The sequence below is a fragment of the Triticum aestivum genome, chromosome 3D (assembly GCF_018294505.1).
Source record: "Triticum aestivum cultivar Chinese Spring chromosome 3D, IWGSC CS RefSeq v2.1, whole genome shotgun sequence".
NCBI lineage: Eukaryota > Viridiplantae > Streptophyta > Magnoliopsida > Poales > Poaceae > Triticum > Triticum aestivum.
This window is the reverse complement of record NC_057802.1, coordinates 131,844,346-131,915,987: the sequence shown is the minus strand read 5'-3', so window position 1 is coordinate 131,915,987 and position 71,642 is coordinate 131,844,346. Positions and strand designations below refer to the sequence as shown.

General features: G+C 45.1%; 4 protein-coding genes across 4 annotated transcripts; 2 read left to right on the top strand and 2 right to left on the bottom strand.

The window, feature by feature from the left end:
• The first annotated feature begins 29,819 nt into the window (after positions 1 to 29,819).
• On the top strand, positions 29,820 to 32,987 carry LOC123077863 (glyoxylate/hydroxypyruvate/pyruvate reductase 2KGR). Its single transcript, XM_044500196.1, has 2 exons — positions 29,820 to 30,355; positions 32,282 to 32,987. Exons 1-2 carry the CDS (start codon positions 29,918 to 29,920, stop codon positions 32,798 to 32,800), a joined length of 957 nt encoding a protein of 318 aa, XP_044356131.1. The 5' UTR covers positions 29,820 to 29,917; the 3' UTR covers positions 32,801 to 32,987.
• A 160-nt stretch (positions 32,988 to 33,147) lies between these two features.
• On the bottom strand, positions 33,148 to 33,772 carry LOC123076193 (uncharacterized). Its single transcript, XM_044498577.1, has one exon. It carries the CDS (start codon positions 33,643 to 33,645, stop codon positions 33,148 to 33,150), a length of 498 nt encoding a protein of 165 aa, XP_044354512.1. The 5' UTR covers positions 33,646 to 33,772.
• An 899-nt stretch (positions 33,773 to 34,671) lies between these two features.
• Positions 34,672 to 36,820, top strand: LOC123077865 (uncharacterized). The gene is made up of 3 exons (XM_044500197.1): positions 34,672 to 36,040; positions 36,127 to 36,312; positions 36,399 to 36,820. The coding sequence occupies exons 1-3, from the start codon at positions 35,558 to 35,560 to the stop codon at positions 36,672 to 36,674; spliced, it is 945 nt and encodes a 314-aa protein (XP_044356132.1). The 5' UTR covers positions 34,672 to 35,557; the 3' UTR covers positions 36,675 to 36,820.
• Positions 36,821 to 36,828: 8 nt separating this feature from the next.
• Positions 36,829 to 40,526, bottom strand: LOC123077862 (pentatricopeptide repeat-containing protein At5g25630). Its single transcript, XM_044500195.1, has 4 exons — positions 40,309 to 40,526; positions 39,085 to 39,209; positions 37,929 to 38,861; positions 36,829 to 37,858 (listed from the first exon to the last, which is right to left on the bottom strand). The coding sequence occupies exons 2-4, from the start codon at positions 39,181 to 39,183 to the stop codon at positions 36,989 to 36,991; spliced, it is 1,902 nt and encodes a 633-aa protein (XP_044356130.1). The 5' UTR covers positions 39,184 to 39,209; positions 40,309 to 40,526; the 3' UTR covers positions 36,829 to 36,988.
• Positions 40,527 to 71,642: the final 31,116 nt, after the last annotated feature.

The window sequence follows — 71,642 nt, the reverse complement described above, 5'->3', positions numbered from 1 at the left end:
CACGATTGGTGGCACAAGGCTACTCCCAAGTCGAGGGTATCGACTATGGTGAAACCTTTGCTCCCGTTGCTCGCCTTGAATCTATTCGTTTGTTGATTGCTTATGCTTCTCATCACAACTTTAAGTTGCAACAAATGGATGTGAAGAGTGCTTTTCTTAATGGTCCTATTAATGAGTTGGTTTATGTCAAGCAACCCCCCGGGTTCGAGGATCCCTACTTTCCCGATCATGTGTATCAACTCGATAAGGCACTCTATGGCCTTAAACAAGCTCCACGTGCGTGGTATGACCACCTTACCGAGTTGTTACAAGATCGTGGGTTTGAAGTTGGGCTAATCGACCCCACTCTTTTTACTAAGAAGGTCAAAGGGGAGTTTTTTGTATGCCAACTATATGTTGATTACATTATCTTTGGTTCTCCTAACAAAGCTTTCAATGAGGAATTTGCTGCACTCATGACCTCAAAGCTCAAGATGTCTTCCATGGGAGAGTTGAAGTTCTTTCTCGGTTTCGAAGTAAAGCAAAGAAGAGAAGGAACCTTCATCAACCAAGCCAAATACACTCAAGACATGCTCAAGAGATTCAAGCTAAGTGATGTCAAGCCGGCGTCCACTCCAATGCCCACCAAGTGCCAACTTGACATCGATCCCAATGGTAAAGCGGTGGATCAAAAGGTATATCGCTCCATGATTGGTTCCTTGCTTTACCTTTGTGCATCTAGACCGGATATCATGTTGAGTGTGGGAATTTGTGCATGGTTTCAAGCCGCACCTAAGGAAAGCCACTTTGTGGCGGTCAAGCGAATCTTTAGATATTTGGCTCATACCCCAAACTTTGGCTTATGGTACCTAAGAGGAGCAAACTTCAAGCTTGTAGGATATTCGGACTCCGATTGGGCGGGAGACAAAGTGGATAGGAAGTCCACTTCCGGAGGGTGCCAATTCCTTGGTTGCTCTTTGGTAAGTTGGTCTTCGAAAAAGCAAAGTTGTGTGTCTCTCTCGTCCACCGAAGCGGAGTATGTGGCGGCCGGGAGTTGTTGTGCACAACTCTTATGGATGAGGCAAACTTTAAAGGATTACGGTGTCATTTGTGACAAAGTGCCTCTTTGGTGTGATAATGAAAGTGCCATCAAGATTTCTCTCAACCCCGTGCAACACTTCAAGACGAAGCATATTGAGATTCGGTATCACTTCATCCGAGATCACATTAGGCGAGGGGAGATCGAGCTCAACTACGTCAACACCCATGATAACCTTGCAGATATTTTCACGAAGCCTTTGGATGAAGCAAGATTTCGCGAGTTAAGGCATGAGCTAAATATCATTGATTCGAGCAATGTTGCTTGAACCCTTGCACACCCCACCACACTCAACTTGTTGTCTAATCTAGGTGTAGGCATGGACATAGGGGGAGTGTTGTTATCTCAATGAACTCTCCCTCCCCCATTATGCATAAAGTGATCAACTCTTTCACATTAGCCATTTTTTATGGTACTTGTGCTTCAAAGACGAGTTTTGGTCATGGGCCCAAGGATAATTCTTCGCGGTGCCATACCAATTGACTCAAACATAGGTGGCTCCGGCCACCGCCCTCTCCTTGGAGAGTTTGTGTCTCGTTTTTGGTCTGTGTTGTCTCTTGCCTCTCTTCCTTCGTGCCGAGCTTGTGCTTGTGGTGTCCAGTGTGTTAGCTCTTTGGTGTGGTCTCTCGCTTGAAGGTTCCGTGCTTCGGTGTCCTCTCTTTTGGTTGAAACTATCTTTTCTTGAGCTCACGGTACTACCGCGTCCTGCCACGGTACTACCGCAAGGGGGGGCGCGCGGTACTACCGCAATGACGTGCGGTACTACCGCGTGAGGAGCACACGGTACTACCGCACCCAACGTGGCAGTAATTTTTTACTGCCGCCTGGGGGAGCGGCACTATAGTCACGGTGCGGTACTTCCGCCCGGGGCGGTAGTACCGCGATGACGTGCGGTACTACCGTGCGGTCGAGGGCGTGTGGGGGTTAAACACGGGCAGGGGGAGTTCTAACTCCCCCATACCCATTCGTCTCTCTCCCCACTCCGTCTCTCTCTCTCTCAAGAATGGAGCCGGAGGTCCTCGCCGGATCTCCATCTCCAGCCGCTCTCCTCGGATTCCGACCGGTGGGATCGTTCCCCACCACTCCCTCTTGCCATGGAACAAGGTTTCTCCCCAATCCCTCCCGTTTTCTTGTTCGTCTTGTTGTTTTTAGGTTTTGGGGAGATGAAAGTTGTTCTTGAGATTTTAGGCCAAATCTATGCAAGAGTAGGATGTAGGAGAGCAGTTTTGTGTAGTGATGGTACTTGCTATAGTTGTCCCGTGATGGATTTGATCGACCATAGTACCGCATGTTGACACGGTTGTGCTCAGATCTCCATGGCTGTTTCAGATCTGCACCGTGCGGTACTACCGCTCTCCAGGTGCGGTACTACCGCACGTCCGGTACTACCGCCCTGCTGGTGCGCTACTACCGCACGTCCGGTACTACCGCTCCTTGGAGCTGTACTACCGCACGTGGCGCAACACACGATATTACCATTGTCTCAAATCCCTCTTGTGGCACTTCTCACGTGCCATGTCTACTTGTTTCACCTGCTTTGCTGTGGTCTTTGCATTGATCCTTCTCGTGTTTCGTGCGTGTTTGTTTTGTGGTGTGTGTTTTAGGTGGTGGCTCAGGTGCTCTAGCTCGTCACTCCAATCCAAGCCGTGACACGGGGTCCAAGCGTATGCGCAACTCAGAGGAAGCAGAGGGCTCCAATGCCCCCCAACGCAGAACCAAGACCACTGCCACCAAAGAGAAGGAACCCGCCAAGGGTATGGATGAGATACCGCTTGTTGAGTTCATCTCTCGGAGGAAGATCAATCCGTATGGAAACCCTCGTGCTAACTTTCGAGGGAATGATCTATTCTGGACCAAGCAGCAGAATCTCATTTATCTGGATGTCATCAAGGCCAAGCAAAATATCCATGTGGAGGTGAAGTGGATCAACATGCATCACATGCGCAAAGAGGCGCACCGGGAATACTTTGGCGAGGCTTTGGACCTAGTGGAGCAATTTGGCATTGAGCATATCATCGCATTCCACAAAGACTATGATCCTGAGATCCTTGCTCAGTTCTTTGCCTCAGTGCATTTTCATCCCAATGAGGAAAGGACCATGACTTGGATGACCAATGGTCGGCAGCTGACTGCTACTTGGAAGGAATTCATGACCTTGCTTGGGGTTCCGGATGAGGGGCTTGCCACACCCCAAGGTGTTCGCCCTCATGCCAATCCCGAGTCTGCCAACAAGAACAAGCTTATGCCCTACTATGTGGAGAAGAGGCTCTCCAATGGCAAGTCATCTTGGGTACTCAACTCCTTTCTTGACATCATGCACCAGATCTTCCGCAACACTCTCTTTCCACGCATTGGGGACAAGGACAAGGTGCATGCCTATCTTGTGGATATGATGCTCCTGTGTGAAGATGCTTGCAACTCTCAGACACCACCACTTGATGTCTCTCATATCATGTGGCATGAGCTTCGCTTTGCGGTCTACAACTGCAAGGTCCCCATCTATGGACCTTATCTGTTTCAGTTGATCTCGGCTACCTGGGAGCGGGTCTACCCTCAGGATGAGTTTGAGGCCCCTGGTTGGATCCGGCATGAGCCCATCAACCTCCGTATCAAGCCTCAGTGGGCCAACACTACCTATCGTGCTGATACTACGACTGCCATGGACGTGGATGCAGATGAGGATGAGGAGGAGGCAGCAGACGAGGACAGCTCTGAGGGTCTAAAGAACAAGATGAAGATGATGTTCTGTATGCAAGCAAAGGGGCAGTACCAGACCCATGTGGCTTCCAAGGAGACTCGCCGCCGCGACAAGCGGATTTTCAGGAACTTTGGCGAGAACATTTCTAGCGGGTCAGAGGTGAACATCACCCCAGAGGCAGAATGGATGCACAAGCAGGGTTATCGGTGGACCGAGTCTGAGGAGGAGTCCGTCCCAGCTGCAGAGTCTGACGAGGAGCGTGCAAGTGACTACTCCGCTTGAGCCACCACTATCTCTGCCTTTTTGGCGTCTCGATGCCAAAGGGCGAGAGAGTGTAGGATTTGCGAGTTGTGTCGTGTTTGGGTCAGTTGAACTTCGTTTATTTCGTTTGCTTTGGTTTGTGCTCGTGAGACCTTCTATCATATGGTGTAAGACATATGCACTCTATCGTACCATAGTGAGCTTATTCTATCTTGTGCTTATTACATTATGCTCCTGTCTATCTTGCTTAGCTTTAGCCTTATTGCAAGATTTGCCATGTCTATAAAATATAGGGGGAGTGTTGATCCTAGTATGTGTGTCGTGCAGTCCAAAGCACTCATCGAGATAGCACACATCTAGGGGGAGCCCATCTATATTTTAGAGACTTGGGGTTTGCCCTTGCTCTTTGCGTTATACCCTCGTGCAAATCCCGCGTTGTCATCAATCCACCAAAAAGGGGGAGATTGTAAGGGCATTTTTATCCCTTAGTTGGTTTTGGTGATTGATGACAATGCTTTTGCGGACTAATCATGTGCATCGAATATTTCAGATATATTGACTAGGCACAATATGATTGGGTTCCCCTCGAAGGCTATAGAAGACGGCGTTTCTCTTCGGTTCTTTTCGGTGGTATTGAGTCATAGGAAAGCCGTACTATTAAGAGGGGGTCCGCGTTGGAAAGGTTGGGTGGATTCATCACGTACACATCTTCCTTTGCACCTCCTTTACTCTAGCCTTTGGAGCATCCTATGTTTTCCTTGTCTATGCAAATATTGCTCTTGTTTTCCGAACTAGGGGGTGCGGTAGTACTGCTCGTTAGAGCGGTAGTACCACAGGACCTTGCGGTAGTACCGCCCGCTGGTGCAGTAGTACCGCAAGGACCCACGGTAGTACCGGTTCTAGTAAGCGGTAGTACCATGGTCCCTGCTTAGTTCCGCAAGTACGCGGCAGTAAGGGGCAGATGTAATTTTTTACATCCGCGCCTCGCGCGGTAGTACCGCGGCTGGCTTACGGTACTACCGCGTCAGGTTTTTGCATCGACTCCAACTCCGCGGAAGTAGCCACGGATGTAATTTTTTATATCCGTGCCTTCCCATCCCTGGACAGCCCCTGCCTTGCGGTAGTACCGCAAGGGGGCGCGGTAGTACCGCGCCAGCAGTACTACCGCCCTCTGCCTTAGTGCATGTGTGGCTGTTCTGGTCTCTGCTGCGTGGGCGGAAGTACCGCGGGGCTCTGCGGTAGTACCGCGTGCCCCTGCGGTAGTACCGCGTCTCAGGTACGGTAGTACCGCGTGCCCCTGCGGTAGTACCGCGTCTCAGGTGCGCTAGTACCGTGCTGCGCAGGCTGAGTTGGTGGATAACGGTTGGATTTGTTCTTCCACTATATAAGGGGTGTCTTCCTCCTCTAGTTGACCACCTCTTTCACCTCTAAGCTCCATTGTTGCTCCAAGCTCCATTTTCGCCCGATCTCCTTCCCTAGCCAACCAAACTTGTTGATTCTCTAGGGATTGGTTGAGAAGGCCCCGATCTACACTTCCACCAAGAGAAATTTGAATCCCCCCACTAATCCCTTGTGGATCTTGTTACTCTTGGGTGTTTGAGCACCCTAGATGGTTGAGGTCACCGCGGAGCCATAGTCCATTGTGGTGAAGCTTCGTGGTATCGTTGGGAGCCTCCAATTAAGTTGTGGAGATTGCCCCAACCTTGTTTGTAAAGGTTCGGTCGCCGCCTCCAAGGGCACCAATAGTGGATTCACGGCATCTCGCATTGTGTGAGGGCGTGAGGAGAATACGGTGGCCCTAGTGGCTTCTTGGGGAGCATTGTGCCTCCACACCGCTCCAACGGAGACGTACTTCCTCTCAAAGGGAAGGAACTTCGGTAACACATCCTCGCCTTCACCGGCTCCACTCTTGGTTATCTCGTGCCTTTACTTGTGCAAGTTTATTTGTGCTTTATCTCTTGCTTGCGTGTATGCTTATTGTTGTTGCATCATATAGGTTGCTCACCTAGTTGCATATCTAGACAACCTACTTGATGCAAAGTTTAAATTGGTAAAGAAAAGCTAAAAAATGTTAGTTGCCTATTCACCCCCCCCTCTAGTCAACTATATCAATCCTTTAAGGATCTTATGATGTTTCTCCCCTCTACTCTTTTGTAATGGATTGAGTTTTCCCTTTGAAGTTATCTTACCGGATTGAGTCTTTAAGGATTTGAGAACACTTGATGTATGTCTTGCATGTGCTTATCTGTGGTGACAATGGGATATTCACGTGATACACTTGATGTATGTTTTGGTGATCAACTTGCGGGTTCCATAACATTGTGAACTTATGCATAGGGGTTGGCACATGTTTTCGTCTTGACTCTCCGGTAGAATCTTTGGGGCACTCTTTGAAGTACTTTGTGTTGGTTTGAATAGATGAATCTGAGATTGTGTGATGCATATCGTATAATCATACCCACAGATACTTGAGGTGACATTGGAGTATCTAGGTGACATTAGGGTTTTGGTTGATATGTGTTTTAAGGTGTTATTCTAGTACGAACTCTTGAATAGATCGATCCGAAAGAATAACTTTGAGGTGGTTTCGTACCCTACAATAATCTCTTCGTTTGTTCTCCGCTATTAGTGACTTTGGAGTGACTCTTTGTTGCATGTTGAGGGATAGTTATATGATCCAATTATGTTATTATTGTTGAGAGAACTTGCACTAGTGAAAGTATGAACCCTAGGCCTTGTTTCAACGCATTGCATTACCGTTTGTGCTCACTTTTATCATTAGTTACCTTGCTGTTTTTATATTTTCAGATTACAAAAACCTATATCTACGATCCATATTGCACTTGTATCACCATCTCTTCGCCGAACTAGTGCACCTATACAGTTTACCATTGTATTGGGTGTGTTGGGGACACAAGAGACTCTTTGTTATTTGGTTGCAGGGTTGTTTGAGAGAGACCATCTTCATCCTACGCCTCCCACGGATTGATAAACCTTAGGTCATCCACTTGAGGGAAATTTGCTACTTTCCTACAAACCTCTGCACTTGGAGGCCCAACAACGTCTACAAGAAGAAGGTTGCGTAGTAGACATCAAGCTCTTTTCTGGCGCCGTTGCCAGGGAGGTGAGTGCTTGAAGGTATATCTTTAGATCTTGCAATCGAATCTTTTAGTTTCTTGTTTTATCACTACTTTAGTTTATAAAAGAAAACTACAAAAAAATATGGAATTGAGGGTACCTCGTATGCTTCATCTTTTTAATATCTTTCATGAAAATAAGGATTCCGATAATTGTGCTCAATTGCTAGAGGAAGAATGCATTAGAATGTTTGGCACTAAATCTCTGAATGAGGAGCATGATTGCAATGTTGTTAGTATGAACTCTTTGAATATCCATAGTACTAATGATGGTTGCACTAGTCATGATGAAAATATCTCTTATAAGCATGTCAATTTTTGTGGAGTGCATAGAGTTTGCAAGTACACACCAAATAGGGAAGATAGATTTTGCAAGAGGCATAAGTATTTGGAAACTAAATGGTTGCAAGAAAGGCTAGATGTTTGTGCTGAAAATTTAAACTTTCTTAGCCGTACTTGTGAACTTTGCAATGAACATGGTCATTTAAGTCTCCAATGCAAATTGTTTCATGATCGAATCGTGTCCAAGAATTGTGATGACTTGATTTGCCTTGCATATCATAATGAACTTAGTTTGCTTTTGGGTTATGAAGAAATGAAACGTATGATACGTCTCCAACGTATCTATAATTTTTGATTGTTCCATGCTATATTATATTCTGTTTTGGACATTAATGGGCTTTATTATACACTTTTATATTATTTTTGGGACTAACCTATTAACCGGAGGCCCAACCCAGAATTGCTGTTTTTTGCCTATTTCAGAGTTTCGCAGAAAAAGAATATCAAACGGAGTCCAAACGGAATGAAACCTTCGGGAACGTGATTTTCGAAACGAACGTGATCCAGAGGACTTGGCCCCTACGTCAAGACATCAACCAGGAAGGCACGAGGTAGGGGGCGCGCCTACCCCCTGGTCGCGCCCTCCACCCTCGTTGGCCCCATGTTGCTCCACCGACGTACTTCTTCCTCCTATATATACCTACGTACCCCCAAACTACCAGGGACGGAGCCAAAAACCTAATTCCACCGCCGCAACCTTCTGTACCCGTGAGATCCCATCTTGGGGCCTTTTCTGGAGCTCCGCCGGAGGGGGCATCGATCACGGAGGGCTTCTACATCAACACCATAGCCTCTCCGATGATGTGTGAGTAGTTTACCTCAGACCTTCGGGTCCATAGTTATTAGCTAGATGGCTTCTTCTCTCTTTTTGGATCTCAATACAATGTTCTCCCCCTCTCTCGTGGAGATCTATTCGATGTAATCTTCTTTTGCGGTGTGTTTGTTGAGACCGATGAATTGTGGGTTTATGATCAAGTTTATCTATGAACAATATTTGAATCTTCTCTGAATTCTTTTATGTATGATTGGTTATCTTTGCAAGTCTCTTCGAATTATCAGTTTGGTTTGGCCTACTAGATTGATCTTTCTTGCAATGGGAGAAGTGCTTAGCTTTGGGTTCAATCTTGCGGTGTCCTTTCCCAGTGACAGTAGGGGCAGCAAGGCACGTATTGTATTGTTGCCATCGAGGATAACAAGATGGGGTTTATACCATATTGCATGAGTTTATCCCTCTACATCATGTCATCTTGCTTAAAGCGTTACTCTGTTCTTATGAACTTAATACTCTAGATGCATGCTGGATAGCGGTCGATGTGTGGAGTAATAGTAGTAGATGCAGGTAGGAGTCGGTCTACTTGTCTCGGACGTGATGCCTATATACATGATCATACCTAGATATTCTCATAACTATGCTCAATTCTGTCAATTGCTCAACAGTAATTTGTTCACCCACCGTAATACTTATGCTCACGAGAGAAGCCACTAGTGAGACCTATGGCCCCCGGGTCTATTTTCCATCATATTAATCTTCCAACAACAAGCTATTTCCATTGCCTTTTATTTTGCTTTAATTTTACTTTGCATCTTTATCATAAAAATACCAAAAATATTATCTTATCATATCTATCAGATCTCACTCTCGTAAGTGACCGTGAAGGGATTGACAACCCCATTATTGCGTTGGTTGCGAGGATTTATTTGTTTGTGTAGGTGCGAGGGACTTGTGCGTGGCCTCCTACTGGATTGATACCTTGGTTCTCAAAAACTGAGGGAAATACTTACGCTACTTTGCTGCATCACCCTTTCCTCTTCAAGGGAAAACCAACGCAGTGCTCAAGAGGTAGCAAGAAGGATTTCTGGCGCCGTTGCCGGGGAGTCTACGCAAAAGTCAACATACCAAGTACCCATCACAAACCCTTATCTCCTGCATTACATTATTTGCCATTTGCCTCTCGTTTTCCTCTCCCCCACTTCACCCTTGCCGTTTTATTCGCCTCTCTCTTTCTTTTTGCTCCTCGCACTTTCTGCCGTTATGTCTGTAATTGGGGAAACTATTGTCGATATGGACAATGGTAATAACATGGAAAATTCTGATGCTCCTGCTGAAGAACCCCCTACCTTACAGACAAAAAATTTCCGAATTGGTAGTGGTAATATTATTGGAAAAGGGGTTATTCAAGATTTCTTTACTTGTGCCGGTGCTTTGCCTTCTATGTGTAGTTCTATTCTTCATAAAACTAGTAGTCTTGTGGACGCTATTGCCATGCTTGTAGTTGAACTTGAAAGACAATTTATGCACATGCACCCTTGCATACAAAGGATTTTTCTAGAATTTTCTAATATTGAGCATTCTTCTGTTAAGCGTGCCGCTACTATCTTTTTGGCTCATGAGTTTAGATTTATAATAAAAGAGGCCAAATAAATCTTTGCGCATTATAGGGTGGACGCTGGCCGCCCTCCCATAGAAACTATCTTATTTGATCAAGAGGAAATAATGCGTTTTCAATCTCTAGATTATGTTGCTTTTAATGAAAACCTTAGAAAAAAGGTTCCTACCAATGTTCTAGTTGATAGAATTTCTGAACTTAATAATGATTTTGCTATTCGAAATGATGAGCTAGGATATTCTCTCGAGTATAGGCTCACAAATTTCTGTCAAAAGAATGCTTATAATGATGAATTGGTTGTGCAATACGAAGGGCCGAAGGAGGAACCTATACCTCCTAAAGTTGATCTTGGGGACTTTTGTCCCATTAAATTTAGCCCTTTTGATTACTTTTGCTTGCCTCAAAGAAAACTTGCTGCTGAACGTAGAGAATACGAAATGAGTTTTAATGATCTATCCTATTATTATGGCGATACCTAGATCTATCCTTGCTTTTATGCCTAGCTAGGGGCGTTAAACGATAGCGCTTGTTGGGAGGCAACCCAATTTTATTTTTAGTTTTTTCTGTTTTTGCTTCTGTTTAGGAATAAATATTTGCTCTAGCCTCTGGTTAGATGTGTTTTTGTGTTTTAATTAGTGTTTGTGCCAAGTTAAACCTATAGGATCTTTTTGGATGATAGTTATTTGATCTTGCAGAAAATTCCAGAAACTTTCTGTTCACGAAAATAATTGTTAAAAATCACCAGAACGTGATAAAATATCAATTCCAATTGCTTCTGATCAATAAACAAATTGTCTGGGTCGTCCTATTTTGGCTGAATTTTTTGAGTTCCAGAAGTTTGCGTTAGTTACAGATTACTACAGACTGTTCTGTTTTTGACAGATTCTATTTTTCGTGTGTTGTTTGCTTATTTTGATGAATCTATGGCTAATAAAATAGTTTATAAACCATAGAGAAGTTGGAATAAAGTAGGTTTAACACAAATATAAATAAATAATGAGTTCATTACAGTACCTTGAAGTGATGTTTTGTTTTCTTTCGCTAACGGAGCTCACGAGATTTTCTGTTAAGTTTTGTGTTGTGAAGTTTTCAAGTTTTGGGTAAAAGATTTGATGGATTATGGAACAAGGAGTGGCAAGAGTCTAAGCTTGGGGATGCCCATGGCACCCCAAGATAATAAAGGACACCAAAAAACCAAAGCTTGGGGATGCCCCAGAAGGCATCCCCTCTTTCGTCTACTTCCATCGGTAACTTTACTTGGAGCTATATTTTTATTCACCACATGATATGTGTTTTGCTTGGAGCGTCTTGTATTTTTTGAGTCTTTGTTTGTTAGTTTACCACAATCATCTTTGCTGTACACACCTTTTGATGAAAGACACACATGATTCGGAATTGATTAGAATACTCTATGTGCTTCACTTATATCTTTTGAGCTATATAGTTTTTGCTCTAGTGCTTCACTTATATCTTTTAGAGTACGGTGGTGGATTTGTTTTATAGAAACTATTGTTCTCTCATGCTTCACTTATATTATTTTGAGAGTCTTAAACAGCATGGTAATTTGCTTAATCCTAATATGCTAGGTATTCAAGACTAGTAAAAACTCTCTTATGAGTGTGTTGAATACTAAGAGAAGTTTGATGCTTGATGATTGTTTTGAGATATGGAGGTAGGGATATTAAAGTTGTGCTAGTTGAGTAGTTGTGAATTTGAGAAATACTTGTGTTGAAGTTTGCAAGTCCGGTAGCATGCACGTATGGTAAACGTTATGTAACAAATTTGAAACATGAGGTGTTCTTTGATTGTCCTCCTTATGAGTGGCGGTCGGGGACGAGCGATGGTCTTTTCCTACCTAGGATCATGCGCATAGTGCTTGGTTTTTGATGACTTGTAAATTTTTGCAATAAGTATGTGAGTTATTTATGACTAATGTTGAGTCCATGGATTATACGCACTCTTACCCTTCCATCATTGCTAGCCTCTTCGATACCGTGCATTGCCCTTTCTCACATTGAGAGTTGGTGCAAACTTCGCCGGTGCATCCAAACCCCATGATATGATACGCTCTTTCACACATATACCTCCTTATATCTTCCTCAAAACAGCCACCATACCTACCTATTATGGCATTTCCATAGCCATTCCGAGATATATTGCCATGCAACTTTCCACCGTTCCGTTTATCATGACACGTTCATCATTGTCATATTGCTTTGCATGATCATGTAGTTGACATATTATTTGTGGCAAAGCCACCATTCATAATTCTTTCATACATGTCACTCTTGATTCATTGCATATCTCGGTACACCGCCGGAGGCATTCATATAGAGTCATACTTTGTTCTAGTATCAAGTTGTAATCATTGAGTTGTAAATAGATAGAAGTGTGATGATCATCATTTTTAGAACATTGTCCCAAGTGAGGAAAAAAATAAAAAAAATAAAAAGGAGAGAAAGGCCATAAAAAAAAGAGAAGGCCCAAAAAAATGAGAGAAAAAGAGAGAAGGGACAGTGTTACTATCCTTTTACCACACTTGTGCTTCAAAGTAGCACCATAATCTTCATGATAGAGAGTCTCTTGTTTGGTCACTTTCATATACTAGTGGGATTTTTTTTCATTATAGAACTTGGCTTGTATATTCCAATAATGGGCTTCCTCAAATGCCCTAGGTCTTCGTGAGCAAGCAAGTTGGATGCACACCCACTTAGTTTCTTTTGTTGAGCTTTCATACATTTATAGCTCTTGTGCATCCGTTGCATGGCAATCCCTACTCCTTGCATTAACATCAATCGATGGGCATCTCCATAGCTCATTGATTAGCCGCGTTGATGTGAGACTTTCTCCTTTTTTGTCTTCTCCACATAACCCCCATCATTATATTCTATTCCACCCATAGTGCTATATCCATGGCTCACGCTCATGTATTGCATGAAGGTTGAAAAGGTTTGAGATTACTAAAGTATGAAACAATTGCTTGGCTTGTCATCGGGGTTGTGCATGATGAGAGCATTCTTGTGTGACGAAAATGGAGCATGACCAAACTATATGATTTTGTAGGGATGAACTTTCTTTGACCATGTTATTTTGAGAGGACATAATTGCTTAGTTAGTATGCTTGAAGTATTATTACTTTTATGTCAATATGAACTTTTATCTTGAATCTTTCGAATCTGAATATTCATACCACAATTAAGAAGAATTACATTGAAATTATGCCAAGTAGCATTCCACATCAAAAATTCTATTTTTATCATTTACCTACTCGAGGACGAGCAGGAATTAAGCTTGGGGATGTTTGATACGTCTCCAACGTATCTATAATTTTTTATTGTTCCATGCTATATTATATTCTGTTTTGGACATTAATGGGCTTTATTATACACTTTTATATTATTTTCGGGACTAACCTATTAACCGGAGGCCCAGCCCAGAATTGTTGTTTTTTGCCTATTTCAGAGTTTCGCAGAAAAAGAATATCAAACGGAGTCCAAACGGAATGAAACCTTCGGGAACGTGATTTTCGGAACGAACGTGATCCAGAGGACTTGGACCCTACATCAAGACATCAACCAGGAAGGCACGAGGTAGGGGGCGCGCCTACCCCCCTGGGCGCGCCCTCCACCCTCGTGGGCCCCATGTTGCTCCACCGACGTACTTCTTCCTCCTATATATACCTACGTACCCCCAAACTACCAGGGACGGAGCCAAAAACCTAATTCCACCGCCACAACCTTCTGTACCCATGAGATCCCATCTTGGGGCCTTTTCCGGAGCTCCGCCGGAGGGGGCATCGATCATGGAGGGCTTCTACATCAACACCATAGCCTCTCCGATGATGTGTGAGTAGTTTACCTCAGACCTTCGGGTCCATAGTTATTAGCTAGATGGGTTCTCTCGTTTTGGATCTCAATACAATGTTCTCCCCCTCTCTCGTGGAGATCTATTCGATGTAATCTTCTTTTGCGGTGTGTTTGTTGAGACCGATGAATTGTGCGTTTATGATCAAGTTTATCTATGAACAATATTTGAATCTTCTCTGAATTCTTTTATGTATGATTGGTTATCTTTGCAAGTCTCTTCGAATTATCAGTTTGGTTTGGCCTACTAGATTGATCTTTCTTGCAATGGGAGAAGTGCTTAGCTTTGGGTTCAATCTTGCGGTGTCCTTTCCCAGTGACAGTAGGGGCAGCAAGGCACGTATTGTATTGTTGCCATCGAGGATAACAAGATGGGGTTTATATCATATTGCATGAGTTTATCCCTCTACATCATGTCATCTTGCTTAAAGCGTTACTCTGTTCTTATGAACTTAATACTCTAGATGCATGCTGGATAGCGGTCGATGTGTGGAGTAATAGTAGTAGATGCAGGCAGGAGTCGGTCTACTTGTCTCGGACGTGATGCCTATATACATGATCATACCTAGATATTCTCATAACTATGCTCAATTCTGTCAATTGCTCAACAGTAATTTGTTCACCCACCGTAATACTTATGCTCATGAGAGAAGCCACTAGTGAAACCTATGGCCCCGGGTCTATTTTCCATCATACTAATCTTCCAACAACAAGCTATTTCCATTGCCTTTTATTTTGCTTTTATTTTACTCTGCATCTTTATCATAAAAATACCAAAAATAGTATCTTATCATATCTATCAGATCTCACTCTCGTAAGTGACCGTGAAGGGATTGACAACCCCTTTATTGCGTTGGTTGCGAGGATTTATTTGTTTGTGTAGGTGCGAGGGACTTGTGCGTGGCCTCCTACTGGATTGATACCTTGGTTCTCAAAACTGAGGGAAATACTTACGCTACTTTGCTGCATCACCCTTTCCTCTTCAAGGGAAAACCAACGCAGTGCTCAAGAATTTGTCCTTGATAAACTTCTTGATTTTGATCTAGAGGAAATTTATATGTATTGTGCGGTGAATTGTATTGAAAATCTTTATATTGCCAATTACATAAAGACAAGAAAACAAATAGAAGATGAAGAGAATACTAATGAAAGGGAAGAGACTTCCCAATATCCTCCTATTATTTCTTATGATGAATCAGGTAACGAGGAGGAGCTTTCTATTCAACCAATCTCATTTATAAGGAGCTCAAACGAGAGGGTTAAACCCACACATGATGTGAAGAAGAAAAAGAAAAGACGGAGAAGCAAAGGTAAAAAGGTATCCCTCCCAAATGATGTTGCTCCTATTACTCATTGTGATGATGATAATTGCTATACTATTGGTGCTATCCATACTATTAATGATGAGAGTGATTATGCTTATAATATGAAAAGGCCCAAGCTTGGGGATGCTATGTTCGATGATAATGACAAGTTTGAGAATATATTTGTTGCAATTAATGTTTGTCCCAAGCTTGGGGATGCTATGTTTAATGAAGATGATATTTTTAGCCTCCCAAGTTTTGATGAGCAAATTTATTATGATGATAGCATGTCTTCTATTTATGATGATTATTGTGATGACACTTAAAACTTTTCATGAGTATGATTACCCCTTTTCTGAACATTACTCTTTTAATGTGGAAACAATTTATAGTATTCGAGTCTCTTATGATACTCCCACTATTCCGAATGAGAAGAATTTTGCTTATGTGGAGAGTAATAAAATTTCTATGCTTGTAGATCATGAAAAGAATGCTTTATGTGATGGTTATATTGTTGAATTTATTCATGTTGCTACTGAAAATTATTATGAGGGAGGAATATATGCTTGTAGGATTGCAATAATTTCAAGTTTCCTCTCTATGTTCTTAAAATCTTGAAGTCATGCTTGGTTTGCCTTCCTATGCTAGTTGATTATTGTTCCCATAAGTTGTTTGCTCACAAAATCCCTATGCATAGGAAGTGGTTTAGACTTAAATGTGCTAGTCATCTTCTTCATGATGCTCTATTTATGTTTCAATTCTCATCTTTTATGTGAGCATCATTGAAATCATCATGCCTAGCTAGGGGCGTTAAACAATAGCGTATGTTGGGAGGCAACCCAATTTTTATTTTTGTTCCTTGCTTTTTGTTCCTGTTTAGTAATAAATAAATCATCTAGCCTCTGGTTAGATGTGGTTTTATGTTTTAATTAGTGTTTGTGCCAATTAAGACCTATAGGATCTTCTTGGATGATAATTATTTGATCTTGCTGAAAAAGACAGAAACTTTCTGCTCATGAAAACAATTGTTAAAAATCACTAGATAGTGATAAAATACTGGTTCCAATTGCAGTAGATCAATAATAAAATTATCTAGGTCGTCCTATTTTGGCAGATTTTTCTGAATTCCAGAAGTTTGCGTTTGATACAGATTACTACAGACTGTTCTGTTTTTGACAGATTCTGTTTTCTATGTGTTGTTTGCTTATTTTGATGAATCTATGAGTAGTATCGGAGGGTATGAACCATAGAGGAGTTGTAATAGAGTAGATATTACGCCAATATGAATTTAGAATGAGTTCACAACAGTACCTAAGTGGTGATTTATTTTCTTATACTAACGGAGCTTACGAGTTTTCTGTTAAGTTTTGTGTTGTGAAGTTTTCAAGTTTTGGGTAAAGATTCGATGGACTATGGAATAAGGAGTGGCAACAGCCTAAGCTTGGGGCTTCCCAAGGCACCCCAAGATAATATTCAAGGACAACCAAGAGCCTAAGCTTGGGGATGCCCCGGATGGCATCCCCTCTTTCGTCTTCGTTCATCGGTAACTTTACTTGGAGCTATATTTTTATTCACCACATGATATGTGTTTTGCTTGGAGCATCATTTTATTTTGTTAGTATTTGCTTGCTGTTATTTATAATAATGTTTTGCATCTCTATTTTCAATAAAAATGTCAAGGATAGCCTTTACCATGATTATTTTGCAAGTATACATGTTGCTGTTTCAAAACAGAAAGTTTATCGCTGTTGCAAAAATTCCCTAGAAAAGCCAGATTATGATAAAATGTTGATTTTTTTTGCATATTAAGCTCTGATAAATTTTCTACAGTGTGGTCGAATTTCATAATGTTTGGAGTTAGGGAAGTATGATGAATCTTGCATTCTTTACAGACTGTACTGTTTTGGCAGATTGCTGTTATGTTTGCATTGTTTGCATATGTTTGCTTGTTTAATGATTCTATTTGAGGATAGTAGTATTAAATATGCAGAGGCATTTAGTATGCAATGTTGAATAATAATTTTTGTGATTTGCTATAGTAGAGAACGATAAGGTTTTTGCATTGGTTTATACTAACTTATCTCACGAGTTCTTGTTGAGTCTTGTGTGGATGAAGTTTTTGAGATTTAGTGAAACTGTAATATGAGAGGAATTAAGGAGACAGAAAAGCTCAAGCTTGGGGATGCCCAAGGCACCCCAAGATAATATTTCAAGAATTCTCAAGCATCTAATCTTGGGGATGCCCCGGTAGGCATCCCACCTATCTTCTTCAATAATTATCGGTTAGTATCGGTTGAGGCTAAGTTTTTGCTTCTTCACATGATGAGTGCTATCCTTGAAATGTCGTTTTATTTTGTTTTGCTTGCTGTTTGAATAATATACCAAGATCTGAAATTCTTAAATGAGAGAGAGTCTTCACATAGCTACATAATTATTTAACTACTCATTGATCTTCACTTATATCTTTTTGGAGTAGTTTGTCATTTACTCATGTGCTTCACTTATATCCTATGAGTAAATGGTTGAATGATTTGAATGTCATAAATCTGAAATTATATATGTTTCATATGCTTATCCCATGGGGAGTAATGACTTCACATATAAGAAGTAGAGGTGGTAAATTTATTGAAGGTTAGCAAACATTGTATTGGTCACTTGAACAATTCATGAAAGAATATTGAAGGAAGAGAGATTTCACATATAAATATACTATCTTGGACATCTTCTATGATTGTGAGCCCCATTAATTATTTTCAAACCTGAGCAAATTAGTTGAAGTTGGACAAGGAAGACAACATAATGAGTTATGCTTGGGTATATTTGTATAGAAGTTATATTGTTATGGATCCTCTAACATGTGGTGCTTGCTATTTAAAATCCTTTGATAGCCAAAATGTCTATACTAAGCGGGAATACTGCTTGTGCATCCAAATTCCTTGAACCAAGTTTCTTCCATGAGTGTCGACCATATCTACCTATATGCGGTATTTACCTGCCGTTCCAAGTAAATTTGCATGTGCCAAACTCTAAACCTTCAAATAATAATCTGTTTTGTATGCCCGAATCGCTCATGTAGTGACTAGGGGCTGTCAGTATCTTCCATGCTAGGTGGGTTATTCTCACGATGAGTGGACTCCGCTCATCATTCACGAGAAAAATGGCTGGTAACTGGGATGCCTAGTCCTATGATCAAAAGATCAAAAACAAATTCGCAAATAATTTAAACAAACTCCCCCAGGATTGTTGATAGTTGGACGGCACCCGTTGTTTCGGACAAGCCGTGGAGTGTGATAGTTGGTGGAGGGGGAGTAAAATCTTTACCTTTCTGTTTGGGAACTGCCTATAGTGTATCTAGTATGGAAGATATTGGGAACTCTTGGCCGTTATGTTGACAATGAAAGCATACCTCTCAAAATTATTTTCATCTCTGTTTTTGCTTTGAGCTCTCGCACCTCTGCAAATCCCTGCTTCCCTCTGCGAAGGGCCTATCTTTTACTTTTATGCAAGAGTCAGTAGTATTCCTTCTCATTCCAACCTACTTTTTAGTTGGCAAGCATCATGTGGTGGAGAAATATCTAAGAATATATGGCCATTCAAATATATTTGATCATGAATTATTATTGTTGACAATTATCTATATGATAAATAAGTTGGGAGGCGAAACATTAAGCCCCTGCCTTTCTCTGTGTTTGATGGATGCTATTTGTTCTAAAAATATGCTTTGAGTGGTAGCAATCATGGAAGACTATATGATAGTTGAGTATGTGGGATTTGCTAAATCAAAGCTCTTACATAGACTTGCTGAAAATAAGATGAATTGCAATTGTTTGATGACTGAGAACTTTTGTTAGTTTTCAAGAAAGTTTATGATCTATACTTTAACATGTGAATAGCTTGTTACTTGATCATGAGAAGCTTTATGATATGAGCTACTGTTATGACATATAATGATGCTAGAAAAGGTGATTGAAATTATCACTGATCAAACTTGTGCACCTGCTAGCATTCACACTTCATAAATTATTTCTTTTATCATTTACCTACTCGAGGACGAGCAGGAATTAAGCTTGGGAATGCTGATACGTCTCCAACGTATCTATAATTTATGAAGTATTCATGCTATTATATTATCTATTTTGGATGTTTATAGTCTTTACTAAACACCTTTATATTATTTTTGGGACTAACCTATTAACCGGAGGCCTAGCCCAAATTGCTGTTTTCTTGCCTATTTCAGTGTTCCGAAGAAAAGGAATATCAAACGGAGTCCAAACGGAATGAAACCTTCGGGAGAGTTATTTTTTGAATGGAACCAATCCAGGAGACTTGGAGTAGACGTCAGGGAAGCTTCGAGGAAGCCACGAGGCAGGGAGGCGCGCCCCCACCCTCGTGGGCCCCTCGTGGCTCCCCTGACCGACTTCTTTCGCCTATATATATCCATATACCCTAAAAACATCGAGGAACACAATAGATCGGGAGTTCTGCCGCCGCAAGCCTCTGTAGCCACCAAAAACCAATCGGGACCCTGTTCCGGCACCCTGCCGGAGGGGGATCCCTCACCGGTGGCCATCTTCATCATCCCGGTGCTCTCCATGACGAGGAGGGAGTAGTTCACCCTCGGGGCTGAGGGTATGTACCAGTAGCTATGTGTTTGATCTCTCTCTCTCTCTCGTGTTCTTGATTCGGCACGATCTTGATGTATCGCGAGCTTTGCTATTATAGTTGGATCTTATGATGTTTCTCCCCCTCTAATCTCTTGTAATGGATTGAGTTTTCCCTTCGAAGTTATCTTATCGGATTGAGTCTTTAAGGATTTGAGAACACTTGATGTATGTCTTTGATGTCTAGTACACAACCTTCTTCTTGTAGGCGTTGTTGGGCCTCCAAGTGCAGAGGTTTGTAGGACAGTAGCAAATTTCCCTCAAGTGGATGACCTAAGGTTTATCAATCCGTGGGAGGCGTAGGATGAAGATGGTCTATCTCAAACAACCCTGTAACCAAATAACAAAAAGTCTCTTGTGTCCCCAACACACCCAATACAATGGTAAATTGTATAGGTGCACTAGTTTGGCGAAGAGATGGTGATACAAGTGCAATATGGATGGTAGATATAGGTTTTTGTAATCTGAAAATATAAAAACAGCAAGGTAACTAATGATAAAAGTGAGCACAAACGGTATTGCAATGCTAGGAAACAAGGCCTAGGGTTCATACTTTCACTAGTGCAAGTTCTCTCAACAATAATAACATAATTGGATCATATAACTATCCCTCAACATGCAACAAAGAGTCACTCCAAAGTCACTAATAGCGGAGAACAAACGAAGAGATTATGGTAGGGTACGAAACCACCTCAAAGTTATCCTTTCTGATCGATCTATTCAAGAGTCCGTAGTAAAATAACACGTAGCTATTCTTTCCGTTCAATCTATCATAGAGTTCGTACTAGAATAACACCTTAAGACACAAATCAACCAAAACCCTGATGTCACCTAGATACTCCAATGTCACCTCAAGTATCCGTGGGTATGATTATACGATATGCATCACACAATCTCAGATTCATCTATTCAACTAACACAAAGTACTTCAAAGAGTGCCCCAAAGTTTCTACCGGAGAGTCAAGACGAAAACGTGCGCCAACCCCTATGCATAGGTTCATGGGCGGAACCCGCAAGTTGATCACCAAAACATACATCAAGTGGATCACGTGATATCCCATTGTCACCACAGATAAGCACGGCAAGACATACATCAAGTGTTCTCAAATCCTTAAAGACTCGATCCGATAAGATAACTTCAAAGGGAAAACTGAATCCATTACAAGAGAGTAGAGGGGAAGAAACATCATAAGATCCAACTATAATAGCAAAGCTCGCGATACATCAAGATCGTGCCGAATCAAGAACACGAGAGACAGAGATCAAACACATAGCTACTGGTACATACCCTCAGCCTCGAGGGTGAACTACTCCCTCCTCGTCATGGAGAGCGCCGGGATGATGAAGATGGCCACCGGTGAGGGATCCCCCTCCGGCAGGGTGCCGGAACAGGGTCCCGATTGGTTTTTGGTGGCTGCAGAGGCTTGCGGCGGCGGAACTCCCGATCTCTTGTGTTCCCCAAAGTTTTAATGGTATATGGATATATATAGGCGGAAGAAATACATCAGGGGAGCCACGAGGGGCCCACGAGGGTGGAGGGCGCACCCAGGGGGGTGGGCGCCCCCCTGCCTCGTGCCTTCCTCGTTGCTTCCCTTACGTATACTCCAAGTCTTCTGGATTGCTTCTGTTCCAAAAATAACTTTCCCGAAGGTTTCATTCCGTTTGGACTCCGTTTGATATTCCTTTTCTGTGAAACACTGAAACAAGGGAAAAAAACAGAAACTGGCACTGGGCTTTGGGTTAGTAGGTTAGTCCCAAAAATAATATAAAAGTGCATAGTAAAGCCCATTAAACATCCAAGATGGATAATATAATAGCATGAATACTTCATAAATTATAGATACGTTGGAGACGTATCAGCATCCCCAAGCTTAATTCCTGCTCGCCCTCGAGTAGGTAAATGATAAAAGAAAGAATTTATGAAGTGTGAATGCTAGCAGGTGCACAAGTTTGATCAATGATAATTTCAATCACCTTTTCTAGCATCATTATATATCATAACAGTAGCTCATCTCATAAAGCTTCTCATGATCAAGTAACAAGCTATTCACATGTTAAAGTATAGATCATAAACTTTCTTGAAAACTAACAAACCGTGTTATCAGTCATCAAACAATTACAATTCATCTTATTTTCAGGAAGAGTCTATGTGAGAGCTTTGATTTAGCAAACTCCACATACTCAACTATCATTTAGTCTTTCACAATTGCTAACACTCACGCGATATTTATGCGTTCAAAGTTTTAATCAGACACAGAGAAAGATAGGGGCTTATAGATTCGACTCCCAACCTTTTACCTCAAGGGTAATGTCAACAATAATAGTTCATGATGCCTTACATCCAATTGGATATATATATATATAGTGATACTATTCATCACCCAGGGTGCAGAATAAGTTATTATTCACCCGAGGTAATCTTACGATCACTTCATATTTAAATTACATTTGGAATTCAAATATTTACATTCATATTGATTCAGTACGTAAAATTTGGCACAAGAAAATAAAAATATAGGTCATAAGACAAGAAAAATTACAGTTTATGTATAGTTTACACTGTATTTTTACGTTTGTAATTTTACATAACATAAAATATTTTTTATGGCGATTATATATTTTCTTACGGTCTATTTTTACGTTGAAAATAAAACAAAATTTATGAAACGTAAAATTACGGTGCATTCATGGTGAAGGATCCTCCCTCCGGCAGGATGCCGGAACAGGGTCCCGATTGGTTTTTGGTGGCTACAGAGGCATGCGTCGGCGGAACTCCCGATCTCTTGTGTTCCCCGAAGTTTTTAGGGTATATGGATATATATAGGTGGAAGAAATACATCAGGGAGCCACGAGGGGCCCAAGAGGGTGGAGGGCGCGCCCAGGGGGGTGGGCGCGCCCCCTGCCTCGTGCCTTCCTCGTTGCTTCCCTTACGTATACTCCAAGTCTTCTGGATGCTTCCGTTCCAAAAATAACTTTCCCGAAGGTTTCATTCCGTTTGGACTCCGTTTGATATTCCTTTTCTGCGAAACACTGAAACAAGGAAAAAAACAGAAACTGGCACTGGGCTCTGGGTTAATAGGTTAGTCCCAAAAATAATATAAAAGTGCATAGGAAAGCCCATTAAACATCCAAGATGGATAATATAATAACATGAATACTTCATAAATTATAGATACGTTGGAGACGTATCAGTCTTGCATGTGCTTATTTGTGGTGACAATGGGATATTCACGTGATACACTTGATGTATGTTTTGGTGATCAACTTGCGGGTTCCATAACATTGTGAACTTATGCATAGGGGTTGGCACACGTTTTCGTCTTGAATCTCCGATAGAAACTTTGGGGCACTTTTTGAAGTACTTTGTGTTGGTTTGAATAGATGAATCTGAGATTGTGTGATGCATATCGTATAATCATACCCACAGATACTTGAGGTGACATTGGAGTATCTAGGTGACATTAGGGTTTTGGTTGATATGTGTCTTAAGGTGTTATTCTAGTACGAACTCTTGAATAGATGGATCCGAAAGAATAACTTTGAGGTGGTTTCGTACCCTACAATAATCTCTTCGTTTGTTCTCCGCTATTAGTGACTTTGGAGTGACTCTTTGTTGCATGTTGAGGGATAGTTATATGATCCAATTATGTTATTATTGTTGAGAGAACTTGCACTAGTGAAAGTATGAACCTAGGCCTTGTTTCAATGCATTGCATTACCGTTTGTGCTCACTTTTATCATTAGTTACCTTGCTGTTTTTATATTTTTAGATTACAAAAAACCTATATCTACCATCCATATTGCACTTGTATCACCATCTCTTCGCCGAACTAGTGCACCTATACAATTTACCATTGTATTGGGTGTGTTGGGGACACAAGAGACTCTTTGTTATTTGGTTGCAGGGTTGTTTGAGAGACCATCTTTATCCTACGCCTCCCACGGATTGATAAATCTTAGGTCATCCACTTGAGGGAAATTTGCTACTGTCCTACAAACCTCTGCACTTGGAGGCCCAACAACATCTACAAGAAGAAGGTTGCGTAGTAGACATCAAGCGCTTTCATGACATCTTTGCCCTTGTTCTGTAGCCCGAAAATGTCAAACACATCTTCAGTGCGCAATGATATCGCACCATTTTTTGATGGCATAATGAACTTTTTTCTGTCCAAGGCATATGATCTAATTATGAATTTCAGCAGACATTTTCGCATGAGCACACTAGGAATCATCAACATTTTTTCCAGTCTAGTGCTTGCAAAACGCTTCTTCTGCCTAGAGTTAAGTCTGCTGACCAACAAACACCACTTCTCAACACAACAATATATCTCTCCGTACTCCTCCATCACTACGAATATAAGCATCAAAATATTAGCTACTTTATATGGGTACATGGTAAACATGATGGATGGACAGTGCGTGTGGAAAATGTTTTACCACATGCCATGGGATCGGGGCCGGCCGTGAGGGATGACGGCGCGCCGGGGAACGGCGGACGGCGACGTTTGAGACGGCGGACACCGGCGTCACAAATGGTGCACTGGGGAACGGCGGCATGCGGGATGGGGGCAGGGTCCGGGCGTCTGCGTGAGGGGTGGCATTGGGGGCAGATGGCGTCCAGGGGCGTCGGCGTCTGGGGCGAAGGCGTTACGTGGCGACGGGGGCGTCGGCCGCAGATGGCGTCGGTGGCGGCGTCGGCCGCAGATGGCGTCAGGGGCGGCGGTCGCAGATGGCTAGGGTTCGGCGGCGTGGAGTGGCGATCGTGGAGGCGGCAAGGAGTAGGGATTTGACCCCTGATGGACATGCTTGTATACGCCGCGCCCATCTATTAAGTACGCGGGTGGATGAGGGTCGGGCGGGCGGCGCCATGCATTTTAATCCCACCTCGGCCGCGGAAGAACGCCCCGACCGGCTTAAATAGTCGCATCTGTTAACCCATGCATGGTCATATTTAACAATGTGATTTGACTTTACTCAACTGTTCGGGCAGTGCACTGTCCGGGTACTGCCAGTGCCAGGGTAGTTGTGTAAAGTCACATCACATTATTAAATATGTTTTCTTATTTTTTCATATAATTTCGCCAATTCGTGTATATTTTTTTAACCTCAGACGAAAGACGTGACGCGACTACGGTTTTTTACTCCGCCAAATGGCCCGAAACGTTTTCCACACGTTTGGCATTGCCACCGACAGCACTCACGCCAACTTGCATATTTTTTCCGACGCTCGATGCATTTCCTAGAATTTTCCCGGCGAAAAAGCCCTAAAACACTGCCTGGACGTGACGCGACGTTCGTTTTGTGTCCGATTTTGTTCCAACCTTGCGTGGGGGCCGACGTTGGCCGTGCCCACATGTATGCACACTCTGGTGCAATTACATGCATGCGATCACGTAGCCCTGGCCCCAGTGCAACAAGCTCCGTTTTGGTCTGTCAGAAGGGGGTTCCCAACTACATTTTTTTACTCCGACAAATGGCCCGAAACTTTTTCCACACGTTGGCATTGCCGTCGACAGCACCCACGCTAGCTTGCATATTTTTCCGACGCTCAATGCATTTTCTAGGATTTTCCCAGCGAAAAAGACCTAAAACACTGCTCAGACATGACGCGACGTTCGTTTTGTGTCCGTTTTCATTCCAACCTTGCGTGGGGGCCTATGTTGGCCGTGCCCACATGTGTGCACACTCTGGTGCAATTGCATGCATGCGATCATGTAGCCCCAGTGCAACAAGCTCCGTTTCGGTCTTCCCAACTACATTTTTTTTTACTCCGCCAAATGGCCCGAAACTTTTTCCACACGTTGGCATCACCGTCGACAGCACCCACGCCAACTTGCATATTTTCCCGACACTCGATGCATTTCCTAGGATTTTCCCGCTGAAAAAGCCATAAAACATTGCCCGGACGTGACATGACGCGACGTTCGTTTTGTGTCCGTTTTCGTTCCAACCTTGCGTGGGGGCCTACGTTGGCTGTGCCCACATGTATGCACACTCTGCTGCAATTGCCTGCATGTGATCACGTAGCCCCAGTGCAACAAGCTCCCAACAACGTTTTTTTACTCCGCCAAACGGCCCGAAACTTTTTTCACACGTTGGCATCACTGTCGATAGTACCCACGTCAACTTGCATATTTTTTCGACGCTCGATGCATTTCCTAGGATTTTCCCAGTGAAAAAGCCCTAAAACACTGCCCGGACGTGACGTGACGTGTGTTCGGTGTCTAATTTCGTGCATATCTTGCGTGGGGGCCTACATTGGGCATACACACACCCTCGCAAAAAATGGTTTCATTTCATGCATGCAATCACGCACCCCTAGTGCAACCAGCATCGTTCCAGTGTGCCGGTCGGGCTACTCTCAAAGACGTTTTTTTTCACCTCGACCGAACGACCCCCAACTTTTTCAATGTACTCCAAGCACCATCGGGAGCACGCACGACAATTTTCATTATTTTTTGACGTCCGATGCATTTTCTAGGGTTTTTCGGGCGAAAATACCCTAAAACAATGCCCGAACGTGACGCGACGTGCGTTCGGTGTCCAATTTCGTTCATACCTTGCGTGGGGGCCTACATTGGGCATGCACACACCCTCACAAAAAATGGTTTCATTTCATGCATGCGATCACGCACCCCTAGTGCAACCAGCACCGTTCCGGTGTGCCGGTCGGCCTACTCTCAAAGACGTTTTTTTCATCTCGATTGAATGACCCCCAACTTTTTCCACGTACTCCAGGCACCATCGGGAGCACGCACGACAATTTTCATTATTTTTTGACGTCCGATGGATTTGCTAGGGTTTTTCGGGGGAAAATAACCTAAAACACTGCCCGGACGTGACGCGACGTGCGTTTGGTGTCCGATTTCGTCCATATCTTGCGTGGGGGCCTACATTGGGCATGCACACACCCTCGCAAAAAATGGTTTCATTTCATGCATGCGATCACGCACCCCTAGTGCAACCAGCACCGTTCCGGTGTGCCGGTCGGGCTACTCTCAAAGACGTTTTTTTTTCATCTCGACCGAACGACCCCCAACTTTGTCCACGTACTCCAGGCACCATCGGGAGCACGCACGACAATTTTCGTTATTTTTTTTATGTCCGATGCATTTTCTAGGGTTTTTCGGCCGAAAATACCCTAAAACGTTGCCCGGACGTGACGCGACGTGCGTTTGGTGTCCGATTTCGTTCATATCTTGCGTGGAGGCATGCACACACCCTCGCAAAAAATGATTTCATTTCATGCATGCGATCACGCACCCCTAGTGCAATTAGCACCGTTCCGGTGTGCCGGTCGGGCTACTCTTAAAGATGTTTTTTTTCACCTCGACCGAATGACCCCCAACTTTTTCAACGTACTCCAGGCACCATAGGGAGCACGCACGACAATTTTCTTTTATTTTTTTACATCCGACGCATAAAGTTTTCCACACATTTGGATCTGCTGATATGGCTAATCTCGCATAAAGTTTTTCATTTGCTCGATGAAATTTAACGTACGCCATTCCTCTATGACGGAATGGTCCGTTTGGACAGACATTTCTTTTTTTAACATCCGTTCAAGGATTTTTTTCGTTTATCACATATTAAAATTCATAAAAAATAAAAGCACACATGTCTTTTTGATTCAAACATTTCAAATTCCATTCATATTTTTAGGATATTTTACATAAACTTGAACGAAATTTAAAATTAAACATAAAAAACAACCTAAACAAACTACTCCTCCATGGAAAGGTCGATGACCTCCACCATGCCGCCGTCGCCTCCGTCATCATCGTCGCTACCGTCGTCATCGTCGTCGCTCTGCTCCGCCGCGACCGCCGCCTCAACAGCCGCCAAGGCCGCCGCCTGCTCCTTGGCCTCCCGCGCCGCCGCCGCGGCGGCTTCTTTCGCTAACCGCGCCAGGGCCACGAGCAGCCCGGGCGTGTCCTCCGGGTCGCCATCCTGTTGGAGCGTCGCCTGCTCCGGCGGGGTCACGGCCTCGGCCGGGGCCGGTGGGGCAGGGGTAGGAGGCGGGGCGCGCCTGCGCGGGCGGGAGGGCCCGGCTTCGCCGGTGATGTCGCCGACGGGGAGCCCACGGGGGGGCGCGCTTGAAGGCACCGATCACATCGTTGAAGCGCTTGCCCCTCCAAAATCGGTGGCGGTTCCTCCGGTTGAACCTCTAACCGGGGTGCGCGCTCAGCTCGGCGTTCGTCGCCGGCGGGCCCTGCATGGGGTAGCCGTCGGTGGAGATCCTCCACGGCCGCGGCACCTTCGCCGCCGGCGGCATGAGCAGGCCGAACCAGAAGAGATCCTCCGTCTGCCCTAGTGTCAGGCGCGAAGGCCAGACGCCGCCCGGTGCCGCGCCATCGCTGTTCGAGTCGCTCGACGCCATTTTGCAGGCCGGTGGAGAGGACGCCGCGGTGGGGGGCGAGAGAAGGGAGAGGTGGACGGGCGGTGTGGACGACGGGCGGTGTTGGCAGGGCGGGGCGAGCGGGGTAGATCTTATAGCCGGTGGGCGCGGGGCGGGTGCGGGGCGGGGCATTGATCACGACAGGTGAGAGGCGCGGCAGGCGAGGAGCTGGCCGGCGGTGGCGTGCGGCAGGCGGGGAGCCGGCAGGCGGCGGCGTGCGGCAAGCGCAGCCCCGGCAGGCGGTGGCGTGCGACAGGCGCGGTCGGGGGCGACGGGACGGGGCGGCGCGTGGCAGACGATGCGCGGCAGCAGCGTTGACTGCGTGGTTGCCGCGTTGATCGCGGGCGGGCGGCGCGACCACGTCTGCATGCGCGTGCGGGACGGTTGAACTTTTTTTTGGTGGGCGGGACCTGTATTCGTATACGTATATGCTCAGGCATTTTTTTTTGCTGGCGGGCGGGCGGACTCCTTTTCAGAAAATGCCCATCGCGCCCTCTGTTATGAAGAGGTATTGGACAATCTTGACCGTCCTTGTATTAGAGGAGGTCTACCGAAGCGAAAGTGTTAAAGATAAGTTTCTATGTTCATCTCCGTGCCATATTGCTACGTGCACCAATGCATTTGTATGATACCTGTGGGTATGTTTGAGCTTTGGTACCTTTCGGGATCATGTGTTATCTTTCTGAATTTTGACCATTCAAATTTTGAACGCTACCGGTAGTACCAAAGGATTGTTCTCTGACACTTTCAGGCCAGTTGAGTTTTCCAGAGCAAATAAATTTATGTTGTCTCTGTAAATACTCTCTCATCCTGTAGAATTGTCGTGAGCTGATTTGAGACTTCGTGAATGATTTTATAGAGCATAGAGAGCAGAACCTTGTATATTTGAAGGCCAAACCCTCCCATTCTTGAACCTATCTTTGTGCTCAGTTTCTTTCTGCTTCAAGCCTATCTCATGAGAGAGAGATTCTATGAGTTCTTGAGAGAGTTTGATTGAAAATCTTTTAAGAAGTTCATCCATGTGACTTTGCTTTGCTTCTCACTCTTGCAGGGTGTGCGCCTCTAAATGATGAACCTTCAAGTGTAGTGAAAGAATTAAGAGTTTGGACAAAGGCACGGAGATCGTCTTTTTCGTGCAAGACCAACCCGGAATGAGGTCTTGACCTTTGTTGTATCAAGCCATGGTGAAATCGGTGGGCGTGTGCTTTGTGGGTGACATTTGTCTCTAAATCTACTTTCATCGATCTAAGGTTGCACAAACGCAGAGTAATCATGCTTGTCGTTTTCTTAAACAGCCGAGTAGATGAACACAAGGAATACGGATTGAGGTCAAGGCTATATTAGATAAAGGATCCGCTAGAGCGACATAAACCCTAGAAAATTAGGTCGATCTAACAAAAACATATGCTTCTTTAGGTAAAAAAATAATATATCTACATTTTTCTAAGACAATTTTGTGAAGCTTTTATTCATTCGTCACAATGTTCACGTGGAGAAACATATCTACCTTGAAAGTTAGTTTTTTGTTTGAGGTATACATTTTTTAGACAATTGTTTGAGGTAATTGAAAATTAGGTTGGCTGACTCAACCATCCCTCGAACTCAGTAGGCCGCCCGTCCTTGTCCGGCTGGACTGCAACCTGCGGCCCATAGAGGATAAGACGCTAGCAAACAAGGCCGGCGTCGAGCGTCAGCATTTCCCCACCAGTAGCCACCGCGGAGCAGCCCACCCACCCACCACACAACAGCCAGCCGCTGCCGCTGCCGCCCTCGGTGCCCCCGGCGGCCATGGCGATGGAGTCCCTTGGCGTGCTGCTGCTGCACCCCATGAACGCCTACCTGGAGCAGGAGCTCGACAGCCGCTTCCGCCTCTTCCGCTTCTGGGACTCCCCTCCCGACGGCCGCGCCGAGTTCCTCCGCGCCAACTCCTCCGCCATCCGCGCCGTCGTCGGCAACGCCGGCTACAACGCTGACGCCGCGCTCATCGACGCGCTGCCGTCGCTCGAGATCGTCGCCTCCTTCTCCGTGGGGATCGACCGCGTCGACCTCCCCAAGTGCCGCGAGCGCGGGATCCGCGTCACCAACACCCCCGACGTCCTCACCGACGACGTCGCCGACCTCGCCGTCGGCCTCGCCATCGCCGCGCTGAGGAAGATCCCGCAGGCCGACCGCTACGTGCGCGCCGGCCTTTGGAAGGCCAAGGGGGACTACACACTCACCACGCGGGTTGGTTTCCGATGCTTGCCAGTTGACTTCCGTTCGATTTTTTCAGTCCAATAGTTCAGTGGCAGTGCGTTCTTTGTTTCACGATACTTTTATCTTTAGTTTAATCGCAAACTGTGTACATTTGGTATCGTTTCAGTCAAAATGAATATGGCAATAACTTTGTTGGGAAATGAACTATATAACATACTGTAGGTTACATAGCAGTTCAGGGAACATGAATGCACGGAAGGAAAATAGGCAATAAAGAGGTTAAATTGGAGAACAAAATCTAGGTGGTAGAAAGGAGAAACAGTTGAACTTTATTGGATCCTTGTCAGTTTTTTTTGGTACATCATTGGTTATCTTCGTAAAATCTTGTTGGTAGTTAGTAACTTAGTACATTTGACTCTCTCTTTTATGCCATGTGAGTCATATCATTTGAGGAAGCAGTGGTTCGAAGGCATTTGCAGTAGCTTAGGTTGCAATCTATGACAGTCTCTTAATGAACTGCTCAGCCCTGATGGATTTGTTTTGGCAGTAAAATGCGTCCTGTTTGATCAAAATTTAGATTACCTGACTGTAAAATGTTGACCTTCTTCATTGCTGATTCAAGCTGTATGCTGGTGTCTGAAAACTGAAATATAAGATGTAGAGACATAGTTATAGTGCTGTAGCTGCAGGGATTTTCTAGAAATCTAGTGAGCATTGTGATTTAGGACGGCTCACATATGGTGATGTGGTTCCTATCTTCTCTTCTTTAATATCAACTTCTTACTGGGTTAAGGATTTTTTTGGTTCTTCTTTCGACATATTCACTGGGCTCTGGAGGTTTTATGTTGTTGCATAGCTCCATATTGAATCGTATTAATACCAAGGCTGATGGATGATCAGAAAACGTTGGAAACCATGATTTGTTTCTCCCTGACCATTGCTTCGTAGTAGCACAAATAGGATTCTTATAGCAACCATGGATGATGAGTCTCATGACTAGTCGCGAGACTAGTCTAGTAGTCTCAATTTGATTGTCAACTAGCTTCTTCGTGTAGACTAGCTTGTTGAATTGAGCGGTGGAGTGACTAGTCTTCGACTAGTCTAGGTTTTTGAGTCGATCGACTCAATTTGGGTGGATCAGGTTTTTAGGGGAATTTGGGAGGGATGAGTGAGCAGTTGATTATTTCATCCACTTCCTGATGAAATAGCTATTGCAATTGGCAGAGCCTCAGGTTCTTCATCCACTTCCCATGCATTCAATTTTTATTGTATATACGGTACTAGGTGTTAGTACTTGAGTACTGTAAGTTGAGTACTATGGTACCATGTCGATTAGTCCAGCATTAGCCTAGACTAGTCATGATTAGTCTATGAGTCTCAACCTTGGCTCGACTCGTCGACTTGTAATTCTTGATATCCGTCGACTTGTAATTCTAGATAACAACATGTTTTGTCATGTTCTCCATTGTTTTATGGCTAAGTAAGTATTTATGCATCATACCAACCAAGGGTTCCATGATAATACCCACCAGAACTTTTCATGAACTGTATGGTGCAATATGCTCCTGTCACCGTGCCATTTTCCTGCTCCCTTAAAACATTGAAGGACATCTTCAGTGTGAGTGGAATCCTGTTAAACAATGCAACACATTCAGGTGCACTTTTGGCTGCGCGCATCAATGGATGTGGAGGCTGGGGGTAGCACCTGCATTTGAAAAGCAAAAGAGTTCAGATGCAGCTATCTCAAGGGGAGAATGTCCTTTGCAAGATTGATCTGCTACAGATTATAATGATGAGATATCAGCGTAACGACTGTCCTATGAAAGCATGAAATGGCTGACGATGCTGGCTATTGTTTTGTGGTAGATATAAAGGTTGGGGGTGCATGTGATCCTAATAGTAGATTTGGTTTCCCCAAAGAACAAAAGATAACCGACTCTCGCTACTTTTCTGCAGTTCAGTGGTAAAAGAGTTGCCATTCTTGGGCTTGGCAGGATAGGCTTAGCCATAGCAAAAAGAGCTGAAGCATTTGGTTGCTCAATCAGTTATCATTCAAGATCAGAGAAGCCATTTCCAAACTACAAGTTCTTTACAAATGTTGTTGACCTGGCAGCCAATTGTGACGTGCTTATTGTAGCATGTTCGCTTAATGCCGAGACACATCACATGGTCAATCGTAAGGTCATGGATGCGTTAGGACCGGATGGTGTGCTCATAAACATTGGGCGTGGAGCACTTGTGGATGAACCTGAGCTTGTGTCTGCTCTTCTTGAGAAACGCCTTGGCGCAGCAGGCCTTGATGTGTTTGAGCATGAGCCCTTTGCTGCGGAGCAACTTTTCAGCTTAGATAATGTTGTTTTGGTCCCTCATGTAGGAAGTGATACCGAAGAAACATGCAAGGCAATGGCTGATCTGGTTCTAAAGAATTTAGAGGCACATGCTCTTAATAAGCCCTTACTCACCCCAGTGCCCTGATTGTTGTTGGGGTGCCCAGATGTTAGCAGTTTGTAATCCAAACTCTTGAGTTTTTTTTTTATGTCTAGTTTATCAACCCAGCAACATCTGGCTGGTTATTGTTTTTGAAAGACATCAATGTGATGGCTGTTATGCAATCAACAACCTTGATAAATAAGAGCATCAGTTCCAAAGGTTTACAGTTCCATATATTTACAGAGATATTTGCATCTGTCCCTCTTCACTTGCTGGTACCTTTCTGTGTGGTCGGGTTATGCAATCTCGTCATTTCGTTTTGAATCCTTTCTTATATTTCCTTGTTTACGCAGATAGAACATTTGTGGCTCCTTTTACTCATAGGTTTTGTTTTATCCTTTTTGCAGTTCAGTGGCAAAAGAGTAGGCATCATCGGGCTGGGCAGGATAGGGCTTGCCATTGCCACCCGAGTGGAGGCCTTCGATTGCCCAGTCAACTACTACCAGAGAACAAAGAAAGACTGCCCCAGCTACACCTATTACCCTAGCGTGGTAGAACTGGCCGCAAACAGCGACATCCTCGTGGTGGCCTGCCCGCTGAACGAGCAGACCCGGCACATCGTCAACCGCGAGGTGATTGAGGCGCTGGGGCCCAAGGGCCTGCTCATCAACATCGGGCGCGGCCCTCACGTCGACGAGCCCGAGCTGGTCTCCGCGCTCGTCGAGGGGCGCCTCGGCGGGGCGGGCCTCGACGTGTTTGAGGACGAGCCCAACGTGCCCGAGGCGCTGTTCGCGCTCGACAACGTCGTGCTGGTGCCCCACGTGGGGAGCGGGACGCACGAGACGCGCCAGGCCATGGCGGACCTGGTCCTGGGCAACCTGGAGGCGCATGTTCTGAAGAAGCCGCTGCTGACTCCGGTTGTCTGATGATGATCATGATAGGGCGTGGTGTGTTGTATATGAAGAAGCACTACGAAGATGTTTTCTGTTTCAGGATCAGATTCAAACGTGTTTTGTTTTCGATCGGTAAACATTCGACGAGAAAGAAAGGTCAATAAGTTTGATTTCTTACTGGGATGCCGATGCCGATGCCAATGCCTTGCATTCGGGCTTGAGTGGCTATATTGTGTGGATGTCGATGCCATGCTGTGCATAGTATGCCCGGTTCCTTGGTCGAGGAAATGCAGCAGCGTATCATCATGGCCGCTCAATGGATGAGCATTGAACGCGCGCGCACAGGATAGTTCACGATGGCCCGAGTGAGGAGTACCCATTTCACATTTTAGGATCCGGCAGTACTGTGGTATCCTCACTGAGGTGTCCGATCTACACCGTCTGATCCTTCGACAGGTCGCGATCCCCTACCGGCCGACACGCGTGAATGCTTGATGGACTGCACTGCACGAAGGATGGATCCCCATTATTAAGATGTAGCTGCGGCAGATGGACCGACTGGGCGGTTGGGCACGTCGCGAGAGCCAAGAACATACGTACGTACATACATACAATGATCCTTGAGCGGCGGTACATGACATCGTTTTCTTCTCTGCTATACCAGGGTATGTGCTGGTGTACCGTGTATGTTGCCGACGAGACGTGGACGCTGCTGCTCGGGCTCGGCGAACCCGCACGTTTCCTTGACCGTCCGTCTGCAATTTGCTTTGCATCACGGCACGGACCGCTCGGTCGACCGCTTCGGACCCAGCTGATATCACCGTCGCGTCTTCTGCAGAGTGAGAGACAGGAGAAGCAGCTGTCTTCCACGCTCCGGGGCTGACAGGCGGGCCCCGCGCCCTGGGTGGGGCCCATGTGTAAGGGCGCCTGGTCAAGCAAGCAGCGTTCCCTCCCTCCCTCGACAGCTGCATGCGTCAAAGGGGGAGCATGCAGGAGCACGCGGCGCCACTTGACGAGCCGTTTCGAGCCCCAGCCCGAGCTCCCCGCGCGTCACTGCAGCCTCCGCGCGCCGCCCGCTTCCATCGGCTTCTCTGCGTGGGCGAAGAACAGGCGAGTGCTCCCACCAATCTCTTTCTCTCCCCCCTCGTGTTTCTTCAGGCGAGGGCGCGCCTGATCCCGTTCCTTCTTGGAGGAGAGAGGTCGAATGATTCGATCATCATTCCTCATCCAAGCGAAGACCGTACCGGCTGTTTCTTCTTCTTCTTCTTCTTCTTCTTCTTCCTCCTCCCTCTTTCTTCTTCTCTCAGCGGCGGGGCGGAACTCAGATCATGCATGAGAAGATCATCGATATCCTGTCCGCGTGTCGTTTCTTCTTTCAGGAAAATATATACTTCTCCGGCGATTCGGCCGTGGCTGGGATCGTGATCGAAATCGAATACCCGATTGATTTGATTCGTGCGCTAGCGCTACAATGAAGTTGGTCCATTCAGCATTCATCCATTTTCTTCTTTGTTCTTTGGTCTTTGGTGGCATGCTGACGCAATTGCGCGGGTTTATGATTTCATCGATGTGCTGGGTTATTAATAATCCCCAAACAATTCTGGTCTACTACTCCTAAGATTATATTTTGGTCCGCTCTCAATCAATGTGCACTCTTAATTTCTCTTCAATTATAGCGTCAAAATTTTGTCTTCAATTATTGCAATTCTTACCAAAAGCGTATACGTTTTCCCTTTTCTTCCCATATAAGCGTACGCCAAACTTGCAATCTTCAGATGATTACTGCCCTCCAAGATCTCATTGCTCCACAGGCGTTTCAGGCCAGTGAGCTTCTCCAAGAAATCAAATCCTCGCCTCACAGCCAGACGGCCGGCGAGCCTGCCTGGTGGCACCGCCGCGCGACAGGACGATGAAGCACACGACGTCGGACTCGGACGTGACGAGCCTGGCGACCACGTCGCCGTCGCGGTCCCCGAAGCGGGCGGCGTACTACGTGGTCAGCCCGTCGCGCGACTCGCGGGACGACGGCGACAAGTCCTCGTCCACGCAGGCCACGCCCGTGTACAACAGCCCCCTCGACTCCCCGTCGCACCAGTCCTCCATCGGCCCGCACTCCAGGGCCTCCTCCGCCAGCCGCTTCTCCGGGAACCTCACCGGCGGCGGCAGGGCCGCCGCCACCCGGAAGCGCCCCCACGGCCACGGCAAGGGGTGGCACGAGGTGGACGTGATCGACGAGGAGGACGCCGAGGACGCCGGTGTGGACCAGGAGCGGGAGCTCTCCAGGAGCTGCGCCGCCGCCTTCTGGTTCTCGGTTCTGGTCCTGGCCTTCACCCTCGTCTGCCTCGTCGTGTGGGGCGCCGCCCGCCGTGACAAACCCAGCGTCCTCGTCAAGGTAGTACATTTGACTGCTCCGTCACCTTAAATTCAGTATCCCACTCTCGTACAGTAACACCTTAGAATTTGGTTGGTTCTGTGCAGAGCTTGAGAGTGGAGAATTTCTACGCCGGCGAAGGGACGGACGGCACCGGAGTGCCGACCAAGTTCGTCACGATGAACTGCTCGCTGGAGATAGACGTCCACAACCCCTCCACCATGTTCGGCATCCATGTTTCTTCCACCTCCATCCAGCTCTACTATTCGCAGATACCCATCGCCAGCGGTCAGGTAGTGTTCTGTTTTGGCACCTCTCTGAAGTTTCTCCGTCAGAATTCCGCTTGCTAATGCCGCCTCCTCCTGCTGCTGCTCTGCAGTTGGACAAGTTCTACCAGCCCAAGAAGAGCCGGCACGTCGCATCGGTGACCCTGCACGGCGAGAAGACGCCGCTCTACGGAGCCGGGGCTACCTTCGTCCTCACCGACACCGACGGCGTGCCGCTGACTGTGGACTTGGCGGTGAGGACGAGAGGGTATGTCATCGGCAGGCTTGTCAGGGTGACACACGCCAAGCGTGTGAGATGCCCGGTTCTTGTGAGCTCTCTTACCGACAGGCCCATCATGATCGCCCAGACTGCTTGCAGCTACTCTTGATGTGGTGATCCATTGATTGAGATGTTGTTAGTTTTAATAAGTACTATAATGGTTGTGATCGTGTAGATATTGTTGTGATGTTCATGACATAGGAACCATCTGATTAATAATTCTTCAGCATTAGTACTTGATAATTTGAGGGGAGTCTGCTCTGTGGAATGGTGAGACATCTGAATCGAGTTCCTGGCGAAGCACAAGACCAATGTGTGTGCAGAATCATACAAAAATGACCAGCATCTACGGTCAGGAGATTGGGGAAGAATTGGGTTTTACAGGTAGTGTACATGTGCTGAACAGCAGCAAAACATGGCCTCTTAACTGAGGAAGACCATCTTGATTGAGCTGATGGTGTGACTGTGCAGCCCACACTGCTTCTGCCTTTGATTCCTGCAAAAGCCCGACGATCGCAGTCGTAGCTGACACGATCGCCACGGTGATGACGACAACGACGGCGCCGATGATGCAAAGTCTCCAGCCCTGCCTATCCCTACCGCGCTTGTCACCTGCACGAAACTGGCATGTGATGATGGATCACTCGTTGCCTGCTCACTGGCTCTTCCGGATCTCTGCAGCTTGTCGTCGTCGGGACGGCGGTCCGGCTCGTCGTGATCGCTCGCGTTGGGGGTGGGGCGACGACGGTCCTCGGGAGAGCCGAGGGTGCGGTTGGCGTTCTTGACCAGGCCGACGGCCTTCCACGCATCGGCGACGAGGCTGTAGGTGCTCTGCTTCGGCCTGACGCCGGCCTCCTGCATCATCTGGAGGACCTCCTCGGCCTTCCACGGCTGCTTCTGCTCGCTGTACCCCCAGATGAGCGTCTCGAACGTCCGGAGGTTGGGGCGCACGCCGGCGTCCCGCATCTTCCGGTACACCCTGGCGGCGTTGTCCATGTCGGCGACGCTGCACCAGCCGCTGATGACGGTGGTGAAGGTGACGACGTTGGGGCGGACGCCGAGGCGGCGCATCCGCTCCAGGAGCTCCTCCGCCTTGCCGGGTTGCTGCGCGCGGACGTGGCCCTTCGCGAGGATGCTGTACACCTGCGGGTCCGGCTCGATCCCGGCCTCCACCATCCTGTCGAACACCTTGCTGCATTTCGCCATGTGCCCCAGCGAGCTGAAGGCATTCAGCTGGTGGCTGTACGTCACGATGTCCGGCTTGATGCCGAACTGCTCCATCAGCCCGAGAACCTGCACCTCATCAGTTCAAGAATCAATCGAGTTTCGTGAGCTCTGAGCTCGCTCTGAGGAGGTCACGTACGTCGTCGTCGGCGGCCGTGTCGTTGGCGTCGAGGAAGCCCTTGAGGAGGGTGTTGAAGACGATGACGTTGGGGAGGACGCCGGCGTCCTTCATCTGGCGGACGCACCGGAGCGCCTCCTCCAGCCTGCCCTCCCGGCAGTATCCGCCGACGATGATGCCCCAGGTGCGCTCGCTGGTGCGCAGCCTGGCGCGCACCATCTCCACCACGAGCTCCTCCGCCCGCCACGTCTCGTCGTTCTTGGCGTAGGCGCTGGCGACGGTGTTGTAGGTGACGACGTCGGGCTCCACGCCGCGCGCCCGCATCCTGCCCACCACGCCCCACGCCTCCTCCAGCCTCCGGTGGTCGCACCACGCCTTCACCAGGATGTTGTAGGTGGTCAGGTTGGGCCTCACCGTGGACGCGACCCCGGCGCCGTCGCCGTGGCCGTCGCCGCCGGCCATCATGTCGAAGATGCGCTGCGACTCGTCGGGGCGGCCGGCGATGCCAAAGCCCTTGATGAGCGTGTTGAAGGTGCTGATGGTGGGGCGGCAGCCCGGGTGGTGGCGGCTCATCTTCCAGAAGGTGCTGGTGGCCTCGCCCATCCGCCCGGCCTCCACGAAGGAGTTGATGAGGGCATTGAAGAAGATGGCGTCCGGCCGCAGCCCCGCGGCGTCGATGCCGGCGAGCAGCGAAGGGATCGCCTCGAACGCGCGCTGGTTCGTCACCGCGGTGAGCAGGGTGGTGTACGTCACCAGGGACGGGCGGTGGCCCTCGTCGGCGAGGTGGCCGAACAGGGCCTGCGCCTGGTGAGATTTCTTGGCGTCGATCAGGCTGCGCATCTCCCGCGTCCGGCTGACCACGGCCTGGCACGTGTGCCCCTTGGCGCACGTCGTGCAGGTGCTCGCCGGCGGCTGCGCGTCGCCGGCATTGCCTTGGCGCTTCTCCTCCTCCTCCTGGAGCACCCAAAGAACGAAACCCTTGACTTGTTTGAGATCACCAGGCGCAATATGGCCACAAAAATCACGGAAAACAGAAGTCGATCACACAAAATTCACACAAGGATCTCTATCTTTCCCCCGCCCCATATCTCGAAATGTGCAGGCAAGAACTGAGATCTGGTCACAGCTTGTCATTCTTATCAGTACTATTTTGTAGTACGTGCAATCCGGTGCTTACCGTGGAGGCGGATCCGTTGAGCTCTTTCCCATTGTTTCTTGTCTTGCCCGTGCTGTTGGAAGTGGAGGCCGGCGTCAGTTGTACGCCGTTTTCTAGCATTGTGGTGCCGCTATATGCTCCTCAACCTGGCCAATGGTGTCAGGATTCAGATACCACAATTCTGAATGATACTTTTGGAACCAAGTGAAGCGCACACATGCAGAACACAAACTTGCTCTACATTCAGTGTTGCTATAGTACTCGTATATATTGAAATAATGCGGGTGGGAAGTGGGAACACAGAGGAACGAAAGGAAAACACACATATCTACTCCATCTCACTTGGCAAAACAATCTGCTTAAACAGTTTTACTATCTATCTATCGGCAGGTAGGGCTGCAAACGAGTCGAGCTCGAGCGAGTTGGAGTTGGCTCAGCTCAACTCATATGAAAATTCGAGCGAGCTCAAACTGAGTCAAGCTCATGATCGAGCTGTAGAACATGACTCGTGCTCAGCTTGTAACGATCTCGAGCTAGTTTCGAGCTAAATGAGATGGTAAAAAATATGAATCTATGGATGAAAAACTAAAAAATTAAGGTGAATATGCTGGAAACTTTGCCAAAAATATAGGTTATTTAACACATAGTCGACCACGTGCCATAATGAGGCCTAAATCTTCTCTGCACTTAGTTAAGTTTCCATGTTCGTTGGTAAATAAAATGGAGAAAAATTATGGACAACATAGATGGTAATAAATTATCGTATTTCCAATTAATATAAGGCATGATTATTTAACATAATGATATTTTGTCGAGCTATCGAGCTAAAATCGAGCGAGCCAACATTGGCTCAAGATCGGCTCCTTTCTTGGTCGAGCTACATAAAGTGTTCAAACTCAGCTCGTTTCTTTTCGAGTCGATCTCGAGTCGAGTCAAAAAACGAGTCGATCTCGAGCGGCTCACGAGCCTCGAGCTTTTCTTGCAGCCCTATCGGCAGGTGAGGTGAGCACGCATGCATCCCTGAATTTGTTGTTGGTATCCATTCTTAGGCCAGCAGAGTGGAGGAGGAGGGCGAGATGCGCGCGGGCGTTCGGAGCTCGCCGTCCGGTGATCTCCACGGCGTAATTGAGCAAAAACACAAGAGGTGGAAACTCCACACTGCGATTCTAGCTAGCTAGCGCCATCCTCTCGCAGCCTCGGCGGCAGAAACAGAAGGAAAGGAGCCAGCCTGGTTAGGTACATCACCTCATTCGCCGCAGCAGAGTGTCCAAGCGTGCCCCCACGGTCAGCCGCACGGCGTGCCTCCGGCCAGTATGGCCGGAGGAGGAGCAGGTGCGTGGGAGGGGGAGAGACCACAAGGCGTGGCTGTGAGGGGCTGCGCTTCGTTTTTCTTTATCCGCAGGGGACGGACCTCGCTAGGAAACGATAGGCGAGGGCGAGCGGGCTCCGCTCCGGTGACAGCTCGGCGGGGAACCCCGAGCCTGAGGTGGGAGTGGGACCCATGCCGAGGATTTTTTTCACAAGAGAATTCTTTACTTTCTTTTTTGCGGGAAACTTTAGAGCTTTATTCAACTAATGCGTTCCTGTTGCAGTCCGCCAAAAGGATATTGATCAGGAAGCTTGGAGTCTCATCGATCCAACTTTCGGACACACTCAGGCCTTGTTCGTTTAATTCTCCTCCCAAGGGGATTGGAGAGGATTTTGACTTATAGGGGATCTAATCCCTCTCAAACCCTGCCATTCCCCTTCAAAAACCACCTCAACCGAACAAGGCCTCAGGGTGCTAGGCATTGACCCCGTACTCAATTTCATTGGTTACACAACTCGTTGCCCATGTTGTTGGTGCCTTCTTCCTCCTTGACACCATCCGCTCCATCCAACCCCTCGCAGACGTTGTGCAGGTTTTTGGTTATGTCCTTCTCGGCTCTCGCTTGCGCCCTTGTAGTTCATCAAACTCCGTGTTAGCGACGACCGGAATGAAAACTGTAGTGACCAAACTCACAACACACAAAGAAGTTTAACTAATCAGATAAAATAGCATGATCACCTGGGCATTAGTAACGCCTGTTTTTTACAGCTTATATGACTTGACCTAACAGTCAAAGGGAATATGAACATATGTTCATGTACCAAATAAGAATCACCTTTTTTTAGTCTCTTTTCCTGCAGCAAAATGAATCGTAATATTCACATCAAAAGAAGAGGAGGATATCTTTTTATTTTTGCATTTTTCCTAGTTTTATTTAAATTTTATTTTTCGTCTTTAAAATATTTCAAATAATCAAATGTTGTTCAAATTTACAAAAAAAGATTGCAAATTCTATAAATCTCCGTCTCTTAAAAAATGTTTAGGAATTTCAAAAAATGTTCACTTTTGCAAAAACAAAATCACAACTCTTACAAATGTGCGAGTTAAAAAAATTGTGGTTTAGAAATTTGTTCACAGATTAAAGTAATGTTTGTGTTTAAAAAATATGCTCTGAAATTTCAAGAAATATTTGCAATTTCAAAATTTTAATCAGAATTTCATAAGATGGTCCATTTTCAAATTTTTGTTCACAAATTCAGAGAGGGCTCATGGTTTTAAAAATTGTTCTAAATTTCATAAATTATTCACCACTTCAAGTTTTTTTCACAATTTTCAAATTACTTTGCAGTTCTTCAAATTCTTTGTTCGCATGTTCAGAAGATGATCCTATTTTCAAAAAAATCTCAAATTCAAAAATTGTTTGCACCTTTTCAAACTGTACACTGCCAAATAAAATCTACATTTTTTGAATTTTTTTCTCCATTAGTTAAAAAGAAATTCACTATTGTAACTAATTCTGGTTCGCTATAGTAAATGACTTTGTTTCGCTATAGTAGAAAGTCAGGTTGTTTCTTCTAAGCTACGTGCTGCTCTACAAACAACAACACTAGTCAGCTGCATTAGCTAGCCAGTTCGAATCCTTCCAGCATGCCTCATTTTTTGCGACTTCTTTTTCCCGCGATATAGCTCAATGTGACGCCACGAATTGGGTCGAACCAATCGGGTTGCCTCCTCTGCGTGGTACCGCCTATTTGCCGCAAAGAGCGTCAAATACGGGCTTCCATATCTGAATTCCCTATTCGACTCAAAATGCCGCACATTCGCACACGCACGGTGGACTGATGGAGCAATCGGGCCGACCCATTATAGTTGTGCGCATAGCTTCTCATGGTGCGGTTTTGGGAACCTTCTAGATGTTTTGAGCCGATTTATACCAATTTTTTGAATCTTCTACAAGGTTCCTAAACCGGGTTTTGTTTCTTTTTTATGTTTCATTTCATTTTACCTATTTATGTTTCTTTTTTCCCTTTTCTATTTTATTGTTTATCTTTTACTTTTCAAATATTTGCAATTTTCAAAAAATGTTCAAACATTCAAAAAATGTTCGCCTTTTTCAGAACAAAGTGTGGAATCATATTTTTATTCGGATTTTCAAAATTGTTTCAGAATTTTAAATTTTGTTCAAAACTTGTTCAAAAATTTAAGAAGCATTTGGATTTTTAAATGGACTGTGCTAACTTCCAATCATTTGGAATTTAGCAGCAGATCCGAACGCAGCTTCATTTCAATACTATGCATGCATGTGATACATCTCCACGTATCTATAATTTTTGATTGTTCTATGCTGTTATATTATCATTCTTGGATGCTTTACAATCATTTTATATCAACTTTATATTATTTTTTGGGATTAACCTATTGACATAGTACCCAGTGCCAGTTGCCCTTTTTTACTTCGCAGAATATCAGTAGCAAACGGAGTCCAATTGCAGCGAAACTTTTTGGAGATTTTTTTTGGACCAGAAGACACCCAGTGGGCCAAAGAAGTACCAGATGGGAGGCCCGTGGGGAGCACAACCCACCAGGGCGTGCCCAGGGGGGTTATGCCCCCTACGGAGCCTCCCTGCACCGCCTCTTCGCCCTATAAATTCCCAAATATTCCAGAAACCCTAGGGGAGTCGACGAAACACAATTCCAGCCGCCGCAACTTTCAGAACCATGAGATCCAATCTAACACCATCACGGAGGGGTTCATCATCTTCATTGGTGCCTCTCAGATGATGCGTGAGTAGTCCACCATAGACCTACGGGTCCATAGGCTGTAGCTAGATGGCTTCCTCTCTTTCTTTTGATTCTCAATACAATGGTCTCTTGGAGATCTATTTGATATAACTCTTTTTTGCGGTGTGTTTGTTGGGATCCGATGAACTTTGAGTTTATGATCAGATTTATATCCATGAATATTATTTGAGTCTTCTTTTGATCTCTTATATGCATGATTATTTACAGCCTCGTATTTCTTCTTTGAATCTTTGGTTTAGTTAGGCCAACTAGATCGATTTTTCTTGCCATGGGAAGAGGTGCTTTGTGATGGGTTCGATCCTGCGGTGTTCTTTCCCAGTGACAGAAGGGGCAGCAAGACACGCATGTATTATTGCTATTAAGGATAACAAGATGCGGCTATTCCTACATGAATAGATCTCATCTACATCATGTCATAGTTCTTATTGCATTACTCAATTTTCCATGAACTTAATACACTAGATGCATGTTGGATAGTGGTCGATGTGTGGAGTAATAGTAGTAGATGCAGACAGGAGTCGGTCTACTAATATTCGACGCGATGCCTATATATTGATCATTGCATTGGATATCATCATAATTATTCGATCTTCTATCATTTGCCCAACAGTAGTTTGTTTACCACCGTGTGCTATTTCTCGAGAGAAGCCACTAGTGAAATATACGCCCCCGGGTCTATTCTTTATCATATTTGCCTTGAGATATATTTTTATTTGCTTTTGTTTTCAGATCTATTATTTCAAAAACCCAAAAATACCTAGCTGCACTTTTTATTACAAAAAATCTCAAATAAAATCTCAAATTCAAAAATTGGTTGCAATTTTTCAAAATGTACACCGTCAAATAAAATTTAAATTTTTTTGATTTTTTTCTCTATTAGCTTAAAAATATATTCACTATTGTAACTAATTCCGGTTCGCTATAGTAAATGATTTTGGTTTGCTATAGTAGAAGTCGGGTTGTTTCTTCTAAGCTAAGTGCTGCTCTACAAACAACAACGCTAGTCAGCTGCATTGGCTAGCCAGTTCCAATCCTCCCAGAATGCCTCATTTTTTGCGACTTTTTTATCCTGCGGTATAGCTCAATGTGACACCACCAATTTGGTCGAACCAATCGGGCTGCCTCCTCTGCGTGGTACCGCCTATTTGACGTGAAGAGCGTCAAATAGGGGCTCCCTTATCCGAATTCCCTATTCGACTCAAAATGCTGCACATTCACACAAGCACGGTGTACTTATGGAGCAATCCGGGCCAATCCATTATAGCTGTGCACATAGCTTCTCATGGTGCGGTTTTGGGAACCTTCTAGATCTTTTCAGCCGATTTGTACCAATTTGAGAATCTTCTAGAAGATTCCTAAACCGGGTTTTGTTTCTTTTTTATGTTTCATTTTCTTTTATCTATTTATGTTTCTTTTTCCCTTTTCTATTTTATTTTTTATCTTTTACTTTTCAAATATTCGCAATTTTCAAAAAACGTTCCCCTTTTTCAGAACAAAGTGTGAATCATATTTTTTATTCGAATTTTCAATTTTTTTTGGAATTTTAAAATTTGTTCCAGTTTCCCAAAAAAAATCAAACTTGTTCGAAAATTTAAAAAACATTTGGATTTTTTAAATGGAATGTGCTAACTTCCAATCATTTGAAATTTAGCAACAGATCCGAACGCACCTTCACTTCAATACTATGCATGCATGCAACGCCCCACCTGAGCTCTCTTTAATCAATTTGAGTTGATCACGTGTATTTGCACTAGTCAATCCCATGTAACCATGCATATAGAATAAATTGCGGACATCATCAAATATTCTCTTCAATGTTCAAATTTAAAATGTTTTGTAGCTCAAACCGTCGCTCTGATTGAAAATTTGTTTTCACATTAATAAAATCGTTGCTACGAGACCTTCGAAATTAGATCCTATGTTGTATGTTCCGACGATATTTTTTTCTGAGTAAAAAGTTATCACGCATGCACTATTTAAGTTATCATGTCTGCGGTAGGTGAGTTACCATGCTATTTACACGTAAGTTATCGGGGTATGTTTTCAACAAGAAAAAAATTGCCTGGTCGAGGTTACCATAGTATTTATGTTTAAGTTATCAGGTGTGGATGCGTATATTATCATGCTATTTTCATAAAAAAATATCACGTGTATGCTTTTAACAATTATTTCACATGGTCGAAGTTACCACGATGTTTGTACCTAAATTATCTGGTCTACAATTATACCTGGCCATCTGTTGGGCCGGGCCTACCAAAGCCCGATGCAAAAAACCCAGGCCCGAGCCCGGCCCGGCCGTTGGGCCTAATCGGGCCTGAGCACGGCCCATCACGCTAAAAGCCCGCCGGGCCTCGGGCCACGGGCCTAGCTCCTTCCTTAAACGGCGAATACAATGGGCCCAGGCCTGGCCTGGCCCGGCCGTTGGGCATAAAAATCAGGCCCGAGCACGACCCATCACGCTAAAAGCCCGCCGGGCCTCGGGCCACGGGGTCAGGCCCTTCCTGAAATGGCGAATAAAACGGGCCCAGGCTTGGCGTGGCCCGACCGTCGGGCTCAAAATCTAGGCCCAGGCCTGGCCCGTGGGCAAGGTCGGGTTGGGCCGTCTAGGCCGGGCTACCCATGGCCAGGACTATCTACAGTGCTTAAATGATCATGCTATTTATTACACAGAAGTTACCGGGGTATGTTTTCAACAACAACAAAAATGACTGGTCAAGGTTACCACGGTGTTTGTATGTAAGTTATCAGGTGTTGATGCGCATATTATCATGCTATTTTCTTAGAAGTTATTGAAGGAAATATGCCCTAGAGGCAATAATAATTTGTTATTTATATTTCCTTATATCATGATAAATGTTTATTATTCATGCTAGAATTGTATTAACCAGAAACTTAGTACATGTGTGAATACATAGACAAACAGAGTGTCCCTAGTATGCCTCTACTTGACTATCTCGTTAATCAAAGATGGTTAACTTTCCTAACCATCGACATGTGTTGTCATTTGATGAACGGGATCACATCATTAGAGAATGATGTGATGGACAAGACCCATCCGTTAGCTTAGCATTAATGATCATTTAGTTTTATTGCTATGCTTTCTTCATGACTTATACATATTCCTCTGACTATGAGATTATGCAACCCCCGAATACCGGAGGAACACTTAGTGTGCTATCAAACGTCACAACGTAACTGGGTGATTATAAACATGTTCTACAGATGTCTCTGATGGTGTTTGTTGAGTTGGCATAGATCAAGATTATGATTTGTCACTCTGTGTATCGGAGAGGTATCTCTGGGCCCTCTTGGTAATGCTCATCACTATAAGCCTTGCAAGAAATGTGACTAATGAGTTAGTTGCGGGATGATGCATTACAAAACGAGTAAAGAGACTTGCCGGTAACGAGATTGAACTAGGTATGATGATATCGACAATCGAATCTCGAGCAAGTAACATACCGATGACAAAGGGAACAACGTATGTTGTTATGCGGTTTGACCGACAAAAATCTTCCTAGAATATGTAGGAGCCAATATGAGCATCCAGGTTCCGCTATTGGTTGTTAACCGGGGATGTATCTCGGTCATGTCTACATAGTTCTCGAACCCGTAGGGTCCGCACGCTTAACGTTCGATGACGATTTGTATTATGAGTTATGTGAATTGATGACCGAAGTTTGTTTGGAGTTCCGGATGAGATGACAGACATGAAGAGGAGTCTCAAAATGGTCGAGACATAAAGATTGATATATTGGACGATGTTATTCATGAAGGAAATGTGCCCTAGAGGCAATAATAAAGTTGTTATTTACATTTCCTAATATCATGATAAATGTTTATTATTCATGCTAGAATTGTATTAACCGGAAACTTAGTACATGTGTGAATACATAGACAAACAGAGTGTCCCTAGTATGCCTCTACTTGACTAGCTTGTTTATCAAAGATGGTTATGTTTCCTAGCCATAGACATGTGTTTTCATTTGATGAACGAGATCACATCATTAGAGAATGATGTGATGGACAAGACCCATCCGTTAGCTTAGCACTATGCTCGTTTAGTTTGTTGCTATTGCTTTCATCGTGACTTATACATGTTCCTATGACTATGAGATTATGCAACTCCCGAATATCGGAGGAACACTTAGTGTGCTATCAAACGTCACAACGTAACTGGGTGATTATAAAGATGCTCTACAGATGTCTCCGATGGTGTTTGTTGAGTTGGCATAGATCGAGATTAGGATTTGTCACTCCGATTGTCGGAGAGGTATCTCTGGGCCCTCTCGGTAATGCACATCACTATAAGCCTTGCAAGCAATGTGACTAATGAGTTAGTTGCAGGATGATGTATTACGGAACGAGTAAAGAGACTTTCCGGTAACGATATTGAACTAGGTATGGTGATACCGACGATCGAATCTCGGGCAAGTAACATACCCATGACAAAGGGAACAAGTATGTTGTTGTGCGGTTTGACCGATAAAGATCTTCGTAGAATATGTTGGAGCCAATATGAGCATCCAGGTTTCTCTATTGGTTATTGACCAGAGAGGTGTCTCGGTCATGTCTACATAGTTCTCGAACCCGTAGGGTCCGCACGCTTAACGTTCAATGACGATTGGTATTATGAGTTTATGTGATTTGATGTACCGAAGGTTGTTCGGAGTCCCGGATGTGATCACGGACATGACGAGGAGTCTCGAAATGGCCGAGACATAAAGATTGATATATTGGACCATGTTGTTCAAACACCGGAAGTGTTCCAGAGAGTTTCGGATAAAACCAGAGTGCTGGAGGGTTACCGGAACCCCCCCGGGAAGTTATGGGCCTTAGGGGAGAGAGAGGGTCGTAGCCAAGAGGTGGTGCGCACCCCCCAAGGGGAGTCCGAATAGGGCTAGGGGAGGGGGCGTGGCCCCTCTTTCCGTCTCCCTCTCCCTCTCCTTCCTTCTCCTCCTAGTTGGACTAGGAAAGGGGAAAACCTACTCCTACTAGGAGTAGGATTCCTCCCCCTTGGCACGCCCCTTGTGGCCGGCCGGCCTCCTCCTCCCCTCCTTTATATACGGCGGTGGGGGGCACCCTATAGACACACAAGTTGATCTTTAGACGTGTGCGGTGCCCCCTCCACAGTTTTACACCTCGGTCATATTGTCGTAGTGCTTAGGCAAAGCCCCGCGCCGGTAACTTCATCATTACTGTCACCACGCTGTCGTGCTGACAGAACTCTCCCTCGGCCTCAGCTGGATCTAGAGTTCGAGGGACGTCACCGAGCTGAACGTGTGCAGATCGCGGTGGTGCCGTGGGTTTGGTACTAGATCGGTTGGATTGCGAAGACGTTCGACTACATCAACCGCGTTACTTAACGCTTCCGCTTTCGGTCTACAACGGTATGTGGACACACTCTCCCCGCTCGTTGCTATGCTTCTCCTAGATAGATCTTGCGTGATCGTAGGATTTTTTTTGAAATAGTACGTTCCCCAACAGTGGCATCCGAGCCAGGTCTATGCGTAGATGTGATATGCGCGAGTAGAACACAATGAGTTGTGGGCGATAATAGTCATACTGCTTACCAGCATGTCATACTTTGATTCGGCGGTATTGTTGGATGAAGCGGCCCAGACCGACATTACATGACCATGTGTGGGTGTCTGTTTCTCCAACTTCAGTTGAATTGAGTGTGACTACGCCCGGTCCTTGTTGAAGGTTAAAACATCACACTTGACGAAAAATCGTTGTTGTTATGTTGCATAGGTAAGAACGGTTCTTGCTAAGCCCGCAGCAGCCACGTAAAACTTGCAACAACAAAGTAGAGGACGTCTAACTTGTTTTTGTAGGGCTTGCTGTGATGTGATATGGTCAAGACGTGATGATATATAAATTGTTTTATGAGATGATCATGTTTTGTAATAGTTATCGGCAACTGGCAGGAGCCTTATGGTTGTCGCTTTATTGTACGAAATACAATCCCCATGTAATTGCTTTACTTTATCACTAAGCAGTAGCGATAGTCATAGAAGCAATAGTTGGCAAGACGACAACAATGCTACGATGGAGATCAAGGTGTCAAGCCGGTGACGATGGTGATCATGATGGAGCTTTGGAGATGGAGATCAAAGGCACAAGATGATGATGGCCATATCATATCACTTATTTTGATTGCATGTGATGTTTATCCTTTATGCATCTTATTTTGCTTAGTACGGTGGTAGCATTATAAGATGATCCCCCACTAAATTTCAAGGTATAAGTGTTCTCCCTGAGTATGCACCATTGCTACAGTTCGTCGTGCCAAGACACCACGTGATGATCGGGTGTGATAACCTCTACGTTCACATACAACGGGTGCAAGCCAGTTTTGCACACGCAGAATACTCGAGGTTAAACTTGACAAGCCTAGCATATGCAGATATGGCCTCGGAACACTGAGACCGAAAGGTCGAACGTGAATCATATAGTAGATATGATCAACATAGTGATGTTCACCATTGAAAACTACTCCATCTCACGTGATGACCGGACATGGTTTAGTTGATTTGGATCACGTGATCATTTTGATGACTAGAGGGATGTCTATCTAAGTGGGAGTTCTTGAGTAATATGAATTGAACTTTAATTTATCATGAACTTAGTCCTGATAGTATTTGCATATCTATGTTGTAGATCAATAGCTCGCGTATAGCTTCCCCATTTTATTTATAATATGTTCCTAGAGAAAACTAAGTTGAAAGATGAAAGTAGCAATGATGCGGCCTAGATCCGTGATCTGAGGATTGTCCTCATTGCTGAACAGAAGAATTATGTCCTTGATGCACCGCTAGGTGACAGAACTATTGCAGGAGCAGATGCAGACGTTATGAACATTTGACAAGCTCGGTATGATGACTACTTGATAGTTTAGTGCACCATGCTTTACGGCTTAGAAACGGGACTTCAAAATGTTTTGAACGACATGGAGCATATGAGATGTTCCAGGAGTTGAAATTGGTATTTCAGACTCATGCCCGTGTTAAGAGGTACGAGACCTCTCATGAAGTACTTTGCCTACAAGATGGAGGAGAATAACTTAGCTAGTGAGCATGTCCTCAGAATGTCTGAGTATTACAATTACTTGAATCAAGTGGGAGTTAATATTCCTGATAAGATAGTGATTGACAAAGTTCTCTAGTCACTATCACCAAACTAGTAGAACTTCGTGATGACTATAATATGCAAGGGATGACGAAACGATTCCCGAACTCTTTGCGATGTTGAAATCGGCGAAGGTAGAAATCAAGAAAGAGCATCAAGTGTTGATGGTTAACAAGATCACTAGTTTCAAGTAAAAGGGCAAAGGGAAAGAAAGGGAACTTCAAGAAGAATGGCAAGCAAGTTGCCACTCTCATGAAGAAACCCAAAGCTAGACCCAAGCCTGAAACTGAGTGCTTCTACTGCAAAGGAAATGGTCACTGGAAGCGGAACTGCCCCAAATACTTGGCGGATAAGAAGGGTGGCAAAGTGAACAAAAGTATATATGATATACATGTTATTGATGTGTACTTTACTAGTGTTCATAGCAGCCCCTGGGTATTTGATACCGGTTCAGTTGCTATGATTAGTAATACGAAACAGTAGTAACAAAATGAACAGAGACTAGTTGAGGGCAAGGTAACAATGTGTGTTGGAAATGATCCCAAGGTTGATAAGATCACCATCGCACACTCACTCTACCTTCGGGATTAGTATTGGAACTAAATAAATATTATTTGGTGTTCGTGTTGAGCATGAATATGATTGGATCATGTTTATTGCGATACGGCTATTCATTTAAGTCAGAGAATAATTGTTGTTATGTTTACATGAATAAAACCTTCTATGGTCTTACATCCAATGTAAATAGTTTACTGAATCTTGATCGCAGTGATACACATAATATCGATGCCAAAAGATGCAAAGTTGATAATGATAGTGCAACATAATTGTGGCACTGCCGTTTAGGTCATATTGGTGTAAAGCGCATGAAGAAACTCTATGCAGATAGATTTTTGGAATCACTTGATTATGAATCATTTGATATTTACGAACCATGCCTCATGAGCAAGATGACTAAAACTCCGTTCTCCGGAACAAATGGAGCGAGCCAATAACTTATTGGAAATAATACATACCGATGTTTGCAATCCGATAAGTGTTGAGGCTCACGGCAGGTATCATTATTTTCTAAACCTTCACATATGATTTGAGCAGATATGGTTATATCTATTTAATGAAACACAAGTCTGAAACATTTGGAAAAGTTCAAACAATTTCAGAGTGAAGTGGAGAATCATCATAACAAGAAAATAAAGTTTCTATGATCTGATCGCGGAGGCGAATATTTGAGTTACGAATTTGTCCTTCATTTAAAACAATGTCGAATAGCTTCACAACTCACGCCACCTGGAACACCACAGATAATTTTTCATATATAATTCATTTCATTCTGAGCTATAGATTATTTTCTATGATTTTTAGAAGTTTTAAAGATTTTCTGAAATAAATAAATCATTAACTGATTTATTTAAAATCCCAGAAAAGCATTGCTGCGTCAGCATGACGTCGGTGTGAGGTCAGCAAGTCAACAGGCGCGGTCCAGGTCAAACCTGACCAGTGGGACCCGCACGTCAGTGTCTAGATTAGTTAACAGAGTTAGTTAACACTAAACTCAATCCTAAACTAGATTAGTTAAGGGATGGGGCCCCCACGTCAGTGAGACAGAGTTCAGTTAGCGAGGTGATTAACCCCTAATAGTGGTACTTAATACTAATTAAAACCTAAACTAATTTCAGTCAGGGGCCGGCCCCATATGTCATGGACTCAGGTGGGGTCCAGCCTGGGTCAAAGTGGGTCAAACCCACCAGCAGTTCGCCGCCAGCAAGGTCAAACGTGGAGGGGAGCTGCGGTTTTCGTGCTCCGGCGACCAAAAGGGCGGCCGAGGCCATCTACGTGCTGCTGATGACCTTGCGCATCAAACGGTGCAGGCGGGGTGTGCTGGGGTGGCCGGAAATGACGCTGGCGTCAAGCCAGGCGGCCGCCAGAGTTCGGGCGAGCTCGGGCGGGTGGCTGTAGGACACGTGGGGAGGAGCTGGTGGTGGCTACGGGCTCCTGGGGAGGCGAGGAGAACGATGACGCGTGCGGGAGCGGCTGGTTCGGGCTCTGGCCACGGCGGCGCCATGGCCAACGGCACAAAGCTCTCGGCTCCGGTGGCTAGGCTGGCTAAAGGAAGAGGTTGACCACGGGGAGAGGGGAAAAATGCTCGGGGGCTCACAACGGTGCCGTAGGGATGGCTAGCGTGCTCGAGAAAGCTCGGACGACGGCAAGTCGACGGTGGAGATCCGTGGCGGGCGACGGTGAAGAAGAGGTCGGGAACGGCGCTCCGATGGTCTTCGAGTCGCATAGAGGTTGATGGTGAAGCTCGTGGTCCGGTCGGAGAAGCGAGGGGGAGGCGGTGGCTACGGTAACGACGAGCGGCAGCGGCGGCTTACGGGCGCGTCGGCCATAGCGGGAGAGGACGAGGGAGAGAGCAGAGAAGGGGAGAGTGGTGTCTAGGGGCTCAAGGCGGCGCCGAGGAGAGGACGCGAGACGTCGCGGTGGCCAGGCGACGCAGGCAGGCAGCCTGGTGGCGTGGCGCCCGCGCGCGCGCCGTGCGCTGTCCCTCCTCTGCCTACTGGCAGAGGTAGGGGGTGACTGGCACCAGGCCAGGTGGGCCGGCCCAGTGCAGGTGAGTGGCCTCTGGCCTTTCTCTCTCTCTCTCTCTCTCTCTCTCTCTCTCTCTTTTTGTTTTCTGTTTTTCTATTTTTCTGTTGTTTGTTTTGATTTAGTAGAAATACTAAACCAATTTATTAAATGCTGAAAATATTCATGGGCACTTCTGAAATTAATTCCAACAGCCCAAAAATACTTTCAAGATTATTTGGACATTTAAAAATATTTATAGGATTTTAAATGTCCAAATTCAAATACTTATGAATTAATTCAAGAATCCAGAGTGTCCTAGAAAAGTGTGCACCATTTTTGGCAGAGGTTCCGGACCAATTCAAAAATGATGAACATTTATGAAGGGCATTTCAGGTTCATTGATAATTATTTTAGTAAACCCTAGTTGAGTTAGGGGGTACAAGGGGTTTATGCCATCCCCATTTCAAGTTTAAAAGAAATTTAGACATGATGCAACAACCAAGCTAGTCCAAGTGCATAGCAAGGTTAGGGATGTTACAACTCAACCCCACTAAACAAGAATCTCGTCCCGAGATTCAAGACGTGAGGTAAGACGAAAGGGGGTCACAAAAATATCACAATATTCATGATCCACTTGCCCTTCTCGAAGATGTTGATTCATTGCTTCAAATTGATCTTGACGTCTTTGCTTTTGAGATCTTTATCCAACACGATGATGACATAAGAAAACTCTACAGAAAACGATCTCCTCGAAGATCGAACACTCAAGATCAACTCACGGAGTGAGACGTAGGAACATCTCTTGAGCTGAGACACAACACATATCGAGAGGGATGGAAATAAACAGATGACGAAGGTTCAATTTGGTAGGCAACAACTCCACGCTTGGGTAAGATGGTGTACGGTCTCAACGTAGCAAGGGGTTAACTGCCACGATTCCAAAACGGGCCACCTTAAGGGAGGTGAATCGTGGGATTTTCCCTTAGGTGGCAAAAAGAATTACTTTTGATACAAAGATCATTGAAATTCTCTATACCAGCCTGAGGCAATCACAATCGATCATTTGAAGGAGTTCCAAAGAATGACATAGTCGGACTAGAATGGATGATGTGGACTACCTTGTTGAAGACAGCGTAATGGATGATTTTTTCCTATCATCAGAAATGGATGGGATCCATGGTAGGACCACTTTTGGAGATGATCCTGAATAGTAATAACTGAGAAAGGCAGCCCATGGAAATTGGCACAATGGCGGTGCAAGCTAGGAACAAAACGCAAATACCGGGGATGTTCCAACCATCATATCTGCCTGAGATTCAGATCCGATTGGTGATAGATACTTCAGACTCATCATGTCTGAAAAGAAATTTTGCAACACAAATCGACGAGATGACATTGCGAGATTCTCGGGAAATGAACTATGATAGTAAGCTCCAAAACATGAGCTGGTTCTGCTACATACTTGTGAACACGCTGTCCAAGACAAGCATGACCACATAGTAGTCTTACAACAAAACGCTACCGAGTTCAGGCGGGGAACCATCATTAATGACATCGAAGTTTCCACGCGTGGAAGTCCAAAGAATTCACCTTAGAACAGACTCCTTTATCTTGAACAAATCAATCAGTGGCTTGGTGTGCTAGGGATGCATATGGGATGAAGATCATCAGTCTATCAGACCATAGAATACTTTGCACGTGCATGGTTGACTTGGGATGATTCCAGAGGAAGAAAAACAAGCTTTCTCGAACTCACGGTGGCAATTTACATCAAACACACGTGAATTAGAGGAATTCACCTCTTTCATCCAAACATATGCTTCATGAGCTAGCATGAAGAAACGCTTTCAAAGTTTCCAACACTAGCTTAATGTTCAACATGAATCATGGACAAGATGAAAATATTGCCGATGGGCTCAACAACAGGTCATCCAGATTTCCATGAAAATGGAATTCCACAACTTGTGAACAAAGCGATAGCATTGGTCAGACCCAAAGAATATAATGGTGTATGCTCGAGGAAACAACCATGAGTAAGACAACATTACGAATATCGTTGGTTCTGATTTGATTTAAGGATATCCCACACTCAAATCAAAGTTTGGACAAGATAATAGATCCAACAACTGGTCACGAGGATCAATCAATGAAGATATCATCCTTCTTCAACACACACACACACACACAAATATCCCTTTGGAATGAACTAAGTCGGGCAAGCTTTTATCTTCCAAATCTCCAAGTTATTGTTTAGCTTAACCAACTAGTTCAGGGGTATCCAATGCAGATTCTTGGAGAAGAGTGGTTTATAGGAAAACCATTTGATCACGAGCTCAACATAACAGTCAGGGGACAACCTGGTGGTACTTCCAAGAAGATATTCGGAAAATCACGAACTACCAATATGTTACCAAGCTCCAGAACAATCTTGCTTTTCAAGGCAAGACGATGTGATCAAGAGAGTGATGGATTGACACAATCCTATCTCATTGATCGAGGAGTGCACCATGGAAAATGAACTAGGTCACATGATAAATCTTAGGATGATGATTCAATAACCAACACGCTAAGAATGAGATTGTTGTACATTAACTACAAAGCAACGGGGTTGCTAGGAGTATTGATTTCACACGTCATAGTTCACTTGTCGTCATTCCGGTTGCAACAACACGGGGACCAAGGAATGAATAATGATGGCGAGAAGTATCACTGTATCAAGAGTTCATAGGATGGTGTGCAATTCCCATGATATTCTTGATATAAAGATGGTAATACTCCAAGGTAGAACAAAACAAAACTGGATTGGCGTTTTGATATGTGGAATACAACTACTTTGGCCCAATCCTAGAAATGGATGAGGTACTGGAGTTTGTTTCTCCTAGTCATTCCGGAATAGAATGGCTTGACGGACCATAAGAATAATAGGCATCGATAACACAAATGCACACATACCCTTGACTATCAATTGATAGACGATGGTCAGAATATAGGTGAAGAGGGACACAACTCAAAGGAACATATAACTTTCTGAGTTGTGGATGCATAGGTTAGTAGGTCGAGCAAGCTCAACTTATTTCTTCTGGATAACCTATGCCGAAAGGTAGAACTGGCAGAGTCACAATATATAAGGGAGAACTCATCAACAACACTCTCATTGTGATCCTTTGGTTCAGGAGAACGTTTGCCATGATGGTTCATGGTATTGGAAGAATGATATACCACGGACCTTGAGGACTATCACAAAGGTTACTAATATCCTAAAGGAACTAGAAAACACTATCAACATGAATGGGTAGAGTGAATCTCGGGTTCAAAACCTAGGAATGGAATATCTGCTAGCTAAGTAACATCACGAGATGCTTTCGAGAATGATGGCCAGAATCATCACATTGGGAACACTAATCAGGGCTAGATTACTAGGTGGTTCTCTAAGATACCCTAGTGTCAAGGTAATAGCTCCAACATATATGTCGAGGCAATAGAGTACCTCAACGCACTAGTTATGTGGTTAATCTGGCCCAAAGGAACATCGGGAACATGGAGGAATGATTTGCAAGTGCATCAGACTATTTAGAAACTTGGGATGACTCGGATAGCATAACGGCTGTAAATGCTCAAAAAGATTTGAGACATCCTGCAAAAATGGTGGCATAACTGCTCAACATCACAATATCAAGGTTCTGAGGCCAGCTATGAACACACGGAAGTAGTAGAAACTGAACTGAGATTTGAATCCATTAATCCTATAAGTCTATGGATTAGTAACACGTGATCCTGATAGAAAGAAGAGAAAGCCTAGTTCCTTAACCCCGTAGGAAAGATAGGATGACTCGGATCAGAAGGGAATAAGGTAAAGGAGTAAAAAGAGCCTTACGTTCCCATCCATAATCAATTCCCTTATATAAGCAAAGCATTTCTAGACTCAACTTCAACCAGTTTGGCTTGGTAATCCTACAGGCAGTCAGGCTCTGATACCAAAACTGTCAGGACCCCAATCCTAAGTTACACCGATCTAGCACGTAACACATCATATCACTTTGCGGCCTCACGCACGGTATTCCCACGGGTGCCACCTTACCTGGCCTAGGACCGTTTGCGCCTTTTGGCTCACATATATGATAGTGTCGCTAGCATCCATATGACAGAGAACCCGGGCCAACATGACTAGTCGTAAACCCGAAGTGGCACTAACTTACAGGGACAGGCATACATGACCCAGCAACGAACGTGTCGATCATCAGCGAGTGAATCCGAGCTAACAGGACTCCGGAGAATCCGGGCTGTAGCAGGCTAACAGGACTCCGGTAGACACCGCGTGACATTTCCCCGAAGGGACAGACACAGGAACGATGAAGGCACATGCCGGCCAGCCTAAGTGTTCCGGAGCAGTAGCAAGCTACCATGGCTCAGTGGAAGCACTAGGAGACATTTCCCGATAAGAGAGGCTACCAAGGATAAACAACTAGGTTGTCGGATCCCACACATACCAAGCATTTCAAATCATAGACAACTACAAATGAAAAGGCTGAGAAGCTGACTATCTACAAGACCCTGCCGAGGGCACAAGATCGTAGCTGAGGTAACAAGCTAAACGTCGAAGTCCACGCGGAATTACTAGTGAGACTGAAGTCTCTCTGCAAAACATAAATTAAGCAAACGTGAGTACAAATGTACCCAGCAAGACTTACATCAGAACTAGCTACATATGCATCAGTATTAACAGAGGGGGTGGTGGAGTTTAACTGCAACAAGCCAGCTTTGACTCAGTGGCTATCCTAAACTACGTTTGCAAGTAACTCTTTTGAGGTGGCGGACATGAGTCCACATATTCACCAAATCAATACACCACTATGGATCCGCTCCCGTCTCCCTACGAGAACGCCATCCATAGCACTCACGCTTATCTTGCGCATTTTAGAGTATCCACTTCAAGTTATCTATGAACTGTATAGGCAACAAGAAGTCCTTTACCGCGGACGCGGCTACTCGAATAGATGGTGTTAACCATGCAGGGGTGTGCTTCTTCACACACGCTCTCGCCACTTACCACCATGTACACGTTGTGTATCTCGGCAACCTTCGAGCGGAAGCCTGGCGAGGGAGTCAGCCATGACCTGACTAACCACACAAGTCCCTAGTCCAGGTTTATCGCCTATTCAGGTTCCATCCGCAGGGAGTCCAGCCGAGGTTTCCACATACGGCCCCGAACGATGTGTGCAGGGTTCCCAAGACACCAAACGGGCGCCCGGTACACCGTGCCACGTGCCTACCGCATCACAGCCCACCCCTCGGGTCAGCGCTGCACACGGCCTCCAGCATACTACAAACACCAGAAACTACTTGCAACTCCTGGACGGAGGACAGGGGCGGTTAATAAGTCAAGAGAGTCAATTAAGGATCCCAATGTGTGGTAGTAGCTGTTCATGGATCACAAACATAGAACTCAGTTCCTGAGGACGGTTTCAATGAGACAACCCACCATGTACTCCTACATGGCCTCTCACCGCTACCTTCACCAAATCATGTTCACACACTTAGCTCTCAACAGTAGGACATGTTCACCACATTCCAATTCATCCCCGATGAATCAGACCTGACTCAACTCTAAGCAGTAGCAGGCATGAAAACAAGCATGAATGAGTAGGCACATCAGGGCTCAAACAACTCCTACTCATGCTAGTGGGTTTCATCTATTCACTGTGGCAATGACAGGTCACGCAAAGGAAAGGGGTTCAACTACCGTAGCATGTAACAGTTGACACGTTGTTGTCCTAATGCAGTAAAAGAGAGCAAGAGAAAGAGAGTGGGATTGTATCGGGATGAACAAGGGGGTTTTGCTTGCCTGGCACTTCTGAAGATAGTATAGCTCTTCATAGGTGTCATCGAACTCATCGTCGAAACTACGTCCACTGAGAGGGGACAAATACCGGCAAACAGAGAAAGAACACAATCAATGCAATGCAACAATATGATGCATGATCATGACATGGCAATATGCTGTGGTTTGAGCTAATGCAACTAGCAACAATTTAAATGAAGTTGGTTTGAATCCAAGATTCAAATTCAAACTCCATATGTGATTATTCATATGCCATTTAATTGATATGACCTGATCAGCAGGCATAAGTTGCTCAAACATGCATGAAAATGGTACAGATGGATAGATTTGATTTTTCTGATAATTTTTCATATATAATTTATTTCATTATGAGCTATAGATTATTTTTTATGATTTTTAGAAGTTTTAAACATTTTTTGAAATAAATAAATCATTAACTAATTTATTTAAAATCCCAGAAAAGCATTGTTGCGTTAGCATGACGTCGGTGTGAGGTCAGCAAGTCAACAGGCGCGGTCCAGGTCAAAGCTGACCAGTGGGACCCGCACGTCAGTGTCTAGATTAGTTAACAGAGTTAGTTAACACTAAACTCAATCCTAAACTAGATTAGTTAAGGGATGGGGCCCCCACGTCAGTGAGACAGAGTTCAGTTGGCGAGGTGATTAACCCCTAACAGTGGTACTTAATACTAATTAAAACCTAAACTAATTTCAGTCAAGGGCCGGCCCCATATGTCATGGACTCAGGTGGGGTCCAGCCTGGGTCAAACCCACTGTCAGTTCGCCGCCGGCGAGGTCAAACGCGGCGGGGAGCTGCGGTTTTCGCGCTCCGGCGACCAAAAGGACGGCCGAGGCCATCTACGTGTTGCTGATGACCTTGCGCATCGAACGGTGCAGGCGGGGTGTGCTAGGGTGGCCGGAAATGACGCCGGCGTCGAGCCAGGCGGCCGCCGGAGTTTGGGCGAGCTCAGGCGAGTGGCTGTAGGGCACGTGGGGAGGAGCTGGTGGTGGCTACGGGCTCCTGGGGAGGCGAGGAGAACGATGACGCGTGCGGGAGTGGCTGGTTCGGGCTCTGGCCACAGCGGCGCCATGGCCGGCGGCACGAAGCTCTCGGCTCCGGTGGCTAGGCTGGCTAGAGGAAGAGGCTGACCACGGGGAGAGGGGGAAAATGCTCGGGGGCTCACAGCGGTGCCGTAGGGATGGCCGACGTGCTCGGGGAAGCTCGGACGGCGACAAGTCGACGGTGGAGATCCGCGGCGGCCGACGATGAAGAATAGGTCGGGAACGGCGCTCCGATGGTCTTTGAGTCGCGTGTGTCGACGGAGATGGCATAGAGGTTGATGGCGAAGCTCGTGGTCCGGTCGGAGAAGCGAGGGGGAGGCGGTGGCTACGGTAACGACGAGCGGCGGCGGCGGCTTACGGGCGCGTCGGCCATAGCAGGAGAGGACGAGGGAGAGAGCAGAGGAGGGGAGAGTGGTGTCCAGGGGGTCGAGGCGGCGCCGAGGAGAGGACGCGAGGCGTCGCGGTGGCCACGCGGCGCAGGCAGGCAGCCTGGTGGCGTGGCGCCCCCGCGCGCGCCGTGCCCTGTCCCTCCTCTGCGTACTGGCAGAGGTAGGGGGTGACTGGCACCAGGCCAGGTGGGCCGGCCCAGTGCAGGTGAGTGGCCTCTGGCCTTTCCCTCTCTCTCTTTTTCAGTTTTCAGTTTTTCTATTTTTCTGCTGTTTGTTTTGATTTAGTAGAAATACTAAACTAGTTTATTAAATGCTGAAAATATTCATGGGCACTTCTGAAATTAATTCCAACAGCCCAAAAATACTTTCAAGATTATTTGGACATTTAAAAATATTTATAGGATTTTAAATGTCCAAATTCAAATACTTATGAATTAATTCAAGAATCCAGAGTGTCCGAGAAAAGTGTGCACCATTTTTGGCAGAGGTTCTGGACCAATTCAAAAATGATGAACATTTATGAAGGGCATTTCAGGTTCATTGATAATTATTTTAGTAAACCCTAGTTGAGTTAGGGGGTACAAGGGGTTTATGCCATCCCCATTTCAAGTTTTAAAAGAAATTTAGACATGATGCAACAACCAAGCTAGTCCAAGTGCATAGCAAGGTTAGGGATGTTACAGGACAACCCACCTGGGCGCGCCAGGCTCCCCTGGCGCGCCCTGGTGTATTGTGCCCTCCTCGGCCCACCTCCGGTGCCCATCTTCTGGTATATAAGTGCTTTTGACCTAGAAAAAATCAGAATAATACTTTCGGGACGGAGCGCCGCCGCTTCGAGGCGGAACTTGGGCAGGAGCACTTTTGCCCTCCGGCGGAGCAATTCTGCCGGTGGAATTTCCCTCCCGGAGGTGGAAATCATCGTCATCATCATCACCAACAACTCTCCCATCTTGGGGAGGGCAATCTCCATCAACATCTTCACCAGCACCATCTCATCTCAAACCCTAGTTCATCTCTTGTATTCAATCTTGTTGCCGGAACTATAGATTGTTACTAGGGGGTGACTAGTAGTGTTGATTACATCTTGTAGTTGATTACTATATGGTTTATTTGGTGGAAGATTATATGTTCAGATCCATTATGCATATTAATACCCCTCTGATCATGAGCATGTTTGTTGTTTGTGAGTAGTTACTTTTGTTCTTGAGGTCACGGGAGAAATCATGTTGCAAGTAATCATGTGAACTTGATATGTGTTCGATATTTTGATAGTATGTATGTTGTGATTCCCTTAGTGGTGTCATGTGAACGTAGACTACATGACACTTCACCATATTTGGGCCTAAGGGAATGCATTGTGGAGTAGTAAATAGATGGTGGGTTGCGAGAGTGACAGAAACTTAAACCCCAGTTTAGGCACTATTCCGTAAGGGACCGATTGGATCCTAGAGTTTAATGCTATGGTTAGGATTTATCCTTAATACTTTTCTCGTAGTTGCGGATGCTTGCGGGAGGGTTAATCATAAGTAGGAGGTTTGTTCAAGTAAGAACAACACCTAAGCACCGGTCCACCCACATATCAAATTATCAAAGTAGCGAACACAAATCAAACCAACATGATGAAAGTGACTAGATGAAATTCCCGTGTACCCTCAAGAACGCTTTGCTTATTATAAGAGACTGTTTTGGCCTGTCCTTTGCCTCAAAAGGATTGGGCTACCTTGCTGCATACTTGTTACAATTATCGTTACTTGCTCGTTACAAATTATCTTGCTATCAAACTACTCGCTACTTACAGTTTCAACACTTGCAGACATTTCCTTACTGAAAAGTAGTTGTCATTTCCTTCTGCTCCTCGTTGGGTTCGACACTCTTACTTATCGAAAAGAGCTACAATATAACCCCTATACTTGTGGGTCATCAAGGCTATTTTCTGGCGCCGTTGCCGGGGAGTGAAGCTCCTTTGGTAAGTGGAATTCGGTAGGGAAACATTTATATAGTGTGCTGAAATTTATTGTCACTTGTCACTATGGAAAACAATCCTTTGAGGGGTTTGTTCGGGGTATCTTCACCTCATCCGGAACCACAATTAATTGCCCCTCAACCTACTGCACCTACTGAAAATATTGAATATGAGATTCGTTCGGGTATGATAGAACAACTGCTAGCTAATCCTTATGCAGGAGATGGAACCGAACATCCTGATATGCACTTGATACATGTAGAACAAATTTGTGGATTGTTCAAGCTTGCAGGTTTACCCGGAGATGAGGTGATGAAAAAGGTTTTCCCTTTATCTTTGAAGGGAAAAGCATTGGCATGGTATAGGCTATGCGATGATATTGGATCATGGAATTGGAATCGTTTGAAATTGGAGTTTCACCAAAAAAATATCCTATGCATCTAGTTCATCGTGATCGGAATTATATATATAATTTTTGGCCTCGTGAGGGAGAAAGTATCGCTCTAGCTGGAGGGAGGCTTAAGTCAATGTTATATTCATGTCCCAATCATGAGCTCTCAAGAGAAATAATTATTCAGAATTTTTATGCTCGGCTTTCTCGTAATGATCAAACCATGCTGGATACTTCTTGTGCTGGTTCTTTTATGAAGAAAACTATTGAATTCCGGTGGGATCTCTTAGAAGAATTAAACGCAACTCTGAAGATTGGGAACTCGACAAAGGTAAAGAGTCAGGTATAAAGCTTAAGTATGATTGTGTTAAATCTTTTATGGATACCGATGCTTGTCAAAAGTTTTGCACTAAATATGGACTTGACTCTGAGATAGTACCCTCCTTCTGTGTATCATTTGCTACTCATGTTGAACTCCCTAAAGAGAAGTGGCTTAAATATCACCCACCTATTAAAGATGAAATTAAAGAACCAGTACCCATTAAATAAGAAACAATACTTTATAATGTTGATCCAGTTGTTCCTACTGCTTATATTGAGAAACCACCTTTTCCTGTTAGGATAAAGGAACATGCTAAAGTTTCAACTGTGGTTAACAAAAGCTATGTTAGAACACATAAAACAGATGAACAAATTAGAGTTGAACCTAATATTGCTATGGTTAAAGATCTCTTAGAAGAAGATGTGGATGGGCATGTTATCTACTTCTGTGAGGAAGCTGCTAGAATTGCCAAACCTGAAAAAGGGGTAAAAATAGACCAATTGGCCTACCCGTCATTTCAGCCAAATAGGAGATCACTTTTATCATGGTTTATGTGACATAGTGTGAGTGCTATTCCTCATAAGTTATATCAAGAAATTAGGGAAGACATAGCACCTGTTGAGTTAGAAAACATAGATGTTACTATTAAGCTTGCCAATAGAGACATCATATCACCAATTGGGATTGTTAGAGATGTTGAAGTCTTGTGTGGGAAGGTAAAATACCCTACTTATTTTCTTGTTCTTGGTTCCCCACAAGATGACTTTTGTCCCATTATCTTTGGTAGACCTTTCTTGAACACAGTTAATGCTAGGATAGACTGCCAGAAACAAACTGTGGGTGTTAGCTTTGGTGATGAGTCTCATGAGTTTAATTTTTCCAAGTTTATTAGAAACCATCATGAAAAGGAGTTGCCTAGTAAGGATGAATTGATTGGTCTTGCTTCTATTGTTGTGCCACCTACTGATCCTTTAGAACAATACTTACTAGACCATGAAAATGATTTACATATGCATGAAAGAAATGAAATAGATAATATTTTCTTTGAACAACGTCCTCTACTTAAACACAATTTGCCTATTGAAACTCTAGGAGGCCCTCCTCCACCTAAAGGTGATCCTGTGTTTGAATTAAAACAATTGCCAGACACTCTAAAATATGCTTATCTGGATGAAAAGAAAATATATCCTGTTATTATCAGTGCTAACCTTTCAGAACATGAAGAAGAAAGATTATTGAAAGTTCTAAGGAAGCACTGAGCTGTTATTGGATATACTCTTGATGATTTAAAGGGCATTAGTCCCACTCTATGTCAGCACAAAATTAATATGGAACCTGACGCTAAACCAGTTGTTGATCACCAACGTCGGTTAAATCCGAAGATGAAATAAGTGGTAAGAACGGAAATACTAAAACTTCTGGAAGCAGGTATAATCTATCCCATAGCTGATAGTAGATGGGTAAGTCATGTTCATTGTGTCCCTAAGAAGGGAGGTATAACTGTTGTTCCTAATGATAAGAATGAACTTATTCCACAAAGAATTGTTACAGGCTATAGAATGCTAATTGATTTTAGAAAATTAAATAAAGCAACTAGAAAGGATCATTACCCTTTGCCTTTTATTGATCAAATGCTTGAAAGATTATCTAAGCACACACACTTTTGCTTCCTTGATGGATATTCTGGCTTTTCACAAATAACTGTTTCTCAACCTGATCAAGAAAAGACTACTTTTACTTGTCCTTTTGGAACTTATGCTTATAGACGTATGCCTTTTGGTTTATGTAATGCACCTGCTACCTTTCAAATATGCATGATGGCTATATTCTCTGACTTTTGTGAAAAGATTGTTGAGGTTTTCATGGATGACTTCTCTGTTTATGGGAAGTCTTTTGATGATTGTTTAAGCAATCTTGATCGAGTTTTCCAGAGATGTGAACAAACAAATCTTGTCTTGAATTTGGAGAAGTGCCACTTTATGGTTAATGAAGGCATTGTCTTGGGTCATAAAATTTCTGAAAAAGGTATTGAAGTGGACCAAGCTAAGGTTGATGCAATTGAGAAAATGCCATGTCCCAAGGACATCAAAGGTATTCGTAGTTTCCTAGGTCATGCTACTTTCTATAGGAGATTTATTAAAGACTTCTCTAAAATTTCTAGGCCTCTCACTAATTTATTGCAAAAGGATATCCCTTTTGTTTTTGATGATGATTGTTTAGAAGCCTTTGAAACACTCAAGAAAGCTTTAATTTCTGCACCTATTGTTCAACCACCTGATTGGAACTTGCCTTTTGAAATTATGTGTGATGCTAGTGATTATGCTGTTGGTCCTGTTCTAGGACAAAGAGTTGATAAGAAATTAAATGTTATCCATTATGCTAGTAAAACTCTAGACAGTTCTCAAAGAAATTATGCTACTACTGAAAAGGAATTCTTAGCAGTGGTGTTTTCTTGTGATAAGTTTAGACCTTATATTGTTGATTCCAAAGTAACTATTCACACAGACCATGCTGCTATTAAATATCTTATGGAAAAGAAAGATGCTAAACCTAGACTTATTCGTTGGGTTCTCTTGCTACAAGAATTTGATTTGCATATTATTGATAGAAAAGGAGCTGAGAACCCCGTGGCTAATAACTTGTCCAGGCTTGAAAATGTGCTTGATGACCCACTTCCCATTGATGATAGATTTCTTGATGAGCAGTTAGCTGCAATAAATGTTCCTAATAGTACTCCTTAGTATGCTGACTATGCTAATTACATTGTTGCTAAATATTTGCCACCTAGCTTTACTTACCAACAAAAGAAAAGGTTCTTCTATGATTTAAGACATTACTTTTGGGATGAACCTCATCTTTATAAAGAAGGGGTAGATTGTATTATTAGACGTTGTGTACCTGAGCATGAGCAGGGACAAATCCTACGGAAATGTCACTCCGAACCATATGGAGGGCATCATGCTGGAGATAGAACCGCTCACATGGTATTGCAATCTGGATTTTATTGGCCTACTCTCTTTAAAGATGCTCGTAAGTATGTCTCATCTTGTGATGAATGCCAAAGAATAGGTAATATCGGTAAGCGTCAAGAAATGCCTATGAATTATTCACTTGCTATTGAACCATTTGATGTTTGGGGATTTGATTACATGGGACCCTTTCCTTCCTCTAATGGGTATACACATATTTTGGTTGCTGTTGATTATGTTACTAAATGGGTAGAAGCTATTCCAACTAGTAATGCTGATCACAACACCTCTATTAAAATGCTTAAGGAAGTTATTTTCCCAAGGTTTGGAGTCCCTAGATACTTAATGACTGATGGTGGTTCACACTTTATTCATGGTGCTTTCCGTAAGATGCTTGCTAAGTATGATGTTAACCATAGAATGGCATCGCCTTATCATCCTCAGTCTAGTGGTCAAGTTGAGCTTAGCAATAGAGAAATAAAATTAAGTTTACAAAAGACTGTCAATATGTCCAGGAAGAATTGGTCTAAGAAATTAGATGATGCACTTTGGGCTTATAGAACAACATATAAAAATCCTATGGGTATGTCTCCTTATAAAATGGTTTATGGAAAAGCTTGTCATTTACCTCTTGAGTTAGAACATAAAGCATACTGGGCAATTAAAGAACTCAACTATGATTTCAAACTTGCTGGTGAAAAGAGGTTATTTGATAGTAGCTCTTTAGATGAATGGAGGACCCAGGCTTATGAAAATGCAAAATTATTCAAAGAGAAAGTTAAAAGATGGCATGACAAAATATGTCAGGACCCCGATCCTAAGTCACACCGATCTAGCATGTAACACATCATATCACTTTGCGGCCTCACGCACGGTATTCCCACGGGTGCCACCTTACCTGGCCCGGGACCGTTTGCGCCTTTTGGCTCACGTATATGATAATGTCGCTAGCATCCATATGACAGAGAACCCGGGCCGACATAACTAGTCATAAACCCAAAGTGGCACTAACTTACAGGGACAGGCATACATGACCCAGCAACGAACGTGTCGGTCATCAGCGAGTGAATCCGGGCTGTAGCAGCTGGGCTAACAGGACTTCAGAGAATCCGGGCTATAGCAGGCTAACAGGACTCCGGTAGACACCGCGTGACATTTCCCCGAAGGGATAGACACAGGAACGAAGAAGGACACGTGCCGGCCAGCCTAAGTGTTCCGGAAAAGTAGCAAGCTACCATGGCTCAGTGGAAGCACTAGGAGACATTTCCCGGTAAGAGAGGCTACCAAGGATAAACAACTAGGTTGTCGGATCCCACACATACCAAGCATTTCAAGTCATACACACAATATGCTCGATATGTGAAAATACAACATGGCATCACAACAAAACTCTACAACACAAAGTATTTATTCATTAGGCTCCGAAGAGCCAGATATTACAAACATGGGTCTGATGACCCAACATTCAAGTCATACAAGCAACAAGCACAAGCGGAAGCTTAACTTGTCTGAGTACAGACAACTACAAATGAAAAGGCTGTGAAGCCTGACTATCTACAAGATCCTGCCGAGGGCACAAGATCGTAGCTGAGGTAACAAGCTAAATGTCGAAGTCCACGCGGAACTACTAGCGAGACTGAAGTCTCTCTGCAAAAACATAAATTAAGCAAACGTGAGTACAAATGTATCCAGCAAGACTTACATTAGAACTAACTACATATGCATCAGTATCAACAAAAAGGGGTGGTGGAGTTTAACTGCAGCAAGCCAGCTTTGAATCAGTGGCTATCCTGAACTACGACTGCAAGTAACTCTTTTGGGGTGGCGCACACGAGTCCACATATTCACCAATCAATACACCACTATGGATCTGCTCCTGTCTCCCTACGAGAACGCCATCCATAGCACTCACGCTTATCTTGTGCATTTTAGAGTATCCACTTTCACTTGTCTATGAACTGTATAGGCAACCCAGTAGTCCTTTACCGCGGACGCGGCTATTCGAATAGATCATTTATAACCCTGCAGGGGTGTACTTCTTCACACATGTTTCCACCACTTAGCGTCTGCACACGACATGTGCTCGGCAGGCTTCAAGCGAAAGCCGACGTGGGTGTAGACCACGACCTGACTAACCACACAAGTCTCTAGTCCAGGTTTATCGCCTATTCAGGTTCCATCCGTAGGGAGTCCGGCCGAGGTTTCCACATACGGCCCCGAACGATGTGTACAGGGTTCCGCGACACCAAACGGGCGCCCAGCATACCTGGCCACGTGCCTACCGCATCACAGCTCACCCCTCGGGTCAGCGCTGCGCACGGCCTCCAGCATACTACAAACACCAGAAACTACTTGCAACTCCTGGACAGAGGACAGGGGCGGTTAATAAGTCGAGCGGGGTCATATTTCAGGGCCCAACGTGTGGTAGGAGCTGTTCATGGATCAGAAACACAGAACTTAGTTCCTGAGAATGGCTTCAATGAGACAACCCACCATGTACTCCTACATGGCCTCTCACCGCTACCTTTACCAAATCGTGTTCACACACTTAGCTCTCAACAGTAGGACATGTTCACCACATTCTAATACATCCCAGATGAATCGGACCTAACTCAACTCTAAGCAGTAGCAGGCATGACAAACAAGCATGAATGAGTAGGCACATCAAGGCTCAAACAACTCCTACTCATGCTAGTGGGTTTCATCTATTTACTGTGGCAATGACAGGTCATGCAGAGGAAAGGGGTTCAACTACCGCAACAAGTAACGGTTGTATCGTTGTTGTCCTAATGTAGTAAAAGAGAGCAGAAGCGAGAGAGTGGGATTGTATCGGAATGAACAAGGGGGTTTTGCTTGCCTGGCACTTCTGAAGATAGTATAGTTCTTCATCGGTGTCAACGATCACAACGTCGGAACAACGTCCACTGAGAGGGGACAAATACCGGCAAACAAGGAAGAACACAATCAATGCAATGCACAATATGATGCATGGTCATGACATGTCAATATGATGTGATTTGAGCTAATGCAACTAGCAACAGGTTAAATGAAGTTGGTTTGAATCCAAGATTCAAATGCAAACTCCATATGTGGATACTCAAATGCCATTTATATGATTTATCCTAAACAGCAGCTATAAGTTGTTCTAACATGCATGAAAACAGTATAGATGGATAGACTGGATTTTTCTGATCATTTTTCATATATAAATCTTTGCATTTGGAGTTACAGATTAATTTCTAAGATTTTTAGAAGTTAGCACTATTTTCTGGAATTTCCTGGGTAAGAATAAATCCAGAAAAGGGCATTACTGCGTCAGCATTGCGTCAGCACTATGTCAGCTGTGCGGTCTAGGTCAAACCTGACCAGTGGGACCCACTGGTCAGCGTCACAGTTAGTTAACTAACTAGTTAAGGTTAGTTTAATTACTAAAGTAGGTTTGACCAGGGGCGGGGCCCACATGTCAGTGACCCAGGGGGGTCAAATCCCTGGTCAACTGGGTCAAATCGCCGGCGTTTAGCCGCCGGCGACGACCAGACGCGGCGGAGGGTGCAGGTTTCGCACTCCGGCGACCAAACGGGCGGCGGAGGGCATCTACGTGTAGCTGGGACTGAGCCGCGTTGAGTGGTGGTGGTGGTTGAGCTCAGGGTCACCGGAAACGATGCCAGTGACGAGCTTGGCGGCTGCCGGAGCTCGTGTGAATTCGAAGTCATTGCTACGGTGAGCGTGGAGGCTTGGGGTTAACTCCTACAAGCTCTACGAGGTGCGAGGAGGTCAGTGGACAGGACGACAAGGTCGTTGCGTGGCCGGAGCCACGTCGGCGGCGAGCTCAGGCGGCGGCGCGTGCGGGTGTGCTCGGTGCGGTCGCTACGGCGCGCGGCAGTGAGAACGGAGATGGGGAGGAGAGGCAGAAGCTCACAGCGGTCACGGCGAGCTAGGCAGCGGGGTCGGGGACGAGCTGGAGCGAGCGGGGCGGCGAAGTGGATCTCCGGCGACGGCGAGGCGAAGCAAGGTCGGTGCGGTGGCTCCAGGGCGAACGAGCGCTCGGGGCTCAATCTGCTCGACGAAGCGGACAGTGGCGAAGCTTCTGGACACGGCGGGGCGACGAGGCGACGGTGGGCGCGGTTACGACGGTGGCGCGGTTGCGGCGGCGTCGGCCATGGTGGAGGAGGGCGAAGGAGAGGTGCGATGAGCAGAAGTTCATCCACGCGTCCAGCAGCTCGGCGGCAAGCAGGTGGAGGCGTGGCGAGCTCGGGCGCGCTGGCGCTCACCTCCCTGCCTGCCTGGCGGGAGGAAGCAGCTGACTGACATGGGCCAGCATAGTGCTGGGCCGCCAGGTGGGCTGCCAAGTTAGTTTGGCCAGGTAAGTCCCTTTTCCTTTTATTTCTGTTTTCTAATATTCTGTAGACTTTAGGGCTTTATTAAAAATACCAAAACAAACCCAAAAATCATGAAACTGCTTGATAATCCCCAAGTGAAGGGAATCATCGTAGCAATTTCCAAAGGTGGAAGTGATAAGTATGGAGTGTCGAACCCACAAGGAGCTAAAGGTAAGATCAATATTCTCTCAAGCCCTATCTGCCACTGATACGACTCTATATATACCGAATGTTTGCTTTCAACTAGAAACGAGAAATAAAACTACGTTGTGGGTATGAAGAGGATAACTTTGCATGGTATCAGAGAGCTAAAATATAAAAGCAGGTGTTGTTATCATAAAGTTAGAATATATTACTAAATATTATAAATAGCGAGTGTGGAATAATGATGGATCGGTGTGCGGAATTGTCCTAGGCTATTGTTAACAAGACCGGTAGTCGTCATTGCAATTTCATATCAGGGAGAGGCATAAGCTAACATACTTTCTCTACTTGGATCATATGCACTTATGATTGGAACTCTAGCAAGCATCCGCAACTACTAAAGATCATTAAGGTAAAACCCAACCATAGCATTAAAGCATCAAGTCCTCTTTATTCCCATACGCAACAACCCCCTACTCGGGTTTGTGTTTCAGTCACTCACCAACCCACTATAAGCGAATCATGAACATATTGCAACACCCTACAGCGGGAATCCCTCACGCTTGCGCGACACGGAGGGCACCATAGGACAGCACCAAAATAAAACATACAACTCGTACCAATCAAGATCATCAATCAACCCAAAGACAAAGGATATCTACTCAAAACATCATAGGATGGCAACACATCATTGGATCATAATATGTGGCATAAAGCACCATGTTCAAGTAGGGATTACAGCGGGGTGCAGGAGAGTGGACCGCGTAAAAGAGATGAGGATGGTGATGATGATGGTGATGTTGATGAAGACGATCACCGCGGCGATGATTCCCCTCTCAATGGCACTCCGGTGCCACCAAGAGAGAGGAGGAGAGGTTCTCCCCCTTGTGCTTCCTCCTCCATGGCCTCCCCCCAAGATGGGGAAAGGTTCTCCCTCTGATCCTTGGCCTTCATGGCGATGATGGACTCTCCGAGATACTCCTCCATGGCCACCGGTGATGATGGCCCCTCCGGCAGGGTGCTGGAGAGGGCCTAGATTGATTTCTCGTGGCTATAGAGGCTTCTGGCGGCGGAACTCCCGATCTAGGTTAATTTCCGAGGTTTCTGTATTTATAGGAATTTTTGGCGTCGGTCTCATGTCAAGGAGGTGCCCGAGGTGTCCACGAGGCAGGCCCACGTGCCTGGGGGGTGGGCGCGCCCCCCACCCTCGTGGGCAGCCCGGGACTCTTCTGGCCCAACTCCGATGCTCCATGGTCTTCTTTTGGTCCATAAAAAATCATCAAAAATTGGCTCGTCAATTGGACTCCGTTTGGTA

What these genes read in the sequence shown, in the direction of transcription:
- LOC123077863 (XM_044500196.1), top strand. Translation starts at nt 29,918, where the DNA reads ATGGCGATGGAGTCCCTTGGCGTGCTGCTGCTGCACCCCATGAACGCC. An exon ending in ACTACACACTCACCACGCGG is followed by an intron (nt 30,356 to 32,281) that starts GTTGGTTTCCGA and finishes ACTTTTCTGCAG; the next exon opens with TTCAGTGGTAAAAGAGTTGC.
- LOC123076193 (XM_044498577.1), bottom strand. Translation starts at nt 33,645, where the DNA reads ATGCGCCTCCAGGTTGCCCAGGACCAGGTCCGCCATGGCCTGGCGCGT.
- LOC123077865 (XM_044500197.1), top strand. Translation starts at nt 35,558, where the DNA reads ATGAAGCACACGACGTCGGACTCGGACGTGACGAGCCTGGCGACCACG. An exon ending in AACCCAGCGTCCTCGTCAAG is followed by an intron (nt 36,041 to 36,126) that starts GTAGTACATTTG and finishes GGTTCTGTGCAG; the next exon opens with AGCTTGAGAGTGGAGAATTT. An exon ending in TACCCATCGCCAGCGGTCAG is followed by an intron (nt 36,313 to 36,398) that starts GTAGTGTTCTGT and finishes GCTGCTCTGCAG; the next exon opens with TTGGACAAGTTCTACCAGCC.
- LOC123077862 (XM_044500195.1), bottom strand. Translation starts at nt 39,183, where the DNA reads ATGCTAGAAAACGGCGTACAACTGACGCCGGCCTCCACTTCCAACAGC. An exon ending in TCAACGGATCCGCCTCCACG is followed by an intron (nt 38,862 to 39,084) that starts GTAAGCACCGGA and finishes TGGGTGCTCCAG; the next exon opens with GAGGAGGAGGAGAAGCGCCA. An exon ending in ACACGGCCGCCGACGACGAC is followed by an intron (nt 37,859 to 37,928) that starts GTACGTGACCTC and finishes GATGAGGTGCAG; the next exon opens with GTTCTCGGGCTGATGGAGCA.